At 50.3% G+C, this 71,659-nt stretch overlaps 1 protein-coding gene across 2 annotated transcripts; it reads left to right on the plus strand.

Annotated features, from left to right (window-relative positions):
• Window positions 1-13,878: 13,878 nt before the first annotated feature.
• On the plus strand, window positions 13,879-59,309 carry VPS26C (VPS26 endosomal protein sorting factor C). 2 transcript variants are annotated; one of them, XM_075332909.1, is made up of 9 exons: window positions 13,879-13,897; window positions 14,308-14,392; window positions 22,587-22,730; window positions 24,469-24,618; window positions 39,159-39,239; window positions 54,364-54,438; window positions 57,096-57,246; window positions 58,820-58,972; window positions 59,072-59,309. In XM_075332909.1, the coding sequence occupies exons 2-9, from the start codon at window positions 14,336-14,338 to the stop codon at window positions 59,152-59,154; spliced, it is 894 nt and encodes a 297-aa protein (XP_075189024.1). In that variant the 5' UTR covers window positions 13,879-13,897; window positions 14,308-14,335; the 3' UTR covers window positions 59,155-59,309. The 2 variants fall into 2 exon arrangements, with proteins under 2 accessions (XP_075189024.1, XP_075189021.1); XM_075332906.1 differs by lacking the exon at window positions 13,879-13,897 and adding an exon at window positions 13,961-14,037.
• The last annotated feature ends 12,350 nt before the right edge of the window (window positions 59,310-71,659 follow it).

Below are 71,659 nucleotides of genomic sequence, written 5' to 3' on the forward strand. Positions count from 1 at the left end.
AGCCTTTCCTGTTCTGGTCCTTCCACGGGTTGTGGGAATATTAACACAGGCACTATTACTGCTCCATTCTGCATAGGCCAATCTTCGGAAAGTCACCTAGGATGGTACGGATCATTCTCTTCTTTCCTTCCACCGCTTGAGGCTGAGGCTGAGGTTTATCTTCCACCTTTCTGGTCACTTCTTCAGATGGTCTCGGGACACCGTAGCCGTGGTCCTACCTTGATCCTTGCTAATTAGGCAGGTCTTCTGATTATCAAATTGGATGGCTGTACCACATATGGCTCCTTTTCCCACTGATCATCCAATTTGTGCTGCTTTTTCTTTCTTTTGAGTACAATCTTGCCGGAGACGAAGGGGGTTGCTTTGGCTTGACTGTTAAAGTTTCTTTCTTGCCGTTCGCGGGTTTGATTCAAATGCTCTTCAACACACTTCTGAATCTGTCTATACTGGATCTGGTGGCGTGAGTCCCAATCCTCACCGGGTGCGTAGGTTTCAGGCAATTAAACCTCCATCTCCAAAGGAAGCCTTCCAGGCCTAGCCCTCATCAAATAAGCTGGGGTACACTTGGTGGATCCCACTGGGATGTTGTTATACATGTCCACAAGGTCTGGCAATTTCTCAGGTCACTGGTTCCGCTCCTCAAGAGGAAGGGTCTTCAACAGATTAATCACTAGGTGATTCATCTTTTCACACATCCCATTCGTCTGCGCATGACAGGGTGTGGTGCGTATCTTTTTGCACCCGTACAGACTGCAGAACTCCTGGAAAATTTCAGCCTCAAATGCAGGGCCTTGGTCTGTAAGAACTCAGTTGGTGTACCCATGCGGCCTACAGAAGTGTTCCTGGAACGCCTTCGCCGCGGTGCTGGCAGTCAAATCTTTAACGGGTACCACCACCAAGAACCGTGAGTAATGGTCGACCATTGTGAGGGCATATGTGTACCCGCTCCTGATGGGGGTCAATTTGATATGGTCCAGAGCCACAGTCTCGAGGGGCTGCTTGGTGACAATCGGCTGAAGTGGTGCTCTCTGACTGGTGCCATCCTGCCTCCTCAAGGCGCAAGGGCCGCAATTCCTACACCAGGCTTCTATGGAATCCCTCATTCCAATCCAGTAGAAGCGACTCCTCAGTAACATCTCCAGCTTCTTCCAACCAAAGTGTTTGGCTCCATCATGGTACGCCTCCAGCACTACCGGGACATACGCCCGAGGTACCACGATCTGGCAGATCCTCTCATGAGTCTTGGGGTTGGTCAGGCTCCTGCATAACCTGCCTTGGTGAATATAAAGCTGACTCCAGTCTTGCCACAATTTTCTGGCTTCCTCTGGGGCACCTGGTTCCAGTCGGGCATCAAGTCTGGCCAGCAATGCTTTGACTAGCCTGATGGCAGGGTCTCTATCCTGGGCTTCCTGACAACCATGGTGAGGCAACGGGTCACAGGTCATCTCTTGCTGATAGGCAAATGGTCGAGGCCGCTCTGCGGAAGTGGGTTGATGGAATGCAGGCAATTCAATCTTCTCCAGGTCATCTTCATCCCTCCCATCATCGAACAGATGGGGCATCCTGGACAATGCATCTCCATTGGTGTTCTTGCGACCAGCCCAGTACCTTATAAAGAAGTTGTAATTTGCCAACCTTGCGACCCATCGTTGTTCCAAGGCCCTCAGTTTTGCCGTATCCAGATGAGTCAACGGATTATTGTCCGTATATACAGTAAACTTGGCAGCAGAAAGGTAGTGCTTAAACCTTTCAGTTACGGCCCATACAAGTGCCAGTAACTCCAACTTAAAGGAGCTATAATTCTCCGGGTTTCTCTCCGTGGGCCTCAGCTTCCGAGTCGCGTAGGCTATCACCTTCTCCTTGCCCTTCTGCACCTGGGACAGGACAGCTCCGAGCCCCATGTTACTGGCATCCGTATACAGTATAAACAGGAGACCGCAGTTAGGATACGCCAGGATTTCGTCCCCAGTTAAGACAGACTTCATCCGCTTGAAGGAATCTTCTTGCTCCTTACCCCACCGGAATGGAGGCCCTGAGGGGGCCGCCATCTGTGTGTACCCCTTGATGAACTTTCGGTAGTATCTCATCAAGCCCAGGAACTGTCGTAGTTCCCTGATGGTGTTAGGCCTTGGACAGTTCTGTATAGCTGTTATTTTCTCGGGGTCCGGTGCCACACCTCGGCACTAACCACATGCCCCAAGTACTGTACCTTTGGCTTTAATAGGTGGCACTTGGATGGCTTGAGCTTCATCCCGTATTTGGACAGGGCGTCAAACACCTCTGCCAGGTGTTCTAGATGTGCCTTATACGTCTTGGAGAAGACAATGACGTTGTCCAGGTACAGTAGAACCGTCTCGAAGTTGCAGTGACCCAAGCAGCACTCCATCAGCCTCTGGAATGTCCCCGGTGCATTGCACAGCCCGAATGGCATGCTGTTAAACTCGCACAGTTTCATCGGTATAGCGAATGCTGTTTTCTCCCAATCTTCCTCAGCAACAGCCACCTGCCAGTATCCGCTGGTGAGATCAAGAGTAGAAAAGTAAGTAGCAGACTTCAGGGCAGCCAACGATTCCTCAATACGGGGTAAAGGGTAGGCATCTTTGTGTGTGAGTTTATTTATCTGTCGGTAGTCTACACACATTCTCAAGGTACCATCTTTTTTTCTCACAAGTACCAGTGGGGCGGCCCAGGGACTGCAACTGTCGCGGATTACTCCCGCTTCCTTCATGCTTCGGAGCATATCTTTAGCACACTGGAAATGAGCAGGTGGTATGGGCCTATATTCTCCTTGATAGGTGGGTGAGTGCCTGTGGGTATGTGATGTTGTACCCCCCTTTACCTGCCCGAAATCCAATGGGTGTTTGCTAAAGACTTGCTCATATTCCTGGACAACCCTGTAGACCCCTTGTTTATGATGTGCAGGTGTAGAGTCGGTGCCTACGTGTAATTCCTGACAGCACTTCTCTACCGGTCCCTGGGGGTTGTCATTGGGGGACTGACTAGGCTTGTTTGAGGAACCTGCTGTATGGATGTCGTCTGCTGTATGGATGTCGTCTACGAACAGCTTGGCTAGGGTGGCGTATTTGGGTAGGGTGACCTCTTCTTCCCCACAATTCAACATTTGCACGGGCACTCTCCCCTTCCGGACATCGACTACCCCCCTGGCCGTAAATACTGTGTGCCAATGCTCTGAGGGCAGAGGCTCTACCACTGCCTGATAATCCTGCCCTCGGGATCCTACAGCTGCCCTGCACCATATCATCATTTCACTTCATGGGGGCACGATCGGAGGGGCCACATCCATTACCCGTACACCACCTATCTCACCTCCAGAGATTTACCAGTTGCCGCTGCAGGAGGCTCGGATCTCATGCTGCAGCACTCTCTGCCGCCCTGCTCCTGCAGTCTCAGACAGCTGTTGAAGCAAAAACAATACTTCTCCAATGCAATTTTCAATGACATTTGTGCCCAAAATGATCTTAGGGTTCCGATCACTAGGGTCATTTTGTACCACTATGAGGCCTTGCCTCGTGAATTCTACCCGGCCCACCTTAATGGTCACCTCCTTGAACCCAATTTGAGTCACTGGTAACCTGTTGACGGCGTAGATGGTAATGCTGTCATCTGGTGGGGTGACCCGTAGAAGCCTGATTGGCAGGCGAAACGGCCGTCGTCCTCCCGGAGGGACTCGCATCCAGGTCCCCTCCCGCTGATTTTACCTCAACTTATGGAGAAATTTCCTAAATAAATTCTTCCGGCACGGCTGTATGCAGTCAGGTTTCCTTCTTTTTTATACATACTATACATCTGGTGGGGTGAGCTCATCATCAAGCCAAAACTTTTTATACAGTACGTAGGGAATAGTTGTTACCTGGGAGCCAGTATCAAGGAGTGCAGAAGTCGGGATCCCATCCAGGGTGATGGAAACGATGGGTCGTCCCCCTACATACCGCTCACGCCAGTCTGCTGGGCCTTGGAAGTTTATTCCTGGGGATAGGCTTTTGGCCCCAGGGGATGCTCATTTAAAGGACAGCTCCGTGCGTAGTGGCCGGTCTTGTTACACTTGTAGCAAACGGGCGGTCCATACCGGTCACTGTTTTGTCCCTTATACGCCTGTGTCCTCTTCCTCATCCAGGGAACGTCTTCTGGGCAGTTGGCCATCTGGAGTTCTCTCGACGGGGTGGTCTTCGACTTGAGTTGCATCGCTTCCAGAATCCTGGCGACGTCGTGACTCAGTTGCTGTACTTGGGCAGACAAATCACTCATTCCGGTCCCGAGTGTCATTAGAGGAGCCGGCTCGGGCAGTGCCAAAGCAGGGTTCTTCACCTGTAGTGGGGATGTACCTGCTTGCCACGACGGGAGTGGGGAGTCAGGGGCCTCTGGGAGCTGCAATGCTTTCATGGCCCTATCCTTTAGGGTAGCAAAGTTCAGAGCGGGATGTTCCAGGGCCCACAGCCGGAGCTGCTTGCGGTCCTCCACTGACCCCAAACCTTGCAGAAACTGCTCCACCAGCATCTTGTTCCCCTATGGCTCTCCAATATCGTTGGTCAGTCTCAGGGTTTGCAGTGCCGCTTGTAACTTTAAGGTGTAATCCCTAATGCTGTCTTGGGGCTGTTGCTTGCAGCTGTAGAACCTCATCCTCAGTTCGGCCTCGATGCGGGTCTCAAACGCAGCTCCCAATCTCTTAAAGAGGGCGGTTACCGAGGCCCGATCCCCTTCAGTCCACGTCTCCACTTCCAGTTCGGCAGCACCGGCGGTCAGCTGGCCCAGTACTACAGATGCCCGCTGCCTTCCGGTCAAGGCATACATGTCGAGAATGTTTCATATCTTCCTTCTGAAGCCCTGCAGCGCATCTGGTCGGCCATCATACTGTGGGAGGCAGGCGGCTCCAGGCACATAAGGCAGAGTTATTGGCATTATAGGCGCAACCGCTGCAGGCCCTGATGTTGCCGCTCCGGCGGTCGGAGCTGCATCCACCGCGCCATCGTTACCCTGGTCAGGCGGAGGCAGCGCCGCCACACTTTGGTTGTCTGGTGCTGACATTTTCGCGACTCCCCTCGGTTTTCACTCAGCACTTCTCTCGATCCTGTGGCCCTCTGGGAACTTCCGGTTCCGGCCTCACACGCAGGACGAAGGGCGGGGCTTCTGCTTTGCGCGCTTTTGCGGGGAAGATGGTGTTTTGGCTCAAAAAGATGGTGGATGATGGCGGAATTGGCGGGAACGGGATCTTGACTCGCGGTCTTCGGTTTACAAGGCGCACATCACCCAGGTAAGTGGGTCCTGCTCGTATCCTGTTCGTGTCGCCAGGTTTTTCGAGGTGTGCCGCCCCCGCGTCAGCAGCCAAGCTGCTCGGATCCGGATCCGCGGTGGCTCGAGGGGCGTCCGGACCCGGGGGTCTCGCAGCCACTCTAATGATGGGAGGTATTTACAGGGGAGCTAGGTATATTGAGAGTTCGTGACGCCACCCGTGGTGTTTGGTAAGATGGAGTACCACCGCTGCAGCTGGGAGTACTCAGTGGCGATGGAGTGGGCAGCCAGGTGAAGCTACTCCCTGACCTAGGGTCCACGTACCCGGTCGTGCCCTGGACCCGGTGATGGTACAAGGCCGCCGGCTGTCCTCCACGACAATGCCGTGCCAGTTGTCACGATCCCCTGCGACCAGGGGTCCAGCTCCTACCAGGCCCAGACCAACGTCTGCTACCCAGTAACTCCAAGAAGCCCAGCTCCTGACCTCCTCTCTCCTTCACTTCCAACACTACTCTGGCCTTCTCCTGACACTCCTTACCTCCCCTTAACCAAGTCCCCAAAGTGGGCGACCCTATTCCACTCAGGCCATCCACTGGTGTGTCTGGTGGGTATGGTGCAAAGTGTTCCTAGGATTTTGATTAGCTGGTTTTGGCAACATGTGTATATTGCACAGAAGGGCAGATTGCACAATTCCCTGTGACAACCTGATAGGCCAGGGTGTCACACATACCAATATCAACCCCTTCACCCTCGAGCCTGTTTTCATCTTCCTGACCAGACCAAATGTTTCAATGCTGACCAGTGTCACTTTATGATGATTAATAATTCTGGATCGCTTCAACATATCCCAGTGATTCTGAGTTTATTTTTATGTGATATATTGTACTTCATGATAGTAGTAAATTTAGGACGATATTTTTTGCGTTGATTTGTGGAAATATCGGAAATTTTTGTGAAAATTTCACACTTCTCAAACTTTTTATTTTTATCTCCTTAAACTAGAGTTACAGTCATATGAAAAAGTTTGGGCACCCCTATTAATAATGTTATAATAATAATAATTATTAATGTTAACCTCTTTTCATTATAACAATTTGGGTTTTTGCAACAGCTATTTCTGTTTCATATATCTAATAACTGATGGACTGAGTAATATTTCTTGTACTAACAGAAAATGTGCAATCTGCATTTAAACAAAATTTGACAGGTGCATAAGTATGGGCACCCTTATCAATTTCTTGATTTGAACACTCCTAAATACTTTTTACTGACTTACTAAAGCACTAAATTGGTTTTGTAACCTCATTGAGCTTTGAACTTCATAGGCAGGTGTATCCAATCATGGGAAAAGGTATTTAAGGTGGCCACTTGCAAGTTGTTCTCCTATTTGAATCTCCTATGAAGAGCGGCATCATGGGATCCTCAAAACAACTCTCAAATGATCTGAAAACAAAGATTATTCAACATAGTTGTTCAGGGGAAGGATACAAAAAGTTGTCTCAGAGAGTTAAACTGTCAGTTTCCACTGTGAGGAACATAGTAAGGAAATGGAAGAACACAGGTACAGTTCTTGTGAAGCCCAGAAGTGGCAGGCCAAGAAAAATATCAGAAAGGCAGAGAAGAATGGTGAGAACAGTCAGGGACAATCCACAGACTACCTCCAAAGACCTGCAGCATCATCTTGCTGCAGATGGTGTCACTGTGCATCGGTCAACAATACAGCACACGTTGCACAAGGAGAAGCTGTATGGGAGAGTGATGCGAAAGAAGCCGTTTCTGCAAGCACGCCACAAACAGAGTCGCCTGAGGTATGCAAAAGCACATTTGGACAAGCCAGTTACATTTTGGAAGAAGGTCCTGTGGACTGATGAAACAAAGATTGAGTTGCTTGGTCATACAATAAGGCGTTATGCATGGAGGCAAAAAAACACGGCATTCCAAGAAAAGTACTTGCTACCCACAGTGAAATTTGGTGGAGGTTCCATCATGCTTTGGGGCTGTGTGGCCAATGCCGGCCCCGGGAATCTTGTTAAAGTTGAGGGTCGCATGGATTCAACTCAGTATCAGCAGATTCTTGACAATAATGTGCAAGAATCAGTGACGAAGTTGAAGTTACGCAGGGGATGGATATTTCAGCAAGACAATGATCCAAAACACCGCTCCAAATCTACTCAGGCATTCATGCAGAGGAACAATTACAATGTTCTGGAATGGCCATCCCAGTCCCCAGACCTGAATATCATTGAAAATCTGTGGGATGATTTGAAGCGGCTGTCAATGCTCGGCGACCATCAAACTTAACTGAACTGGAATTGTTTTGTAAACAGGAATGGTCAAATATACCTTCATCCAGGATCCAGGAACTCATTAAAAGCTACAGGAAGCGACTAGAGGCTGTGATTTTTGCAAAAGGAGGATCTACAAAATATTAATGTCACTTTTATGTTGAGGTGCCCATACTTTTGCACCGGTCAAATTTTGTTTAAATGCGGATTGCACATTTTCAGGTAGTACAATAAACCTCATTTCAATCCAGAAATATTACTCAGCCCATCAGTTATTAGATATATGAAACTGAAATAGCTGCTGCAAAAACCCAAATTGTTATAAAGAAAAAAGGTTAACATTAATAGGCATGCCCAAACTTTTTCATATGACTGTATGTCACAAAATAGTTACTAAATAACATTTCCCACATTTCTACTTTACATCAGCAACATTGTTAAAACTTTTTTTTTGTTAGGAAGTTATAAGGGTTCAACGTTTAGCAGCAATTTCTAATTTTTCCAACAAAATTTACAAAACCATATTTTTTAGGGACCACATCACATTTGCAGTGACTTTGAGAGGACTAGGTGACAGAAAATACAAATTGACACCATTCTAAAAACTGCACAACTCACACTGCTCAGAACTACATCCAAGAAGTTTATTAACCATATAGGTTCTTCACAGGAACTAAAGCAATGTGAAAGAAAAAAATGAAAATGTTACTTTTTCCTACAAAAATGTTGATTTAACCCTTAATCTTTCATATTCACAAGGGTAACAGGAGAAAATGCACCTTACAAATTGTTGTGCTATTTCTCTTGAGTATGCCAATAGTCCATATGTGGTAGAAATCTACTGTTTGGGAGCACGGCAGGGCTCGGAAGGGAAGGAGCGCCATTTCACTTTTTGAACGCTATGTTTCATTTGCAGAGCCGTTAATGTGTCTAAACAGTGGAGCTCCTCCACAAGTGACCCCATTTTGGAAATTTGACCCCTCATGGAATATATTCAGATGTTTGGTGAGCATCTTCAACCCCTAGGTGCTTCACAGAACTTTATAACGTTGAGCCGTGAAAATAAAAAAATACATTTTCACCACAAAATTGTTGCTTCAACACCAAATCTTTCATTTTCACAAGGGTAACAGGAGATAATGCACCATAAAATTTGTTACTCGTGCAGTTTCTCCTGAGTTCAATATCCCATTTGTGGTTGAAAACTTCTTTTGAGCCACAGTACAAAGTGGAGAAGGGAAGGAGCACCATATTGGAGTGCAGATTTAGTTTGAATGGTTTGCGGGTGCCATGTCACAATGGCAAAGCCCCTGAGGTGCCAGAACAGCAGAAACTCCCCACAAGTGGCCCCATTTTACAAACTGCACCCCTAAATGAAGTCATTCAGCAGTGCAGTGAGCTTATTGACACTACAGGTGTGTCACAAATTTTTATACTATTGGGTGATGAACAAAAAATAACTACATTTTTACCACTAAAATGTTGTTTTGACCCCAGATTTCCAATTTTCACAAGTAAAATAGGTAAAAAAAAAAACATAATGTGTTACACAATTTTTCCTGATTCCATAAATATCCCATATGTGACTGTACAGTACTGTTTGGCTGCACCCCAGGGCTCAGGAGGGAAGGAGTGCCATTTGATTTTTGGAGCACAGATTTTCCTAGAATAGTTTGTGGAATCCATTTGTAGAGCCCCTAAGTCCCAGAACAGAAGAAATCCCCCTCAAGTGACCACATTTTGGAAATTACACCCCTCTGTGAATTCATCTATGGGTATAGTGATGATTTAGTCTCTGGAAAACACCCATAGTTTCAAACACAGAGAATGTTGCAGAATTAAAAAGTGCAAATAAGTCCTTGTTGTGCCCAGTACATTGTAGTGCCTGTACATTGTATCCAGCTCGTGCTTCGGGAAACCTGCACCCCGTACATTTAAACGGGCTCTCGTCACTACAACAATGCCAAACATGTGGATGATAACTGTGGTTTAGGTACATTGTACAGCTCAGAAGGGAGGGGCATATTTGGATTTGGGATCGCAGATTTTGCTGTTTTTCTATTTTTGAGGGAGGTTAGCAATAGCGGTTTCCCAGAGCCTTTGTGCTACTTGTAATGTGGAAGCCTCTGTGGCGGACCTGAGTGGGGACTTGTGTTTTTGTGGGTGGAGTTGAAGGCTATTTGGTGGCGATTTTGGTACAGAACATTTTATAACAGTTCACATTTATCTTGTGCTCTATGCTGAGCACTTACATCAGGGTTTCCATCTACATCTCCGAAATATGTTATTCAAGTGAAACGCGTGATGGATCCATTCACTAATGAGGCAGCAGAGTTACTCTGGACTCTGTTTGGCCTCTGTTCAGGGGTGTCTGTCTTTTCAATGGTGTTGAAAACTGTTGGTGAGCACACTTTTGTGCAAGCCTAAAAAGAGGCGTAAAAAGATAGATACCGCCTCACCACAGGTCAGAAGGAAGTTCAAAGTGACTCCCTCTGCCTCATTACAGTGAATTTTCCATTGGGAATTTTGTCTGAACCCACGGTTTTTTTTTTCTCAGAGATTTAGGGTATATGCCTACGTTCCACACACATCTCCCCCTGCAGAGACACAAATTTTCCCGCAGGAGACTGCAGCGTCTCCTGCCCATGATCAGGATTTGGGGCGCTGTGGACTTTTGTTCTGTTTTCCCAGCTGAGGACACTCGAGTCTTCGCAAACATAAATTGACATACTGCAGCTAGGGAAGCCATACCGCATGTCAATTTACGCTGTAGAAAAAAGAAGCACACAGGGCATGTGATTTCTATAAATCCCATCCACTGTGTTTCTACTGTACCAAACAGCGCTTTGGACTCTACAAAAACACTGTGTCCAAATTGCTGTTATTCCTGATCGTAGGCACACACCCCTTACATGTAATCCTGAATGCAAGCACTCAGCATAGAGCGCAGAATAAATAGGAGCCGCGCTGTACTGAGATCTTTTAGAAGCAGAATTAACAAATCAATAGTAGTTGAAGAATTGGCTTTATTTATTTTTTACACCGTTCACCTTGCAGTATAAGTGATTAGGTGCTTTATTCCATTGGTCACTACGATTACAGAGATACCAGGTTTATACAATATTTTTTAGGTTTGCAGACTATCACCCTAAAAACGCTTTTTACAAAATAAAGTTTTTTTGTATCATCAGATTTTGAAGGATAGACTTTTTTTTTCATTTTTGTGCCGACAGAGTCATGTCAGGGCTTGTTTTTTGCGGAATGAGTTAAGAGTTTTTATTGGTAACATTTTGGGCCACATATAATTTTTTTTTATTGCTATCTATTCCACTTTTGTGAGGTAGAATCAAGAAGAAACAGCAACTCAGGAATATTCTTTTTTTTTAACGTCAATTTTATTCTTCGGACCAGTATTACAGCGATACTACATTTATGTATTTTTTTGTATGTTTTGCCCCTTTTACACTATAAAAACTATTTTATAGGAAAACAACAGCTTTTGCATTGCTGTATTCTGAGAGCTATAGTTTTTTTGGCGTCTTGTTTTTTTTGCGGGACAAAATGACCTTTTCAAAGGTACCATTATTATTTATATATGACTTTTCGATCGCGTGTTATTCCACTTTGTCAGCTCTATGATGAAAAGACAGTTTTTGATACTTTTTTTTACTGTATTCACTGAAGGAGTTAACTAGTGTAACAGTTTTATTGATCATATTGTTACGGCCGCGCGATATCAAATATATATATATATATATATATATATTTTTTACATAAATTTACATTTACATTGGAATTTTTGTGTTTTTTATATTCAGATTTTTTTTATAATTTTACTAATTTTTAAAACTTTTTTTTTTACTTAGTCCCTTTATGGGACACTAACTTTTAGTGGTCTGATCACTGATCTAATCCACTGCAATGCTTGATCACTGCAGTGGATTAGACCTGTCAGTGCTGCAGTTGCAGCACTGACAGTTCGCCTTCTACACCATGCATCTGGCATGGTCTGTGAGGAGATCAGTAGCTCAGTAACTCGGGGTCGTTATGGTGATGACCCTGGGCTATCATGGCAGCAATTGGGTCCTTATGATTGCATTACAGGTACTCGATTGCCAGGGAGAGGTAAGCGATACCTCTCGCTGCCTCCTGAATGATGCTATTGGTTCGATCGCAGCATTTAGGGGGTTAATCTGCCCGTACCGGCACGGGCACCGCTTCTGGCAGTGAGAGCCAAGTCCCAGCTGTAACACCAATTGGAGACCCGGCAGGGATTGAGAGGGTACAGCACAGGAACCCCCACGATCACCATGACGTAACTGTACGTCATAGGTCGGGAACGCACTGACTTCTATGATGTTTAGTTACGTTAAGGGTCGGAAAGGGAATAAAAACAGGCAGGGAAATGTTTTACCTCACAAAAACGAATAATCTGTGATCCCGTGCTGTAATGTCTGTGTAATCTTTTGTGGCAGAGGCTATGCTGTTGTATCAGAGCTCGGCTTTGATCGCGTCGGTTAGACCGCGTTCACACGTTGAGGATTTGGTGAATTTTTTACCTCAGGATTTTTGGTGACTGCGCCATATACAAGGTAAGGAGTCCTGAAAGACGAGGGGGAAATATTGAAATAGATATCTGTAGCCCCACACACCTGGGGTCGGTCCTAAGTTTTCCAGTCACCAAAACGGTCACAACAAAAATCACCCCGCCCAACGCCACACATAGACAGTTTTCACCACACATGGGCAGTTTTCACCACACATGGGCAGTTTTCACCACACAGAGGCAGGTTTCACCACACATGGGCAGTTTTCACCACACAGAGGCAGGTTTCACCACACATGGGCAGTTTTCACCACATATAGGCAGGTTTCACCACACATGGGCAGGTTTCACCACACATGGGCAGTTTTCACCACACAGAGGCAGGTTTCAGCACACATGGGCAGGTTTCACCACACATGGGCAGTTTTCACCACACAGAGGCAGGTTTCACCACACATGGGCAGGTTTCACCACACAGAGGCAGGTTTCACCACACATGGGCAGGTTTCACCACACATGGGCAGGTTTCGCCACACATGGGCAGGTTTCGCCACACATGGGCAGGTTTCGCCACACATGGGCAGGTTTCGCCACACATGGGCAGGTTTCACCACACATGGGCAGTTTTCACCACACATGGGCAGTTTTCACCACACATGGGCAGTTTTCACCACACATGGGCAGTTTTCACCATACAGAGGCAGTTTTCACCACACAGAGGCAGGTTTCACCACACAGAGGCAGGTTTCACCACACAGAGGCAGGTTTCACCACACATGGGCAGTTTTCACCACATATAGGCAGGTTTCACCACACATGGGCAGGTTTCACCACACATGGGCAGTTTTCACCACACAGAGGCAGGTTTCACCACACATGGGCAGGTTTCACCACACATGGGCAGTTTTCACCACACAGAGGCAGGTTTCACCACACATGGGCAGGTTTCACCACACAGAGGCAGGTTTCACCACACATGGGCAGTTTTCACCACACAGAGGCAGGTTTCACCACACATGGGCAGGTTTCACCACACATGGGCAGTTTTCACCACACATGGGCAGGTTTCACCACACATGGGCAGTTTCATCACACATGGGCAGTTTTCGCCACACATGGGCAGGTTTCGCCACACATGGGCAGGTTTCGCCACACATGGGCAGGTTTCGCCACACATGGGCAGGTTTCGCCACACATGGGCAGTTTCACCACACAGAGGCAGTTTTCACCACACATGGGCAGGTTTCACCACACATGGGCAGGTTTCACCACACATGGGCAGGTTTCGCCACACATGGGCAGTTTCACCACACAGAGGCAGTTTTCACCACACATGGGAAGTTTTGTTCCCCCTGAGAATTATGAACCGCAGCACTGTGTGAATACACCTCAAGATGCTTTTTCTTCTTGTTAATAGAAATAGCCTCTCATTTCTTGCGGTTCTCGGACCGGTTTTTGGACACAAACACTCGGTTACTGGGGTAGAAATAAATGGAAGCGGTGCCACTGCCTTCCCTCACTTCTTTCCGGCAACCCACTAGTTAATCTGTCCAACGCGCGCTGTACAACAAGGCGGGAAGCGATTCGGAGGGTCACGCCCACCTCTACCGACACCATCCAATCACAGTGGCCGCTCAGATCTCACCGGCCAATAGGATTCCGCCGCTGGATAGTTGACAGGTAAACTCGAAACCTGAGGCTATTCCTGCCCCGCCGCCTCTTGTGCCTCTCGCTCACACGCACGGCCGCTGCTGCTGTTTACCTCAGTGTTTAAAGTCTGGGGAATAATAAACCTGCGTCACTGCCCTCCGCTCACTACGTCAGTCATATTATTTACTATTCATGTGCCGCGGAGACGCGCGGGGAACCAGTGGGGGAGACCACTCGTGATGTTTAGAAGCTGTCACACGTAACCACCGCTCGCCCGTGGCGGAGCCAATGGCAGCCGCTCCGCGTGTGGTAATCATGAGTCAGCGCGCGCGGGGTGGGTGTTGTGTTTTTTTTTTTTTTTTTTTTTTTCTCCCGCGCATTTCTAATTTAACTGCGCCACCAGTGTGACGTCACCGCCTATCTGTTGGCATGACAACTTCTAGAGGGGAAGGGGGGGGAGGGTCTAGATTGCGGCGTTGTCAATAAAGCTGGTTGATGGAGGAAAAAAAAAACGTTAATGCTCATGTGATAGCACGTGATCATGTGCTCAGCTAGTCATGTGACCTTCTTCTTCCTTAGGCGGTACCATAGAGGAGGAGGAGAAGGCATGGGGACCGTGCTGGACATCAAAATCAAGAGGGCCAATAAAGTCTACAGAGAGGGGGTAAGAGCACAGGAGACCCCCAGGCCTGACATACTGCAGTGCGACCCCCCCAGGGGCTGTAAATCACCATGCTTTGCAAAACTACAACTCCCAGCATGCCCTATACAATGTGGGTTTAATTTGTTCAAGATCACTGCTTGTTGTCAGTGAATGTGGACCTTTCATTTGATTTCTCCCCTAGTCCTGCATCCTGTAATAGCTGAGGGCTTGCTATAGATGTATCCAGATCAGATTTTTCTAAACCTGTGCAGCACAATTATCTGTCTGGTTAGTTGTAATCAACATGAGCCTGGAGAGATGACTTCTATTCGCTGACAGCAAGCAGATATTTCAGTGTCATGAGGAATGGAAGGAAGTTTGTGTGTATATACATATGTATGTGTATATATTATAAAAGCACCATTTATTTCATGGCGCTTTACATGTGAAAAGGAGTATACATAATAGGGACAAGTACAATAATCATAAACAATACAAGACACAGACGGGTACAGGAGGAGAGAGAGGTCCCTGCCCGCGAGGGCTCACAGTCTACAGGGGATGGGTGAGGATACAGGAGGTGAGGGTGGAGATTGTGCAGCGCTGTATCAGACTGAGGGTTACGGCAGGTTGTAGGCTTGTTGGAAGAGGTGGTTCTTCAGGTTCCTCTTGAAGCTTTCCACGGTAGGAGAGAGTCTGATATGTTGTGGCAGAGAATTCCAGAGTATGGGGGAGGCATGGGAGAAATCTTGTATGCGATTGTGGGAAGAGGAGATGAGAGGGGAGTAGAGGAGGAGATCTTGTCAGGAGTGGAGGTTGCGTGCAGGAAAGTACCAAGAGACTAATTCACAAATGTATGGAGGAGACAGGTTGTGGATGGCTTTGTATGTCATGGTTAGGGTTTTGAACTGGAGTCGTTGGGCAATGGGAAGCCAGTGAAGGGATTGACAGAGTGGAGAGGCTGGGGAATAGCGAGGGGACAGGTGAATTAGTCGGGCAACTTACCTTAGGATAGATTGGAGGGGTGCGAAAGAGTTAGAAGGAAGGCCACAGGGGCGTGTCCTGGACATGGCGGCGTGAGGACGCTGGTTCACAGAGCTCCCGCGTCCGCAGACAATCAACGCCGAATACCGCGGACCCCACTCACCCAGGATGGCCCCAAAGAAGAAACCGGGCGCCGGACCCGCTCTTACCTCCCCGGCGGCAAGCCTGAGGCCACAGGGAAGCCTCACAAAGTTCCTGTCGGCGGCGGGACCCGAGACCTCAATGTCGGCCCGGAGCAAGATGGCGCCGGCAGGCCCGCGGCGTTCTCCGACGGGGGATCCCCCAGGGGCTGCTCGGCTCTCCCACTCAGCTCGCGACGCAACATCCAAGAACAGCACGGGTGAGCAGGGGGAGACAGAGTCGGTGGTGTGTCCGGAGAGAGCGGGCCCAGACATGGAGAGCTGGAGGGGAGGGGGAGCAGCTCAGTCTGCCTCACAGCGTGCAGCTGTAGGTGGAGCAGGGACTCAGAGCATGGAGGGAGCAGTGGACCTGGGGATGCCTGCCATACTTTGCACGCAGAGCACCCCTCCACCCTCGGGGCACACAGAATCCCGGTCCCTATCACACAGCCCGCCCTCTGGCCCTCCACAGGAGGACATGCAAGCCCTGAGGAGGCTCATCCTGGCCCTCCCCAGCAAAAAAGACCTGGAGGATGTGGTAGCCAGAATTGAATCTTCCCAACAGATGGCGCTATCCACTCTGAGGGAGGAAATGGTTGTGCTGGAGGATAGAATTGAGGCTACGGAACAGGCTCAGGAGTCTTTGGAGAGTAGAATGGAGAGGATTGAAAGAGACTGTGAGTCTTCTAATGCCCGTGTTAGAGATCTTGCCCTATTATTAGATGATCAAGAGAACAGAAGCAGAAGAAACAACATCAGGCTGAAGGGAATTCCTGAGGACTGGTCCCAAGATCTCCTGCGCACTAATGTTCTAGCCATCTTCAACCGGGTTACCGACCGACCCCCGGAGGCTACCTATCTCTTTGATAGAATTCACAGAGTCGCAAGGCCGGGCCCCAGATCCGCCGCCTCCTCTAGAGACGTGTTGTGTCGCTTGCACTACTACGGAGACAGAGAGAGGATCCTACAGGGGGCTTAGTCACATGGCCCGGTGGAGCTGGATGGGGTTATGGTGAAGCTTTTTCCAGATTTCTCCGGCCGTACGTTATACATGCGACGTCTACTTCACCCTCTCTTGCTCAGCATCAAAGAATCACAGGCCTCCTACAGATGGGGTCACCCCTTTCACTTGATTGTACGCAAGGGGGACTCCATGTTCCTGTTAAGGAGGAACTCGGAGCTCCCGGATCTCTATGCCTTCCTGGGGATACCAGACCGCCCGATTCCGGATTGGCTGGAGTGGGAACCCCAGGCACCAGTGGGGCGGCGGAGGAGGAGGAGGAGTGCGGCCCACCACACCCAGGGAGAGGAGACTTGAGGAGCAAGGCACACAGCGGGACTTAAAGGGTTGGAGACGAGCACCGGAGGAGGTGTTGGTGGGGTGAGTCGGAGCTGAGGAGACAGGAGATGGGGGAGTCGCCCATACCTCCTCGTCCCCAACGCAAGTGTCCCAATCTTGAAACCAGGTGGTTCGGTTACAGTTTGTTATTGACTCATACACATGAACTCAGCGTATTGCCTTAACTAAATGAAAAATTTCATTTTCATGAAAATGTCTTGGGGGGGGGTGGGGGTGGGAGGGGGATGTTCTCTATTATTTTGGTCATTCTGGGTGGGGGGGTTTGGGGGAGGATAGTTGGATGACCCTCCCTGGTTGGTGGGGCATGGGGTCACTTGGTACCAATACGCGGGGCGCGGGCCAGCGCTCTGGTCGCGTGTCAGTTCTTGTCCCTATATTTTCTTGAGCAGTCGGTGGGCTGGTTCCCGGTACTGCGTACAGCAGCCTTGCTGCTATTCCACTTTCTTGCGCTCTTTTCTGATCCCTTTTTTTTTTTTTCTCTCACCTTCTCCTTTTAAAGGTTCCCTACTTCTTCCTCTTTCCTTAGCATTCCTTTTCCCCTCTTCCCTTACCCTCCGACCCCCCCCCCCTTCCCCCCAATCTCGCCTCTTCTCTCCCACCCCCTGATTGTTTCTCTGGGGTTTCGTGACTGAGAATGGCGGGGCAGAGGCAGGCTACATTACGGGTGGGCTCCCTAAATGTTAAGGGCCTGCATAGTCCGGAGAAGCGGTCTATCCTGTTGAACTTACTGTGGAAAAATAGAGTACAGGTCGCTTTCCTCCAGGAAACACACTACTGTGAAGCCAAACCCTATAAACTTTCGGACAGAAGGTACTCCGTAGTGCATCACTCACCCTCTCCTGATTCCAGATCTCGGGGCACGAGCATCATACTATCTAGCATGCTCCCTTGGGAATTGTTAGATTCTCGGTCAGACGATCAGGGAAGGCTTCTGATGCTCAAGGGTCGTATCGCAACTCAGACATTCACATTTGCGGCAGTCTACCTACCTAATGCGGGTCAATGCCCCACCTTGCTGCGATACCTTGAGCAGATAGAGGAATTCGCTGAGGGCACTTTGGTTCTCGGGGGGGGACTTTAATGTTGCGTTGGAGCCGGCGAGAGACAGTTCAAAAGGGGTGTCCAGCCTGCCACACTCGACGTTGCGGCGGATGAGACGGGGACTACATGACCACCAACTGGTGGACACCTGGCGGTTGATGCATCCATCAGACAAAGACTTCTCCTTTTATTCTGCTGTCCATAACTGTTACTCCAGGTTGGACCTCTTCTTCCTCAAGCATGGGGACTTACATTCTCTGGTGGATGCTTCGATCGAGTGCATATCATTCTCTGATCACGCCCTGATTACAATCACTCTGTCTCTCGGCGGCCCCATCAAGAGGAAGGGTCAGTGGATCCTGAACACCTCACTACTTAATGATCCCGTGACAATGCAGGAAGTGAGGGAGGCTGCGACTGAATACTTTGACCAGAATGAGGGGGAGGAGATGTCTCCCAACTTTGTGTGGGAAGCTCATAAATGCGTAGTGAGGGGACTGTTCATCAAACATGGGGCCCGGTTGAAAAGGGAACGGGAGGCAGCGGCTACATCTCTCCTGGCAGACATAAGAGAGTTGGAAGCAGCACATAAGGTGTCTTTGGACGGGGAAGTGGGGGCCAACCTGGCTAGGAAGAAGGAGGAACTGCGGTCTTTATTATATTATATCATAAGGCTAAGGGAGCACTGGCTAAGTGTAGGAGACACTTTTACGAATTTGGCAATAAAAGTGGCAGGACCCTGGCTAGAGCCTTGCGGGCACAACGAGTGAGGGGCTATGTCCCCAGAGTACAAACCTCAGGGGATAAGTGGGCCACCTTACCGAAGGATATCGCCTCCGCTTTTAAAGATTTCTACTCCTCCCTCTACTCAATAGATGAGGGACGGTCCGAGAGGGCCAGGACGGAATTGCGTCAACGGATTCAGAAGTATATCTCGGATTCGGGCTTGAAACATCTCAAACCCGAGGACGCGGCCGCCTTGGAAAGGCCTATCTCGGAGGAGGAGTACTGGGCAGCGATTAAAAACTCCCCCTCGGGTAAGGCCCCCGGCCCAGATGGGTTCCCCTTGCTATATTACAAAAAGATGAACTCCTTACTGATCTCCCCATTTCTCTCAGCCTTTAATAATATCTCACTTTCCGGAAAGGCTCCCTTGCCGAGGGACTCTCTGGCTGCTAACATAGTAGTTATCCCCAAAGAGGGCAAAGACCCTACTGCTTGTTCCAGCTACCGAGCCATCTCCCTTCTTAACACAGATTTGAAGCTCTTCACCAAAATTCTCTCAGACAGACTCTCTCCTCTGCTGGGGGGGATCGTTCACCCTGACCAAGCTGGGTTCATGATGGGAAGGGAAGCGAGAGACAACACCACTAAGGCGTTGAACTTAATACACAAGGCTAAATCTGAAGGGTTACCTTTGATGCTCCTGTCGACCGACGCAGAAAAAGCGTTCGACAGAGTCAATTGGGTATTTATGGAAGAGGTTCTGCGGGCGGTGGGACTGGGGAAGATGATGCTCCAATGGATATGCTCATTGTACAGTAATCCCTCGGCCGTGGTTAGGGTGAACGGTCTTTTCTCAGATAGTTTCTCCATTTTTAATGGTACCAGGCAGGGCTGCCCTCTCTCGCCCTTGATCTTCATTCTGACTTTGGAACCTTTGCTTAGTCGAATTAGAAGTAACATTAACATCTCTGGCCCCAAAGCCGCTGATTCCACCTACAAAATCGCGGCGTACGCTGATGACTTACTTTTCTTTCTAACTAACCCCCGGGTCTCCCTCCCCAATCTTCTGAGAGAACTAGAAACATACTCCCTCCTTTCTAATTTCAAAATCAACATGTCAAAATCGGAGGCTCTGAACGTATCGCTTCCCCAGGAGCAGGTTATCTCGTTGCAATCTGCGTTCGGGTTTAGGTGGGCTTGTCAATCTTTGAAGTACCTAGGGGTCCAGCTGGCCGCGGACAACAGTCAATTATACAAGCTGAACTATCTCCCCCTCGTGCAGTCCATTAGAACAGACTGCGCAAATTGGGGTAGGGGCCTCTTCACTTGGTTTGGGAGATGTGCAATATTGAAGATGAACATATTGCCACGTCTCCTATACCTTTTTCAGTCCCTGCCGATCAAGATTCCGAGCTCCTTCTTCAAGGAACTGGCTTCATTACACACCAGATTCATCTGGGCGAATAAGCCGGCGAGACTTTCCCGCTCTCTTTTGTGCAGAGCCAAGAGCAGGGGTGGCCTGGGGACGCCAGACATGAAAAAGTATTATTGGGCTACACACATGGTCAGGGTCTTGGATTGGTGTCGACATGCTAGGCTAAAGCCGTGGGTCGCCCTAGAACAGAGCTTCTCGGACATCCTCTTCCAGCTGCTCCTTGGCTCTCGAGTTTGCCCCCGCCCTCTCTGAGATCTCATCCAACTATTGGCGCTACTTTGGAATGTTCCTCGAGAGGTGAGGTCCGTCGCCTCCTCTTGCCGGTTCCTTCCCCCATGTCACCCATAATAGGCGATCCGGACTTCCGTCCTGGCCTCTCGGACCCTGTCTTTCGGAACTGGGTTCTGTAGGGGAGATTCAGAGCCTGTCACTTGTGGGGAGAGGGAGGTTGGCCTTCTCTGTCAGCTATTAGTGGCCTCCTGCCTTCTGATCTGTTGGGGAGATGGAGGGCTATGCAGTTAAGGCACTTCATGTGTTCCCTTCCCTGCTTCACTCGGTACGCCGGGCCGCTTACGAGATTTGAGAAGTTGTGTCTGGGGGAGGGGGCCGTCCGGCACTCACTCTCCCTGACGTACGACTTGATATTGGATGCTGGGAACATGCCCCCCCGGCCTACTTACTGCAGTGGGAAAGGGACCTAGGGATCGCGCTATCTGACTCGCAAAGAAAGAACATTTTAATGCTGGCGCATAAAACTTCAATCAGTTCCAGACAGCTGGAGGCCAATTTCAAATTACTGACGAGATGGTACAGAGTACCGACTAGACTTCATAGGATGTTCCCCTCCGCTGACCCCAGCTGTTGGAGATGTGGCTCAGGTGAGGGAGACTATGTGCATATCTTCTGGTCCTGCCCTCTACAGCGGTTCTGGTCGGAGGTGGGGGATGTCATTAGACTGGTGATCGGCACGAATGTTACATTGGGCCCGGAGTTGTTTCTTTTACAGCTATCGGAACTTCCGGCCCCTAAGTACAAGCGTTCCTTGCTGAGATTTCTGGTCATGGCTGCCAGGTCTTGTATTCCGCTTGGCTGGAAGTCCACTACCCCCCCACACTGACACAGTGGGTCTCTAAAGTGACCGATCTCATGTACATGGAGGACCTGACATCCTCTATCAATGACCGCCAGGACGAGTTCCATAGGACTTGGTTCCCTTGGTTAGAGTTCACCTACTCGGCGGATTACACTAGACTGCTTTTCGCCCCGCGGCGGTTGTGAGTCCTCGGAGAAACACCCCCCCCCCCATTCCAGTCCCCCTTCCCCTCCTTCCTTCCCCCTCCGCAACCCCTTCTTCCCCACCCCCTCCCTTTTTTTTTTTTTTTTTCCTTCTCTCTTTTTCTCGCTTCAAGCTTTTTACTGGCTCTGCTATCTTCTTTCAGCTGTGTATTCTCTCTTCTTTTGGTTTGGTTGGCTTATAAAATGCTTAAATTGGGTCAGACTCGAGCAGGTACGGGGCCAAGGGTGGTGTCTGGGCGAAGACAGATACTATGCATGTCTTTGTTAATGTTAATACTTGCCATTATGATTATTTGCTGTCCTGTGTGGAACAGGAGATACCCTGTACTGGTATGAGTTTGGCTTTCAAAATAAAGAATTATTAAAAAAAAAGAAGGAAGGCCACAGAGCAGGAGGTTGCAGTAGGCACGGTGGGAGATGATGAGGACACGCACGAGGGTTTCTGCAGACTCTTGCTTGAAAAGCATGTACGGATTTGGGAAATATTTTTGAGTTGGAGTCGGCAGGAGGTGAAGAGGGCTTGGATGTGTGGCCTGAAAGTGAGAGCAGAATCAAGGGTTACCCCCAGGAAACAAGCTTACGGGACTAGGGCGAGTGAGAAGCCAATAAACTTTGATGGATAGGTTTGTTGAGGGTGGGGGGGGTGTTGAGTGAGATTGGGGAAAGATGATGAATTCTATAATAATTTTTACGTTCACATAAAGAAAAACTAAAATCGTTTATTAGTATTTGTTCGAAACCATGAATAGGTAATGAGAAAAAAAAAAGAAAAACACAAGTAAATACATATAAAAAGTGTTAAGAAAGGAAACCTAATTAATTTGTGTGTGTAAATATAGATACAAAATATGGGCTAGCCCTAATCTGCCTATGTGTATTCAGGTTGTCACTGTAGATGACCTGCAGACTGTCTACATTTAGGCTCCCCCCCCCCTTCCCTGAAGACATATGTAGTAATGTAGGATTGGGCAGCTGGATTTCAACATGCCCGATCCTCTGCTTTCAGGGGTGGAAAGCTGCTGACAGGTGTCTGGAGAAATAGCAGCCTGCAATTTTACTTTTACTTCGAAAACCAGAAGCCCCCCTCAAATCTCGTCATACTAGTATCGCTTTATATGTAGCTAATTGCCGTCCTGTCATTGCCTTTGCTCTTGATACATTATCTAACATGTCCCCCTCCTCGTCGCTCTACAGGAAGTGTTGTCTGGAGTAGTCGTTGTCGTAAGCAAAGATGCAGTTCAGCACCAGGGGATCTGTCTGACCATGGAGGGCTCAGTCAGTCTGCAGCTCAGCGCCAAGAGCGTCGGTGTTTTTGAAGCTTTTTATAATTCCGTGAAGGTAAGAAGTCTCCAACCGAAGGAGAAAGTAATCAGACGTGTGAGCAGATCAGAGGGCGAAGTCTGCGCTCAGGCACCACTGACTTCTCACTCGAGTTGCTTTACACTGACGCCACATACTGCATCGGCCATAATGGACTTTCACCTAGATTGCTGACCCTCCGCAGGGTCTGGGATCTCAGACCTCTCATGTGTCTGTGACCTTAAAGGGAAGCTCTCTCCAGGTTTTTGCCACCTAATCTGAGAGCAACATAACTTAAGGCCACTTTACACACAGAGATAAATCTTTGGCAGATCTGTGGTTGCAGTGAAATTGTGGACAATCAGTGCCAGGTTTGTGGCTGTGTATAAATGGAACAATATGTCCATGATTTCACTGCAACCACAGCTCTGCCAAAGATTTATCTCTGTGTGTAAAGTGGCCTTTAGGGGCAGAGATCTTGATTCCGGCGGTGTTTCACTTACTGATCTGCTTAGTGTAGTTTTGATTCAATCACTGTTTAATCAGCAGTATATTATCATTACAGGACTACATGATGTGCTGCAGGTAGTCCAGCATTTTTAAGCTCTGTATAACTGCTCTATCTGCAGCAGAGAAAACATTGATTTGATAAAAATGACTGCAAACAGCTTAGTAAATGACACATCGCTGAATCTGTGTCTCTGCATCTACAGCATGCTGCTCTCCAATGGGGGAGCAAAAACCTGATTGTCCCTTTTTAAAGGTAATGATCAAAGATAATTTACTTTTGAAGGGGTTGTCTGGGCATCTAACATGACCTAAGATAGGTCACATATCAAATTCTCATAGAACTAGGTTAGTGTGCTCTTCTCTGGCAGGTACAGGGGCGTCCTGAGCATCGAGACTTTAATATTCATATGGCATTATGCGACTTGTGCTTCACCGTGGTATAAACCCTTTTATCAAGTGTGTGATTGTACGGAGGGGTTTACTGCACTGCACAGTCTGGTAATCCCTGGTGTAACACCTAAGGGTACCGTCTCACTAAACGACGTACCAGCGATTCCGACCACGATATGACCTGGTCAGGATCGCTGGTGTGTCCCTACATGGTCGCTGGTGAGCTGTCAATCAGGCAGATCTCACCAGCCACCAGCCCGCAGCGACTCGTGGAAACGATGCTGCGCTTGGTAACCAAGGTAAATATTGGGTAACTAAGCAAAATGCTTTGCTTGGTTACCCAGTATTTACCCTGGTTACCAGCGCACACCGCTTAGCACTGGCTCCCTGCACTCGTAGCCAGGGTACACATTGGGTTACTAAGAAAAGCGCTTTGCTTAGTTACCCGATGTGTACCCTGGCTACGTGTGCAGGGAGCCAGCACTGGCAGCCTGAGAGCGGCGTGCGCTGGTAACCAAGGTAAATATCGGGTAACCAAGCGAAGAGCTTCGCTTGGTTACCAGCATCCGCAGCTTCCAGACGCCGGCTCCCTGCTCCCTGCACATTCAGATCGTTGCTCTCTCGCTGTCAAACACAGCGATGTGTGCTTCACAGCGGGAGAGCAACGTCCAAAAAATGAACCAGCACTGTGTGTAACGAGCAGCGATCTCACAGCAGGGGCCAGATCGCTGCTCAGTGTCACACGCAGCGAGATCGCTAATGAGGTCACTGCTGCATCACAAAAACTGTGACTCAGCAGCGAACTCGCTATGTGAGAAGTACCCCTAACACTAGAGTCATTGAGAAGGAAATGTAAACCATTATTGATTTATTGCAGCCAATTCAGATCATCAGCAACACAGTGGAAATGGTGAAGCCCGAGAAGCTCCCCAGCGGGAAGACGGAGATCCCATTCGAGTTCCCACTTATCATAAAGAGCAATAAGGTTCTGTACGAGACGTATCACGGAGTGTTTGTGAACATTCAGGTGGGTGCATGGCCGCACTACAGGGGATTGGGAGAGGGCTGAAGGGTGCACTGCAGACATGCAAAGATAGGACCAATTTTATACCTCCTATTTTATCATTCCTCCTCCACAGTTTTTGGAAAAAGAAAATGAAGAAAATTTCACAAATAATTTTGTTTACTCCTACTTGTACCTGAATATTTAGTTACTTACTACCGTACATCACGTGCGGGTGTATAGAGCAGGCTCTGGAAGGGAGACCACTATATAAGGCCAGGTGGTGACTGTGTAATACAGCCGCCATCTGCCTCTAACAGCAGTGATCGGAACCAACTACGATCTCTGCTGTTTAACCATTTTTATGCCGTTGTAGGTAACTGACGGGGATATTTTAAATATTGGTGAGGTGGTCGTGTACCTATCTCGGTACAACGACAGGATATGATTTTTACTATATACAACTTACTGTAGACCAGTGTTTCCCAAACTCCAGTCCTCATGGCCCCCAACAGGTCACGGCCATCTGGCCAACCGAGCGACCGTTAGGCGAGTATTATAAAGTGTTTTTTATGTTGTAACAGTGGCCTGGGCTCTTGTATACAGCATGCTAGAATACTGTATATAAGAACCCGATGGTGGTGGCCGCATCTTATACGCCAAACAAGTGGTGACAGGTTCCCTTTTAAGAGTAACTTGGTTTGAGAGCGTTTTGCAAGACAAGCAAAGCTTTATACAAATGTGTAACCTGGTTTAAGAGCAATGCTTTGCAAGAAGAGCAAATACTCACCGCACACTTCCGGTTCCATCCCTTCACCACGCTCTGACCCCCTCTGGAGGTAACTCTGTACATATGTACTGTATACTGTACACTGTATACCACTGTACAGTATATACTATATAGCATGTTTATCAATTTGCATTTGTACATACAGTACTGTACTTTCTTTCTTCTAAGGCTGCTTTCACGCATCCATTTTTTGCCGTGCGGCACAATCCGGTAAAATCCGTAAAGAACTGTTCCGGCGTTTATTGCCTCCCGATCTGTTCTTCCCCCATAGACTTGTATTAGCGCCGGATTGTGCCGCATGGCCTTGCGTTGCATCCGGCTTTTGCCGGATGGCTGATCCAGGGGCTGGATGGAACGCTGCTTGCAGCGGTTTTTGTCTCCAGCAAAGAACCGTATGGCACTGGATCGTGCGGCGTGAGTTTCAATGAAAGCCTATGGGCGCCGGATCTGTCATCCGGTATATGACTGAATCTAACCGTTTTTTTTGAACTGCGCATACTCAGTAGCAAAATGGATCTGTCAAAAAACGGAAGGAACGCATGGGAAAAAACGGATTTTTGTGTACTCACCGTAAAATCGTTTTCTCTTAGCCATCATTGGGGGACACAGGACCATGGGTGTTATGCTGCTTATCCATAGGAGGACACGAAGTAGATGCAAAGATGTTAGCTCCTCTCCTGCAGTATACACCCCCTGGCTCAGCCAGGCTACTTCAGTTTTAGTACACAAGCAGTAGGAGAACAAGTAACAACAAACGTGAGTGAATACTCCGAACAAAAAAAGTATTGAGAAACAAAAAATGAAGGCCCAACAGGGCAACAGAGAGGGTGCTGTGTCCCCCCAATGATGGCTAAGAGAAAACAATTTTACGGTGAGTACACAAAAATCCGTTTTTCTTTGTCGCTCCTTATTGGGAGACCCAGACAATTGGGTGTATAGCTTATGCCTCCGGAGGCCACACAAAGTATTACACTAAAAGTGTAAAGCCCCTCCCCTTCAGCCTATACACCCCCCGTACTGCTACGGGCTCATCAGTTTTCTTCGGCGCTCCATTGGGAGACCCAGACGATTGGGTGTATAGCACTGCCTCCGGAGGCCACACAAAGCATTACACTAAAAAGTGTAAGGCCCCTCCCCTTCTGGCTATACACCCCCAGTGGGATCACTGGCTGCTCAGTTTTCAAGCTTTGTGCGAAGGAGGTCAGACATCCACGCATAGCTCCACTGTTTAGTCAGCAGCAGCTGCTGACTATGTCGGATGGAAGAAAAGAGGGCCCATAACAGGGCCCCCAGCATGCTCCCTTCTCACCCCACTCTTGGCGGTGTTGTTAAGGTTGAGGTATCCATTGCGGGTACGGAGGCTGGAGCCCACATGCTGCTTTCCTTCCCCATCCCTCAATTAGGGCTCTGGGTGAAGTGGGATCTTTTCGGTCTCCAGGCACAGGAGACCGTGCTCCATCCACAGCTCCTGAGGACCATGCTGGATAGGAGCCGAGTATCGTTCAGGGACATGGCCCTGCTACTTTGAGGTACTCTGTGTCCCCGTGGGGACCGCGCACAGCAACACTCCAGCATTGCTGGGTGTGCTAGTGCACCGGGGACAGCAGCGCTGACTGCGTTTGTGCCATTACACACTTCAGCGTCGCTGAGTGTGTTCGTGTAGGGGGACTGCCGCGCTGACCGCCGCTGCCATGGTTATCACTGCGGCGCGGCTGGGACTGTTAGTGCGCCGGGGACTTCCGCGCCGACCGCGCTTATACGGCGGCCGCGCTTATAACTCGAGTCCCCGGCTTTTGCGGCCTAGTCTCGTTTTCTTCCCGCCCCCAGCCCTGCCAGTCAGGGGAAGGGCGGGACGCTGTACAGGACGGCAGCACTGAGGGCTGGAGCATGCTTTGCATACTCCACCCCCCTCACTCTGCACAGTGGGGCACCAGTTCCCGCACTTTTCTGGGTCATGCCCACGGCTCCCTCCTCTCCTCAGGACGCCGGCAGCCATTCCTCTCAGCTCTGCTAACGCTGGAGAGGAGAGACAAGCTCAGGGAGACCCAGGCAGGGATTCTGGTGACCACACAACCGCTTTGAGCGGGCGGTAAGCAGCACCTGTGGTGCTGGCCCCACTAGTGCAGAAGTGTACTTATAGATTATATGATTATAGACTATACTTTACACTGTATGGTGCACTGTTGATTTTTGTCTATATACCCTCCTGTATTGCTCAGAGGAGACAACAGCATGTCGTCCACAAATAGCAAGGGTGCCAAAGCACAGACTTACTATGCTGCCTGTGTAGCATGTACGGCTATACTGCCGGCAGGTTCCACTGACCCTCATTGTGTGCAATGCTCGGCCCCTGTGGCACTTTCTCAGCCGGAGCCTCTGCTAAGGGCGGCCCAGGGAGAACCACCTGTTAACACTGTCCAGGTGACAGGGACGGAGTTTGCAGTTTTTACTGAAAGACTTTCTGAGACTATGGCTAAGATATTAGAAGCCTTGCAGTCCAGGCCGGCATCTCAAGCCAGGGGCACTGTGGAATCATTGCCCCCTGGTCCCCCTCAGTTGGAACAGCAATGTCCTCCCGGGGTGTCTCATGGATCCCAGGGTGAGGTCTCTGACACGGACCGCAGCCCCAGACCGATTAAGCGAGCTCGCTATGATATCCCCTCGACATCATCACAATGTTCAGGGTCTCAGCGAGAGGACTCTCTGTATGATGAAGCGGAGCTAGCTGATCAGGATTCTGATCCTGAAGCCGCTCTCAACCTTGATACTCCTGATGGGGACGCCATAGTGAATGATCTTATTGCGTCCATCAATGAAATGTTGAATATTTCTCCCTCAGCTCCTCCAGTGGAGGAGTCAGCTTCTCAGCAGGAGAAATTCCGTTTCAGGTTTCCTAAGCGTACAACGAGTAAGTTTCTGGACCACTCTGACTTCAGAGAGGCAGTCCAGAAACACCGAGCTTGTCCAGATAAGCGTTTTTCCAAGCGCCTTAAGGATACACGTTACCCTTTCCCCCCTGACGTGGTCAAGGGCTGGACTCAGTGTCCCAAGGTGGATCCTCCAATCTCCAGACTGGCGGCTAGATCCATAGTTGCAGTGGAAGATGGAGCTTCACTCAAGGATGCCACTGACAGACAGATGGAGCTCTGGTTGAAATCCATCTATGAAGCTATCGGCGCGTCTTTTGCTCCAGCATTCGCAGCCGTATGGGCACTCAAAGCTATCTCAGCTGGTCAGGCGCAAATTGACGCACTCACACGTACGTCTGCGCCGCAGGTGGCGTCTATAACCTCTCAAACGTCGGCATTTGCGTCCTACGCTATTAATGCTGTCCTGGACTCTGCGAGCCGTACGGCGGTTGCAGCCGACAATTCGGTGGCAATACGCAGGGCCTTGTGGCTGCGGGAATGGAAGGCAGATTCGGCTTCCAAAAAGTGCTTAACTGGATTGCCATTTTCTGGCGACCGTTTGGTGAGAGATTGGATGAAATCATCAAACAATCCAAGGGAAAGGAAACATCCTTACCCCAGGCCAAACCAAAAACACCCCAACAGAGGAGGGGACAGTCGAGGTTTCGGTCCTTTCGGGGTGCGGGCAGGTCCCAATTCTCCTCGTCCAAAAGGCCTCAGAAGGATCAGAGGAACTCCGACGCATGGCGGTCTAAATCACGCCCTAAAAAGACCGCCGGAGGTGCCGCTACTAAGGCGGCTTCCTCATGACTTACGGCCTCCTCACACCGCATCCTCGGTCGGTGGCAGGCTCTCCCGCTTTTGCGACACCTGGCTGCCACAAGTAAAAGACCGTTGGGTGAGAGACATTTTGTCTCACGGTTACAGGATAGAGTTCAGCTCTCGTCCTCCGACTCGATTCTTCAGAACATCTCCGCCTCCCGAGCGAGCCGAGGCTCTTCTGCAGGCGGTGGGCATTCTGAAGGCAGGAGGAGTGGTGGTCCCGGTTCCTCTTCAGCAACAGGGCCACGGTTTCTACTCCAACCTGTTTGTGGTTCCAAAGAAGGACGGGTCCTTCCGTCCTGTTTTGGACCTAAAACTGCTCAACAAACACGTAAGGACCAGGCGGTTCCGGGTGGAATCCCTCCGCTCCGTCATCGCCTCAATGTCCCAAGGAGATTTCCTAGCATCGATCGATATCAAGGATGCTTATCTCCACGTACCAATTGCTCCAGAGCATCAGCGCTTCTTGCGCTTCGCCATAGGAGACGAACACCTTCAGTTCGCGGCACTGCCGTTCGGCCTGGCGACAGCCCCAAGGGTTTTCACCAAGGTCATGGCTACAGTAGTTGCGGTCCTCCACTCTCAGGGTCACTCAGTGATACCTTACTTTAGACGATCTGCTGGTCAAGGCACCCTCTCAAGAGGCATGCCAACACAGCCTCAACGTTACTCTGGAGATTCTCCAGAGTTTCGGGTGGATCATCAATTTTCCAAAGTCAAATCTGACACCGGTCCAATCGCTGACATATCTTGGCATGGAGTTTCATACTCTTCCAGCGATAGTGAAGCTTCCGCTGGACAAACAGCGTTCACTACAGACAGGGGTGCAATCTCTCCTTCAAGGTCGGTCACACCCCTTGAGGCGCCTCATGCACTTCCTGGGGAAGATGGTGGCAGCAATGGAAGCAGTCCCTTTCGCGCAGTTTCACCTGCGTCCACTTCAATGGGACATCCTACGCAAGTGGGACAGGATGCCGACGTCCCTAGACAGGAACGTTTCCCTCTCTCAGGCAACCAAAGCTTCCCTTCGGTGGTGGCTTCTTCCCACTTCATTATCAAAGGTGAAAGCCTTCCTACCCCCATCCTGGGCGGTGGTCACGACGGACGCGAGTCTGTCAGGGTGGGGAGCAGTTTTTCTCCACCACAGGGCTCAGGGTACGTGGACTCAGCAAGAGTCCTCACTTCAGATCAATGTTCTGGAGATCAGGGCAGTGTATCTTGCCCTAAAAGCGTTCCAGCAGTGGCTGGAAGGCAAGCAGATCCGAATTCAGTCGGACAACTCCACAGCGGTGGCTTACATCAACCACCAAGGTGGGACACGCAGTCGGCAAGCCTTCCAGGAAGTCCGGTGGATTCTGCTGTGGGTGGAAGCCACAGCATCCACCATATCCGCAGTTCACATCCCGGGCGTAGAAAACTGGGAAGCAGACTTTCTCAGTCGCCAGGGCATGGACACAGGGGAATGGTCCCTTCACCCGGACGTGTTTCAGGAGATCTGTTGCCGCTGGGGGATGCCGGACGTCGACCTAATGGCGTCACGGCACAACAACAAGGTCCCAGCATTCATGGCTCGATCTCAAGATCACAGAGCTCTGGCGGCAGACGCCTTAGTTCAGGATTGGTCGCAGTTTCGGCTTCCTTATGTGTTTCCTCCTCTGGCACTGTTGCCCAGAGTGTTACGCAAGATCAGGGCCGACTGCCGCCGCGTCATCCTCGTCGCTCCAGACTGGCCGAGGAGGTCGTGGTACCCGGATCTGTGGCATCTCACGGTCGGCCAACCGTGGGCACTGCCAGACCGACCAGATTTGCTGTCTCAAGGGCCGTTTTTCCATCTGAATTCTGCGGCCCTCAACCTGACTGTGTGGCCATTGAGTCCTGGATCCTAGCGTCTTCAGGATTATCTCAAGAGGTCATTTCCACTATGAGACAGGCTAGGAAACCAACGTCCGCCAAGATCTACATTTCTCGTACGGCGCCCCTGCGCCGCACGGATGCACTCTTTGTCCTTGTCGCTGGCCAGCGTAAAGGGACACAAGCTTCCAAGTCAACCCTGGCTCGGTGGATCAAGGAACCAATTCTCGAACCTTACCGTTCCTCGGGGCTTCCGGTTCCCTCAGGACTGAAGGCCCATTCTACCAGGGCCGTGGGAGCGTCCTGGGCCTTGCGACACCAGGCTACGGCTCAGCAGGTGTGTCAGGCAGCTACCTGGTCGAGCCTGCACACTTTCACGAAGCACTATCAGGTGCATACCTATGCTTCGGCAGATGCCAGCCTAGGTAGGCGAGTCCTTCAGGCGGCAGTTGCCCACCTGTAGGACGGAGCCGTTACGGCTCTATTATGAGGTATTATTTACCCACCCAGGGACTGCTTTTGGACGTCCCAATTGTCTGGGTCTCCCAATAAGGAGCGACAAAGAAGAAGGGAATTTTGTTTACTTACCGTAAATTCCTTTTCTTCTAGCTCCAATTGGGAGACCCAGCACCCGCCCCTGTTTTTTGTATACACATGTTGTTCATGTTAAATGGTTTCAGTTCTCCGATATTCCTTCGGATTGAATTTACTTTAAACCAGTTTATAATTTTTTCCTCCTTCGGGCTTTTGCACCAAAACTGATGAGCCCGTAGCAGTACGGGGGGTGTATAGGCTGAAGGGGAGGGGCTTTACACTTTTAGTGTAATACTTTGTGTGGCCTCCGGAGGCATAAGCTATACACCCAATTGTCTGGGTCTCCCAATTGGAGCTAGAAGAAAAGGAATTTACGGTAAGTAAACAAAATTCCCTTCTTCTCTGACGCCTCATTGGGGGACACAGGACCATGGGACGTCCTAAAGCAGTCCCTGGGTGGGTAAACAATAAACAACGCAACCCAAGGACTAGGAACCAGTCCCGGATAGCCAGGAGCGCCTACTGAGATAGGTGCTGCTCTACTGTCGTTTTCAGAATTTTCCTACCTAAGTTCGCCTCAGCCGAAGCCTGGTTATGGACTTGGTAATGCTCTGAAACAGTATGTAGGCAAGACCAGGTCGCAGCCTTACACCTCTGTTCCACTGATGCCTAATGGCTCAAGAGGCGCCAACTGCTCGCGTGGAAGGAGTCCGCAGCCCACTAGGAATGGGCTTGAGTTGCAAGCGGTAGACCTCCTGGATCGCAGAGCGAATCCAGCAAGCTAGCGTTGCCTATGAAGCTGCCTGTCTTTTCTTAGGCCTTTCAGGAATGACGAACAAGGAGTCCATGTTTCTAAAGAGGCTGTCCTGGATACGTAATATCTGAAAACCCTCACAAGGTCTAGCGAACGTAGAGACTTATCCACCCTATGGACTGGGTGTGGACAAAAGGAAGGCAGAACTATGTCCTCGTTCAAATGAAACGGGGAAGTAACCTTCAGAAGAAAATCTGGAAGGGGGCGTAGAACCACCTTATCCTGGTGAAAGATCAGAAAGGGTTTGCGGCAAGAGAGTGCTGCCAGTTCCAAAACTTGTCTGATGTACGTAATCGCCACTAAGAATGTTATCTTCCAGGAGAGAAGAACAAGAGAAGATTCCTTAAGAGGTTCAAAGGGGGACCTCTGGAGACCGTCCAAAACGAGATTGAGGTCCCATGGCTCCAGCGACTGTTTGTACGGGGGAACTAGATGGGAAACGCTCTGGAGGAAGGTCTTGACTTGCGGATTGCAAGCTAGACAGCATTGATAGAATATTGAGAGAGATGAAACCTGCCCCTTAAGGGAGCTGAGGGCCAACCCCTTTTGCAACCTGACTGCAAAAAAAAAAATCAAAAAGGGAAAGTTTTCCATGTACGGTGGTAAATACAGGATGAAGGCCGGCTTTCGGGCACTGATCATGGTGGAGATGACCGCGGGAGAGAATCTCGCTCTTGTTAAAGTCTAGGTCTCAATGGCCAGGCCGTCAGCTTCAGGGCTCTGAAGTTCTAATGGGAAATGGGCTCTTGGGTCACCAGGTCTGGGATGCTTAAGAGGCGCCATGAGCAATTGTACTAATTCGACGTCCCAGGCGTGCCTGGGCCAGTCCGGTGCTATTAGTATCACCGGAACTTCTTCTGCCTTGATCTTCCTGATTACTCGCGGCAGCAGGGGCAGAGCTGGAAATATGTAAAGTAGACGGAAGCGACTTCAGGAGGAGACTAGAGCATCCGCGCCAATGGACTGTGGATCACATAACCTGGCTAAGAACGCTGGTACCTTTGCGTTCAACCTTGAGGCCATTAGATCCTCTTCTGGTGTGCCCCAGCGAGTGCAGATGTGTGGGAACACTTCTGGGTGGAGAAACCACTCTCCGGCGGCCAGGCCTTGGGGACATAGAAGGTCCGCAGCCCAGTTCTCTACTCCCGGTATGTGTACCGCTGAAATCACAGACCCCGTCGATTCGGCCCAGGTGAGGATCCTGGGGAGCTCGAGATAAGCTGTCTTGCTGCTGGTAACTCCCTGCCGATTGACAAAGGCCACAGCTGTTGCATTGTCCAATTGGACCCGAATCAAACGACCTGCTAGCAGATGGGGGAAACGACCTGAGCGCGAGAAAGGTCACGCTGATTTTCAGGATGATTTCTGGGAAGGGAAGACTCCTGGGGCGTCCAACATCCCAAAGCAGTGTGGAGCCAGTACGCTGCTCCCCAGCCTAAGAGGCTGGCGTCCTTGGTCAGGAGTAGCCAGTCCACTTGGGAGTGAAAATCTCCCTCTCGATATTGAAGAGGGCTGAAGCCACCAGAAAAGCGCATACCTCACTGAAGGTGTCAGGTGAAAAATTCGTCCAAGGAAAAAAGGGGCTCTTGTTCCAGGGTAGCTAGAAGCGCCAGCTGCAGTGGGCAGTGGTGTGGCTAAGCAAGCGGCACTGCCTCTATAGCCGCCGCTATCCTACCTAGCACTCTCACACTGAATCGTATGGAGTGAGAGAAGTACGTAGAAGGCAGTGTACCGCCTGTTGTAGAGCGGTCGCCTTGTCTTGAGGGCGAAATATCAAGCCCCGAAGGGTGTCCAGGGACATGCCCAGGGAGGTGACGGATTTTGATGGGACCGGGGATGATTTGACTGGAGTAAGAAGCCACCCTAAGCGCGATAGAGTGCCCACAGAGATCTGCACGCTGGTTGAGCCCTTGATGAGGAGGTCATCCAAGCAAGGCAGAACAGACACTCTCCTGGCGTGAAGGGCACTCATGGCGGCCGCCATGACCTTGGTGAAGACCCTTGGTGCTGTGGCAGGGCCGAGGGTAGGGCTACAAATGAAAAAAGAAGTCCTGAACCGCAAAGCGGAGGAACTTTTGGTGAGCTGGGGTGATGGGTATGTGCAAGTACGTGTCCCTGATAGCTATGGAGGCAAGGAATTCTCCTTCGACCATAAAGGTAATAATGGACCATAGGAACTCCATTCTGAATCTCCTTACGTGCACATGTTTGGTCAGGTGTTAGCGGTCCAGGATGGGTCGAACTGACTCGCGCTTTTTTGGGGACCACAAGAGGTTGGAATAGAAGGCCTTGAACCTCTCACCGTCTGGAACAGGTACCATCACCCCCGCCGTTTGGAGGGAGCGGATTGCTGAGGAGAAGGCCTCGCGGTGTTTTAGAGCCTTTTGGGGGGTTTGAGAGAAAAGACAGACCTAGGAATCTGGTCCGGAATTCAATGTGGTAACCGGAAGACACAGGGTGTCGCACCCATTTGTGGTCTGAGGCGGCAGCCCAGATGGAGAAGGATGAGACTCCTCGGTCTTTGTCTCGACTGCCAGGACGAGGTGGACTCAGGAAGGGCTGAGAAGGTCGGGCCCTACGTGTCTAGTAAAAAACGTCCTGGGCTAGAGTTGAGGGAGGGAGGGAGGTACTCTTTTCCTCCCGTGGCGTCAGGAAAAAGAGCCTGTCCAGACAATCGCCAAACCATTGGTCTGGAAAGGAGTACTGTGAGAGGCTTGTTAGGGACAGAGTCCGTTCTCCATTATCGGAACCAGAGGGCCTTATGGATGGCTATGGTATTTGAGGCGGCAAAAACTGCGCAGGTAGCAGCGTCGAGGGAGGCCTGCATGAGGTACTCCGCATCCGCAGCAATGTGAACTGTTACATCTATGAGGGTCTGAGGAAAACTGGTATTCCTGGTGCCTGTGCGACCCACACAGAAGGAGAGAGGGACCCGCGGCTTCAAGACGGAGCGATCGAGCTGCTCCACTTGTCTGTCTGTCAGGTCCTTGAAGGAGGATCCATCAAGTAAAATACAGGAGGGTCCTTCAGGCAGGCGGTAAGCCGGGCGAGGGTCCACCGAGGCCGGATCGGCCCAGCCCTTAGAGACAGCTAAGCCAAAGGGGTACCGGGACTCCATGAGTTTACGGATACCGAAGCGGCGTCAAAAGTTTTTTTTTTTTTTTTTTTTTCCTTTTAGGTTTTTTCACCCTTTTTAAAGGAGACCGCAGGGTCAGTAGTAGTGGATGGGAGATCTTCTATATGCAGAGTTTGGTTGATTTCTGCAATAAGGGAGTCCGTCGCAGCTTGATCGCTCGGGGAGGTTGGAATCATCCTGGTACAAACCTCATTCCCCTTCCTCCGGCTCCTCAGAGACCGCGGAACATGTGGGAGAACCCCATCTGTGTACCCCTGAGGGAGAACCATGGGGGTCATGCCCTTTTTCTGATCTGCAACCGGTGAAGCAGAGGGCTGATTCTTATCAGAAGGACCCTCTATAGAGGTGTCATCAGGCCGCGTTCTGTCCAGGGGCCCTGAGGGGTGTGAGGACGATGTTGCATAGCCAGCACCGGGTTCTTGGAACTGTGCCCATTCCGGGGGACTGGGAGCCATAGGGTCTGGGCTGGCAGCGGTTGCTGCAGTGGTGGCAGGGGGAGGCGGAGGGGGGTGGGAGCTACAGTGGCACTGGACTCACAGAAGGAAGAGGTGCTACCAAACCCTAGTAGTTCAGTGTGGCAGGTAGTGCAGGCTAAACATTAGAAGTCTTATAGCTGTTACTGTAGTTGTGCAGGGCATAAAACATGTGACTGCAGCCGAAGCTTATCGCGTGTCGGAGGGGGCGGGGCTTAACTCCGACAAGAACGTCGACATGAGGAAATATAATAAAATGGTGGGAAGGGACTACCCCCCCCCCCCTCCAGCCCTGCACAACAACGGTGGACAGAAAAAAAACTCCATAAGTGTACCGCAGCTGCGGGTGCACTGAGTCCTGGGATCTCTCCCCCTCTCCCCGCCACAGGTGGAATGCTATGTAGGAATGCTATGTAGGAGTCTGCAAACAGCCCATGTGAATTCAGACAGTGACCTCTGCTCATTCATGTCAGGAAGGATTCCTCAGTTAAAAATCATGTCAGGGAAGAGTCCTCAGGTAAAATTCCTGTCAGGGAGGCTTTCTCAGGTAAAATTCCTGTCAGGGAGGCTTTCTCAGGTAAAATTCCTGTCAGGGAGGATTTCTCAGGTAAAATTCCTGTCAGGGAAGAGTCCTCAGGTAAAATTCCTGTCAGGGAGGCTTTCTCAGGTAAAATTCCTGTCAGGGAGGATTTCTCAGGTAAAATTCCTGTCAGGGAGGCTTTGTCAGGTAAAATTCCTGTCAGGGAGGCTTTCTCAGGTAAAATTCCTGTCAGGGAGGCTTTGTCAGGTAAAATTCCTGTCAGGGAGGCTTTCTCAGGTAAAATTCCTGTCAGGGAGGCTTTCTCAGGTAAAATTCCTGTCAGGGAGGCTTTCTCAGGTAAAATTCCTGTCAGGGAGGCTTTCTCAGGTAAAATTCCTGTCAGGGAGGCTTTCTCAGGTAAAATTCCTGTCAGGGAGGATCTCACCTCAGCTCCGGTGTGGAGATTCTGATGCCTGCTGTGTCTGGTCACACTTGGTGCAGAGCGTGTATCAACTCAGAGCATGCCAGAGGGACTGAGGAAGTTTATCGGCTCTGGGCTCTGGAAAATCGGTACCATGAGACCAGTCGTCCAGTGAGTAACAGCCCAGGATCCAGCGTCACAGGAGGGGGTACGGGGAGGCAACACTCCGCGTTCCCGCCTGTTGATGGTTTTGGGAAATCTGTCCCAGAAGGAAACAGTCGCCCTCTAAAAACAAAAAATTCTTGCTGCAGTAGTCTGCAGAGATGTGCCTCCTATAGACACTAAGCTAAAACTAAAGTAGCCTGGCTGGGCCAGGTGGTGTATACTGCAGGGGAGGAGCTAACATCTTTGCATCTACTTAGTGTCCTTCCTATGGATAATCAGCATAACAGCCATGGTCCTGTCTTCCCCCAATGAGGCGTCAGAGAAAACTGATGCAACGGATTCGGCGTAAAAATGGATCCGTTGCATCAGTTTGTGTTGTGTGTTTTTTTTTTGTTTGCCGGATTGTGCCGCATGGCAAAAACCGTATGTGTGAAAGCAGCCTTACCAGTACAGCACATTGCTGATACTGTACCTCTTGCACACAAACAATTCTATTGTAAGCGAACGTGCAGTTTAATCTGCTTTATATGTCCTTTACTGTACAGTATCTTGTATTCGTGTACTGTAATGCTTTTATATGAATACAGGACATTATTTTGTATTACTGTAATAAGTCTGTATAAATGCAGTAAATATTTTTGGGTTGTGGAATGAATTGTCTGTGTTTCAGTTATTTTCTATGGGAAAATTCGCTTTGATAAGAGTAATTTGGTTTAAGAGCAGACGCCCGGAACCAATTATACTCGTAATCCAAGGTTCCACTGTACTAATGTTGCGGGCGGCGGGGCGCTGAGCTCACCACGCTCTGGTCCGGCGCTGCTGCTGCTGTTCGGTGGCTCGAGCGGTGGGCCGGATCCGGGGACTCGCAGCGCTCCTCGCCCGTGAGTGAAAGGGGTGGTTTGTTGGTGTTTGGGATGTCTGTTTGTGACACCACCCATGGTGTGTGGTGAGGTTGGGGCACCACCGCTGCTCTGTACGGATCCCTGGAGCGATGACAGGGAGCAGCTGGGATGTTTCTCTCCCCTCCGTGGGTAGGGGGATTTTGGTAGTCCCGGGGCCTGGAGTTGTCTGTTTGGTGGACTGCGGGGCCTGGCCAGGTGCAGGGTCGCGGGGCAGCACAGTGCCAGACGGCACGGTGGTACTTACTCAGCCAGTAACGCACACGGAGTCTCTGGTAAAACAAACAGCTGGATGGATGAGTCCCACAGACGACTGCGACGGTCACTCCCGGTAGGTTGGCGGTAACTGTCTCTCCCTGCACCGGTATTATGTTCTCGGCCCCGATGGCTTCCCACCGGTAACCTGCTCCCCAGCGGTAGGTTGGCTAAGGGAGCCCCTGCTTGCCCGCAGGCTCTGGCCCTGGGAGCTCTAGCTCTGCTGGTAGCTTTATCTCCCTCACGGTTTGGACGGTTGCCTTCAGTCGGGTCTTTACTGCTGGGAAACCCCGGAGGTTCCCGTCGCTGACGGATTTGACCGGTTTAACGGCGACTCCTAGCCTGGTCGGGGTCCGTAGGCCCTGCCGGATGGTGCTGGCTTCTCTTCGCTCCCCGATCCGGTACCGGCGGGCCACCGCCCGTCCCCGGTCCTTACGGTTGTGCGTCAATCGGCCTCTCCTGCAGACGGTCACTACCTTCTGCCAACCTTGCTTTCAGGTGCCCGGGCCACGTACCCGGACACGGCCAGTCAGTTCCTCCACTACCACTTCCCTAACTCACACTCCGAACTCAACAACAACTGCCTTCCTTTTCCCGCCTCCAGGACTGTGAACTCCTCGGTGGGAGGAGCCAACCGCCTGGCTCCGCCCCACCTGGTGTGGGCATCAGTCCCTGGAGGGAGGCAACAAGAATTTGTGTCTGACTTAAATGTTCCTAACCGGGGTGTGGGGTGTGTTGTTGCAGTACCTGTGACGTCCTGGCTTGTCCAGGGCACCACACTAACAACATCTCTCCTTGCTGTATGTGAATGGAAACCTTCTCATTTACATCCGAAGGCTGATCAGTAATGCAGAGCGTTCACCTCGGCTGTGTCCAGTCCGGATTATCAGGATAAAACACAGAAGATTTGATGTGATCAGAATGTGTGCAGTAGTTGTGAGCTGAGCGCACTGACCCATCTGTTTCTGCCCACAGTATACCCTGCGCTGTGACATGAAGAGATCTCTGCTGGCCAAAGACCTGACAAAAAGCTGCGAGTTCATCATTCATTTACAAGTAAGTCTTGTGAGCGCAGCCTCATTGGAAGGGAAGGCTACATTTATATAAAGTACAGTAATAACAGAGGAAAAAAAAATCTTCACAGACCAGAGTTAAGATATTCATAGAACGGCACATCTCTAGCAAAATACTGGGAATGGGTGCTCCATGCTAGTGAAGAACAATATGCATATGGAGAAAGACTTGGCATGAAAGTGAGTACACCATATCAGAATACATACCAAATCTTTATTAAATGCAAAAAAACCCAAAACACCAATAAAAGCCTATGCCAATAGATGGTCCATTGTGGTCTAGCCATGAAACAGCCAGTACAGCAAAGTATGACAGGGAAAAAATTACTAGTATAACATATATATATAGTAGAATGCATATGAAGAAATAACTGGACAGAGAAGCTTAGAATAGAGGATGTACGTGGTCCCAGAAAAAAGCCCATATAAGCCCTGAGGTATAACGTGGTCACAAAAAGTGGCACTTAATCTATGAATATAGACACATCATTAAGGCCTAAAACACACTTCCGCAAAAAAAACGTACGTGTCTTACGGTCCGTTTTTCGGGTCCGTGTTCCGTTTTTTTAGGGGTGTTTCTCCGGTACGTATGGCATCCGTGTGATGGCGTATGCGAGCAGTGTGTGCATGTGGAATGTCCGTATTGGCATAAAATACGCACGTGTGCTGTCCGTTTTTAAAGGCCCGCATTCTTACCCAATTAACGATTTTAATCATTCATCATGAGATCCTGGTGTTGTTTCCAATCTATCAGGTCATTTGAAACAAGTGTTGCAGATTTTGTGATGAAAAACGGACACGGGCGATACGTGCTGAACACGGACATACTGTGTGCGGTCCGTGCAGGCACGGACCCATAGACTAAAGCGGGGCCGTGCCTGCGTGCTGCCGGCCAGAAACGGACATGTCGTCTGTGTAGAAAAGCGCACACACGTACTTACCACACGGTCACACGTTTCGTGTGATTTTACGTGTGTGTGCCATCTACCATTGAATAACATGGGTCTCCGTGTCTCCGGTATGTGCAAATTAAACGGATGTGTGTTGCGGGTCTAAGAAAGAGATTAACATCCTATGCTGCATATCAAAAGCCCAGAAAAATACCCAAGGCATGGAAAGCTGCTCATGAAATCACACGGTCCATACGTAGCGCCGCACGCAGGTGGCTTCGTCAAGGTACAAAGCCGCGCTCATGCCATGCTGGCTGTTAAAAAAGCATATCATCACGCCCTCAGGGACATAACATGCTAAGTAAGCTGACTAACCAGGGATCTAACAGCCCTGCGACTAGTCACAGCCCTCATTAACATAATATAAACCAACCTTAGAATATTTTGAAGGTGTCATGACTGTAGGGGTTTGTTTTAGGACTGAGGGGGCCTGTTTGTCAGGGATTCTAGATATGCACCCAGAACTGTGAGTGGTTCTGGGTGCACTGGGGACCTGACTGGGGGCCTTTAACACAAAGTTTCTTTTTCGCTCCTAATTGGGAGACCCAGACAGTGGGTGTATAGCTACTGCCTCCGGAGGCCGCACAAAGAACTACACTCAAAAGTGTAAGGCCCCTCCCCTTCTGGCTATACACCCTCCCGTAGGAGTACGGATTCCTCAGTTTTAGCTTTGTGCGCAGGAGGTCAGACACGCACGCATAGCTCCATTGTTTTTAGTCAGCAGCAGCTGCTGACTATGTCGGATGGAAGAAAAGAGGGTCTATACAGACTCCCAGCATGCTCCCTTCTCACCCCACTGTATGTCGGAGGTGTTTGTAAGGTTGAGGTACCCATTGCGGGTACGGCGGCAGGAGCCCACATGCTGATTCCTTCCACATCCCTTTTACAGGGCTCTGGGTGAAGTGGGATTTACCGGTCTCCAGGCACTGAGACCGTGCTCCATCTACAGCCCCTGGAGAAGATGCTGGATGGAGCGGAGTACATCAGGGACATGGCCCTGCTTCCTCAAGGTACTCTGTGTCCCCGTGCATTTGGCGCCCACACCGCAGCATGCTGGGTGTTGTAGTGCGCCGGGGGACATCAGCGCTGCGGCGCTTGTGCCATGGCCTCATTCAGCTTCGCTGAAGCAGGCACACTTATGGGAATCGGTCGCGCCGGCCGCTGGGACTGCGGCGCGGCTGGCACTTGTAGTGCGCCGGGGACTTCAGCGCGGCCTGCGCTTTTACGGCGGCCGCGCTGATAACTAGAGTCCCCGGTTTTTTTGCGGCCTGCTTCCGTTCGTTCCCGCCCCCAGACCTGCCAGTCAGGAGAGGGGCGGGACGCTGGCCACTTCTAGGAATCGGTCGCGCCGGCCGCTGGCGCGGCTGGCACTTATGGTGCGCCGGGGACTTCAGCGCGGCCCGCGCTTTTACGGCGGCCGCGCTGATAACTCGAGTCCCCGGCTTTTGCGGCCTGCTTCCGTTCGTTCCCGCCCCCAGACCTGCCAGTCAGAAGAGGGGCGGGACGCTGGCCAAGGCATCAGCGCGGAGGGCTGGAGTCGTTTTTACATACTCCAGCCCTCACAGTCGGCACAGAGGGGACACTGTTTCCCGCACTTTTGTTTGGAACCTCCCACGGACCGCCCCTCTCCACAGACGCCGGCAGCCATTCCTGCTGACACGCTGTGCTGCAGAGGGGAGCCGGGGAGACCCAGACAAGGAATTCTGCGCCTCTTACCCGCTATTCAGCGGGCGGTAAGCAGCCCTCAGGGCTCACCCCCTCTTGTGCCAGTAGTATTCTTAGTATTTTGTTTCTACAAATACTTGGTATTACATAGCGCTGGTCGCCCTTTGGCTATAGACTCTCTCACATTGCAGAGAGCCAGCAGCATGTCGTCCGTAAAACGCAAGGGTGCCAAAGCACAGACATTATATGCTTCCTGCACCGCATGTGGGACTTTTCTACCGGCAGGCTCCACGGACCCCCATTGTGTGCAGTGCTCGGCCCCTGCGGCGCTTGCACAGTCGGGACCTCTGCTGGACGTGACCCAGGGTGTACCACCTGTGAATGCTGTCCAGGTGACAGGAACTGAGTTTGCAGCTTTTGCTGACAGAATGTCTCTCACTATGTCACAGATTCTTGACACATTGCGAGCTAGGCCTGTACTTCAGGCCACGGACACTGTGCAATCATTGCCCCCTGGTCCCCCTCAGCTCAATTACCTCCAAGCTCCGGGACGGGCATCTACACCTCAGGGTGAAGACTCTGACTCGGACGATGGCCCCGGGCAGCCTAAGCGGGCTCGCTATGACGGGCCTTCACATTCATCTCAATGGTCAGGTTCCCAGCGAGATGAATCTATGGGTGATGAGGCGGACGTAACTGATCAGGATTCTGATCCTGGGACCGCTCTCAATCTAGATGCACCAGATGGTGACGCCATAGTTAATGATCTTATATTTAACATCAATAAGATGTTAAATATTTCCCCACCAGCTCCTCTTGTAGAGGAGTCAGCTTCGCAGCACGAGAGAATCCATTTCAGATACCCTAAGCGTACATTAACCACTTTTCTGGACCACGCTGACTTTAGAGACGCAATCCAGAAACCTCACGCTTATCCTGAAAGGCGTTTTCCTAAACGGCTTAAAGATACACGCTACCCTTTTCCGACTGAAGTGGTCAAGGGTTGGACCCAGTGTCCAAAAGTGGATCCTCCAATTTCCAGGCTTGCAGCTAGATCCTTGGTTGCAGTTGAAGATGGAGCGGCACTTAAAGATGCCACTGACAGGCAGATGGAGCTCTGGCTGAAATCCATCTATGAAGCGATTGGAGCGTCATTAGCGCCTTCTTTTGCGGCCGTATGGGCACTCCAAGCTATCACGGCCGGGCTTGCGCGAGTCGACTCAGTCACACGTGCATTTGCCCCGCAGGTAGCACCATTGACCTCGCAAATGACGGCATTCGCGTCGTACGCGATTAATGCTGTTCTTGACGCTACAAGCCGCACGGCAGTGGCGTCAGCCAACTCCGTTGTTTTGCGTAGGGCCCTGTGGTTGAGACATTGGAAAGCAGATTCTCATTCCAAGAAGTGCTTAACCAATTTGCCTTTTTCTCGTGACCGATTGTTTGGAGAGCGTTTGGATGAAATCATCAAACACTCCAAGGGTAAGGACTCTTCCTTACCGCAACACAGACAAAACAAACCCCAACAGAGGAGGGGTCAGTCTGGTTATCGGTCCTTTCGAGGACCGGGCAGGTCCCAATTCGCCTCGTCAAAAAAGACTCAAAAAGACCAGAGACGCTCAGATTCTTGGAGGTCTCAGTCACGCCCAAAAAGGCCAGCCGGAGGAACCGTTGCCAAGACGGCGTCCTCCTGACTTGCGGTCTCCGATTCCCACACCCGCGGTCGGTGGGAGGCTGTCCCACTTTGGCGACATTTGGCTGGCAAGCGTCAAAGACCGTTGGGTGGGAGATATTCTGGCTCACGGGTACAGGATAGAGTTCAGTTCTCGTCCGCCAACTCGTTTCTTCAGAACTTCTCCACCACCAGACCGAGCCGATGCTCTGTTGCAGGCGGTGGCCGCTCTAAAGGCGGAAGGAGTGGTGACCTCTGTCCCTCTTCAGGAACAAGGTCACGGTTTTTACTCCAATCTGTTTGTGGTCCCAAAAAAGGACGGATCGTATCGACCCGTCCTGGATCTAAAGTTGCTCAACAGACACGTAAAAGTCAGGAGGTTCCGGATGGAATCCCTACGCTCCGTCATAGCCTCAATGTCTCAAGGAGATTTTCTAGCATCAATAGATATCAAAGATGCGTATCTCCACGTGCCGATTGCACCAGAGCATCAGCGTTTCCTACGCTTCGTCATACACGACGAGCACCTACAGTTCGTAGCGTTACCTTTCGGTCTGGCAACAGCCCCCCGGGTCTTCACCAAAGTCATGGCAGCAGTAGTAGCTGTTCTGCACTCGCAGGGTCACTCGGTCATCCCGTATCTAGACGACCTGCTTATAAAGGCACCCTCTCAAGAGGCATGCCAACAGAGTCTGAAGGTGGCGCTAGACACTCTCCAGACTTTCGGGTGGATTATCAACTTTCCAAAGTCTCATCTAACCCCGACCCAATCTCTGACTTATCTTGGCATGGAGTTTCATACTCTATCAGCGATAGTGAGGCTTCCACTGGACAAGCAGTGCTCGCTACGGACTGGAGTGCAATCTCTCCTTCAGAGCCAGTCGCACTCACTGAGGCGCCTCATGCATTTTCTAGGAAAGATGGTAGCAGCAATGGAGGCGGTCCCGTTCGCACAGTTTCATCTGCGCCCTCTACAATGGGACATTCTACGCCAATGGGATGGGAAATCGACGTCCCTCGACAGGACTGTCTCCCTCTCTCAGACTGCCAAGGACTCTCTGCGTTGGTGGCTTCTCCCCAACTCATTGTCACAGGGAAAGTCGTTCCTTCCCCCGTCCTGGGCAGTGGTCACGACAGATGCGAGCCTATCAGGGTGGGGAGCGGTGTTTCTCCAACACAGGGCTCAGGGGACGTGGACTCAGGAAGAGTCCACCCTGCAGATCAATGTTCTGGAAATCAGAGCAATCTATCTTGCCCTGCGAGCCTTCCAACAATGGCTGGAAGGCAAGCAGATTCGGATTCAGTCGGACAATTCCACGGCGGTGGCGTACATCAACCACCAAGGGGGAACACGCAGTCGCCAAGCTTTTCAAGAAGTCCAGCGGATTTTGACGTGGGTGGAAAGCAGAGCGTCCACCATATCCGCAGTTCACATCCCAGGCGTGGAAAACTGGGAAGCAGACTTTCTCAGTCGCCAGGGCATGGACGCAGGAGAATGGTCCCTTCACCCGGACGTGTTTCAGCAGATCTGTTGCCGCTGGGGGACGCCGGACGTCGATCTGATGGCGTCACGGCACAACAACAAGGTCCCAGTTTTCATGGCACGGTCTCACGATCACCGAGCGCTGGCGGCAGACGCCTTGGTTCAGGATTGGTCGCAATTCCGACTCCCCTATGTGTTCCCACCTCTAGCATTGTTACCCAGAGTTCTCCGGAAAATCAAGTCCGACTGCCATCGAGCCATACTCGTCGCTCCAGACTGGCCAAGAAGGTCGTGGTACCCGGATCTGTGGCATCTCACCGTAGGCCAACCGTGGGCACTACCAGACCGTCCAGATTTGCTGTCTCAAGGGCCGTTTTTCCATCTGAATTCTGCGGCCCTGAACCTGACTGTGTGGCCATTGAGTCCTGGATCCTAGCGGCCTCAGGTTTATCTCATGAAGTTGTTGCCACAATGAGACAGGCTAGAAAACCATCCTCAGCTAAGATCTATCACAGGACGTGGAAGATATTCTTAGCGTGGTGCTTGGCTCAAGGGTTTTCTCCCTGGCCATTTGCATTGCCAATTTTTCTTTCCTTCCTGCAGTCTGGGTTGGAAAAAGGTTTGTCGCTTAGCTCTCTTAAGGGTCAAGTCTCCGCGCTATCCGTATTCTTTCAGAAGCGCTTGGCACGGCTTTCTAAAGTACGCACGTTTCTCCAAGGAGTTTGTCATATCGTTCCTCCTTACAGACGACCATTGGAACCCTGGGATCTGAACAAGGTTCTCCTTGCTCTCCAGAAGCCGCCTTTCGAGCCTTTGAAAGAGGTTCCCCTTTCTCGGCTTTCACAAAAGGTAGTTTTTCTTGTGGCGGTCACGTCTCTTCGAAGAGTGTCCGAGCTAGCGGCGTTATCTTGCAAATCTCCCTTCCTGGTGTTTCACCAAGACAAGGTAGTACTGCGTCCAATTCCAGAGTTTTCTCCCAAGGTGGTTTCTTCCTTTCATCTCAATCAGGATATCACTTTGCCATCTTTGTGTCCGCAGCCAGTTCACCAATTTGAAAAGGGTTTACATCTGTTGGACCTGGTGAGAGCACTCAGGATTTACATTTCTCGCACGGCGCCTCTACGCCGTTCTGATGCGCTCTTTGTCCTAGTCGCTGGTCAGCATAAGGGATCGCAAGCTTCCAAATCCACCCTGGCGCGGTGGATCAAGGAACCAATTCTTCACACATACCGTTCTGCTGGGCTTCCGATTCCATCTGGACTGAAGGCCCATTCTACCAGAGCCGTGGGTGCGTCCTGGGCATTGCGGCATCAGGCTACGGCTCAGCAAGTGTGCCAGGCGGCTACCTGGTCGACTCTGCACACGTTTACCAAACACTACCAAGTGCATACCTACGCTTCGGCAGATGCCAGCCTAGGTAGACAGGTCCTTCAGGCGGCGGTGGCCCACCTGTAGGAAGAGGCTGTCTGACAGCCCGTTCATGTGGTATCTTTTTACCCACCCAGGGACTGCTTTTGGACGTCCCACTGTCTGGGTCTCCCAATTAGGAGCGAAAAAGAAGAAGGGAATTTTGTTTACTTACCGTAAATTCCTTTTCTTCTAGCTCCAATTGGGAGACCCAGCACCCGCCCTATTTGTTCTTAGGGTTTCGTTTTTCGGGTGCACATGTTGTTCATGTTGTTTCTTAAGTTCTCCGATCTTGTTATCGGATTGAATTTGTTTTTGAAACTATTATTGGCTTTCCTCCTTCTTGCTTTGGTACTAAAACTGAGGAATCCGTACTCCTACGGGAGGGTGTATAGCCAGAAGGGGAGGGGCCTTACACTTTTGAGTGTAGTTCTTTGTGCGGCCTCCGGAGGCAGTAGCTATACACCCACTGTCTGGGTCTCCCAATTGGAGCTAGAAGAAAAGGAATTTACGGTAAGTAAACAAAATTCCCTTCTTTGCACGTCTTATGCCACCTAGTGGCTGACATACAGGGTGTCAGGGTGGTCATTTTATTCCATTATTCTTGGGTAAGCATTTTTTCTTTGTCGCTCTATTGGGAGACCCAGACAATTGGGGTGTATAGCTACTGCCTCCAGAGGCCACACAAAGTATTACACTTAAAAGTGTAAGGCCCCTCCCCTTCTGCCTATACACCCCCCGTGGGATCACGGGCTCCTCAGTTTTCATGCTTTGTGCGAAGGAGGTCAGACATCCACGCATAGCTCCACTGTTTTTAGTCAGCAGCAGCTGCTGACTATGTCGGATGGAAGAAAAGTGGGCCCATATAGGGCCCCCAGCATGCTCCCTTCTCACCCCACTCTTGTCGGCGGTGTTTGTTAAGGTTGAGGTATCCATTGCGGGTACGGAGGCTGGAGCCCACATGCTGCTTTCCTTCCCCATCCCCCTCAGGGCTCTGGGTGAAGTGGGATCTTACCGGTCTCCAGGCACTGAGACCGTGCTCCATCCACAGACCCGGAGAACCTGCTGGATATGGAGCTGAGTATCGTCAGGGACAGGGCCCTGCTACATTAAGGTACTCTGTGTCCCCGTACAAATCGCGCACACACACACCAGCATGCTGGGTGTGTTAGTGCGCCGGGGACAACAGCGCGGAGCGCTTGTGCTATTACTCACTGCAGCTTAGCTGAGTGAGTTTATGTATTAGGAACTGCCGCGCCGGCCGCTGCTGGCTGTTTTTACACTGTGGCGCGGCTGGGACTTGTGGTGCGCCAGGGACTTCCGCGCTGGCCGTGCTTATACGACGGCCGCGCGTATAAATCGAGTCCCCGGCTTTTGCGGCCTAGTTTCGTTTCGTTCCCGCCCCCAGGCCTGCCAGTCAGGGGAAGGGCGGGACGCTGTTCAGAACGTCAGCGCCGAGGGCTGGAGTCTGCTTAGCATACTCCAGCCCCCTCACTGGGCACAGTGAGACGCCAGTTTCCCGCACTTTGTCTGGGGCATGCCCACGGCCCGCCCCTCTCCACAGGACGCCGGCAGCCATTCCTGTGTGCAGTCTGAGCTGGAGAAGGGAGACAAGCTCTTGGAGACCCAGACACAGGATTCGGGCGACCACACACCCGCTTTTGAGCGGGCGGTAAGCAGCACCTGAGGTGCTGACCCCACTAGTGCCGAAGTGTTCATTTGTACTTTATGCTTGTATGTTATACATTGCACTGTACGGTCGCTATTCTTGGCTATATACCCTCCTAGATGGCTAGACAACAGCATGTCGTCCGCAAAAAACAAGGGTGCCAAGGCACAGGCTTTCTATGCTGCTTGTACCGCATGTGAGGCTGTTCTACCGGCAGGTTCCACTGACCCCCATTGGGTGCAATGCTCCCCTGTAGCACTTGCTCAGCCGGGGTCTCTGCTAGAGGTGGCCCAAGGAGAACCACCTGTGAACACTGTCCAGGTGACAGGGACGGAGTTTGCAGTTTTTGCTGATAGATTGTCTCTGACTATGACTAAAATCCTAGAGACTTTGCAGTCCAGACCGGTAACTCAGAGCATGGGCACTGTTGATTCAATGCTCCCTGGCCCCCCTCATTTGGAACAAATCCGTGCTCCGGGGGGGTCCCATGCATCCCAGGGTGAAGGCTCTGACACGGACGACAGTCCCAGACAGCCTAAGCGAGCTCGCTGGGAGCGGCCCTCGACTTCATCACACTGGTCAGGGTCCCAGCAGGAGGACTCTCTGTATGATGAGGCAGAGGTAGCTGATCAGGATTCTGATCCTGAGACCGCTCTCAATCTGGATACCCCTGATGGTGACGCCATAGTGAATGATCTTATAGCGTCCATCAATGGAATGTTGGATATTTCTCCCTCAGCTCCTCCAGTGGAGGAGTCAGCTTCACAGCAGGAGAAATTCCATTTCAGGTATCCCAAGCGTAAATTGAGTACTTTTCTGGACCACTCTGACTTCAGAGAAGCAGTTCACAAACACCACGCTTATCCAGATAAGCGTTTCTCCAAACGTCTTAAGGATACACGTTATCCCTTTCCCCCTGACGTGGTCAAGTGCTGGACCCAGTGTCCAAAGGTGGATCCTCCAATCTCCAGGCTTGCGACTAGATCCATAGTTGCAGTGGACGATGGGGCTTCACTTAAAGATGCCACTGACAGACAGATGGCGCTCTGGTTGAAATCCATCTATGAAGCTATCGGCGCGTCGTTTGCTCCAGCATTCGCAGCTGTATGGGCACTCCAAGCTATTTCAGCTGGTCTTGCGCAGATTGACACTGTCACACGTACATCTGTTCCGCAAGTAGCGTCCTTAACCTCTCAAATGTCTGCATTTGCGTCTTACGCTATTAATGCTGTCCTGGACTCTACGAGCCGTACGGCAGTGGCGTCCGCCAACTCCGTGGTTTTACGCAGAGCCTTGTGGTTAAGGGAAGGGAAGGCAGATTCTGCTTCCAAATAAGTGCTTAACCAGTTTGCCATTTTCTGGTGACAGACTGTTTGGTGAGAGATTGGATGAAATCATTAAACAGTCCAAGGGTAAGGATTCTTCCTTACCCCAGCCCAAACCTAACAAACCCCAACAGAGGAGGGGACAGTCGAGGTTTCGGTCCTTTCGAGGCTCGGGCAGGTCCCAATTCTCCTCGTCCAAAAGGACTCAAAAGGATCGGAGGAGCTCAGATTCTTGGCGGGCTCAGTCACGCCCAAAGAAGGCAGCCGGAGGAACCGCTACCAAGGCGGCTTCCTCATGACTTTCGGCCTCCTATCTCCGCATCCTCGGTCGGTGGCAGGCTCTCCCGCTTTGGCGACATTTGGCTGCCACAGGTCAAAGACCGTTGGGTGAGAGACATTCTGTCTCACGGGTACAGGATAGAGTTCAGTTCTCGTCCTCCGACTCGATTCTTCAGAACTTCTCCACCTCTCGACCGAGCCGGTGCCCTTCTGCAGGCGGGTGCTCTCTAAAGGCAGAAGGAGTGGTGATCCCTGTTCCTCTTCAGGAGCAAGGTCACGGTTTTTACTCCAATTTGTTGTGGTGCCAAAAAAGGACGGGTCTTTCCGTCCTGTTCTGGACCTAAAACTGCTCAACAAGCATGTGAAAACCAGGCGGTTCCGGATGGAATCCCTCCGCTCCGTCATCGCCTCAATGTCTCAAGGAGATTTCCTAGCATCAATAGACATCATGGATGCTTATCTCCACGTGCCGATTGCTCCAGAGCACCAGCGTTTTTCTACGCTTCGTTATAGGAGACGAACACCTTCAGTTCGTAGCCCTGCCTTTCGGTCTGGCGACAGCCCCACGGGTCTTCACCAAGGTCATGGCAGCAGTAGTAGCAGTCCTGCACTCTCAGGGTCACTCTGTGATCCCTTACTTGGACGATCTACTTGTAAAGGCACCCTCTCAAGAGGCATGCCAACACAGCCTGAACGTTGCACTGGAGACTCTCCAGAGTTTCGGGTGGATCATCAACTTTTCAAAGTCAAATCTGACCCCGACCCAATCGCTGACATATCTTGGCATGGAGTTTCATACTCTCTCAGCGATAGTGATGCTTCCGCTGAACAAACAGCGTTCACTACAGACAGGGGTGCAATCTCTCCTTCAGGGCCAGTCGCACCCCTTGAGACGCCTCATGCACTTCCTAGGGAAGATGGTAGCAGCAATGGAGGCAGTCCCTTTCGCGCAGTTTCATCTGCGTCCACTACAATGGGACATTCTCCGCCAATGGGACGGGAAGTCGACGTCCCTACACAGGAACGTCTCCCTTTCTCAGGCGGCCAAGGATTCTCTTCAGTAGTGGCTTCTTCCCACCTCATTGTCAAAAGGAAAGCCTTTCCTACCCCCATCCTGGGCGGTGGTCACAACGGACGCGAGTCTGTCAGGGTGGGGAGCAGTTTTTCTCCACCACAGGGCTCAAGGTACGTGGACTCAGCAGGAGTCCACCCTTCAGATCAATGTTCTGGAAATCAGGGCAGTGTATCTTGCCCTACAAGCCTTCCAGCAGTGGCTGGAAGGCAAGCAGTACCGAATTTCCACCATATCCGCAGTTCACATCCCGGGCGTAGAAAACTGGGAAGCAGATTTTCTCAGTCGCCAGGGCATGGACGCAGGGGAATGGTCTCTTCACCCGGACGTGTTTCAGGAGATCTGTTGCCGCTGGGAGATGCCGGACGTCGACCTAATGGCGTCCCGGCACAACAACAAGGTCCCAACATTCATGGCACGGTCTCAAGATCACAGAGCTCTGGCGGCAGACGCCTTAGTTCAGGATTGGTCGCAGTTTCAACTCCCTTATGTGTTTCCTCCTCTGGCACTGTTGCCCAGAGTGTTACGCAAGATAAGGTCCGACTGCCGCCGCGCCATCCTCGTCGCTCCAGACGGGCCAACGAGGTCGTGGTACCCGGATCTGTGGCATCTCGCGGTAGGCCAACCGTGGGCTCTACCAGACCGACCAGACTTGCTGTCTCAAGGGCCGTTTTTCCATCTGAATTCTGCGGCCCTCAACCTGACGGTGTGGCCATTGAGTCCTGGATCCTAGCATCTGCAGGGTTATCTCAAGAGGTCATTACCACTATGAGACAGGCCAGAAAACCCACATCTGCCAAGATCTACCACAGAACGTGGAAGATATTCTTATCTTGGTGCTCTGCTCAGGGAGTTTCTCCCTGGCCATTTGCCTTGCCTACTTTCTTTCCTTCCTGCAATCCGGTTTGGAAAAAGGTTTGTCGCTCGGCTCCCTTAAGGGACAAATCTCAGCGCTCTCTGTATTTTCTCAGAAGCGCCTAGCAACACTTCCTCAGGTACGCACGTTCCTGCAGGGGGTTTGCCGATTAGTCCCTCCTTACAAACGACTGTTAGAACCCTGTGATTTGAACAGAGTGCTGATGGTTCTTCAGAAACCACCATTCGAGCCTATGAGAGTTTTTTCCCTCTCACGCCTTTCGCAGAAAGTGGTTTTCCTTGTGGCAGTCACTTCACTTCGGAGAGTGTCTGTCCGGGCAGCATTGTCGTGCAAGGCCCCCTTCCCGGTGTCTCACCAGGTCAAGGGGTTCTGCGTCCGGTTCCGGAATTTATCTCTAAGGTGGTTTCCCCCCTTTCATCTCAATCAGGGTATCCCCGTACCCTCTGTTTGTCCTCATCCAGTTCACCAATGTGAAAAGGATTTGCACTTGATTAGATCTGGTGAGAACACTCAGACTCTACATCTATCGTACGGCGCCCCTGCGCCGCTCGGATGCATTCTTGTCCTTGTCGCTAGCCAGCGTAAAGGGTCGCAGGCTTCCAAATCAAGCCCGGCTCGGTGGATCAAGGAACCAATTCTCGAGCTTATCGTTCTGCGGGGCTTACGGTTCCCTCAGGGCTGAAGGCCCATTCTACCAGAGCTGTGGGTGCGTCCTGGGCTTTGAGGCACCAGGCTACGGCTCAGCATGTGTGTCAGGCGGCTACCTGGTCCAGCCTCCACACTTTCACGAAACACTATCAGGTGCATGCCTATGCTTCGGCGGATGCCAGCATAGGCAGACGAGTCCTTCAGGCGGCAGTTGCCCACTTGTAGGAAGGGGCCGTTTTACGGCTCTACTACGAGGTATTATTTACCCACCCAGGGATTGCTTTTGGACATCCCAATTGTCTGGGTCTCCCAATAGAGCGACAAAGAAGAAGGGAATTTTGTTTACTTACCGTAAATTCCTTTTCTTCTAGCTCTAATTGGGAGACCCAGCACCCGCCCCTGTTTTTTTGTATATACATGTTGTTCATGTTGAATGGTTTCAGTTCTCCGATATTCCTTCGGATTGAATTTGCTTTAAACCAGTTTATTGGCTTTCCTCCTTCTTGCTTTTGCACTAAAACTGAGGAGCCCGTGATCCCACGGGGGGTGTATAGGCAGAAGGGGAGGGGCCTTACACTTTTAAGTGTAATACTTTGTGTGGCCTCTGGAGGCAGTAGCTATACACCCCAATTGTCTGGGTCTCCCAATTAGAGCTAGAAGAAAAGGAATTTACGGTAAGTAAACAAAATTCCCTTCTTTTTCTTTCTTTCTGATATCTGTCAAATTTTAACTTTTGGGTAGAAATCTTCCTTAATGAAGAAAAAAAAAAAAAAACCCCTCATAAAATCTGGTGTGCGCATTACAAAATGTGACAACCATTTTTCACATAAATGACATTTTCACTTTTCTTGGTCACTTGGCTTCACCATTGAGACAATACATCCAATTCTGCGAACTGTCTGGGCCACTGACTTTGTGCAGATGTAAATCTCCACATACCGCAATATTCCTACATTTACACATCCCTGACCGTACAGTCCGGCTCTGCTCACACGGCCTCTGCTGCAGACTCCATAGTCTCAGTGTTGCATGCAGCGTCATGCTGCCCATCAATCTCCTGTGATAACGATTCTGCGCTGTGCCGGCGTCTTCACCACAATGTGAACCAATGCCTAGGGTGTCAGTAATGGAAGTGGTGGTGCTGATAGCTCCGGGGCGGCACGGTGGCTCAGTGGTTAGCACTGCAGTCTTGCAGCGCTGGGGTCCTGGGTTCAAGTCCCACCAAGGACAACATATGCAAGGAGTTTGTATGTTCTCCCCGTGTTTGCATGGGTTTCCTCCAGGTTCTCCGGTTTCCTCCCACACTCCAAAGACATACTGATAGGGACTCTAGATTGTGAGCCCCAATGGGGACAGCGTTCCTGATGTATGTAATGCGCTGTGGAATTAATAGCGCTATATAAATGAATGAAATTATTATTTATTATTATATATTCAGTCCGTCGGTATATTACTATAACATCAGTGTGGTGGCTCCAGTGGGAAGATGCTACCGTATACTGGCCATGTATTCATACAAACTGCTGTAGCTATGGCCTAGTTGATGGCCAAACATGCCCATGTGGAGTTTTCATTCACTGAGGACAATTGTGAGAAATTGAAAGGAAAAGTACATTTGGAAATTGTAGAAATTAATTTATTTCACAAGTGCAAAAGCCGATTTCCAAAATTGCAAGTTACCCCCTAGGACGGTGATCAGGGATAAGATGCTAATCACTGAGGATTAAATAGTTGGGACTTGTGGAAATAGTGGAGCGATGTGCACGGCTCTCTGATTCCATATGAATTATTGTCTATGGGGCTTCCAGAGTGTCTGCACCATTCATCGTGGGGCTGCAAAACCCCATTCTCAGGTTACCTAGCTCTAATTTTGGGATTCCTGGTGGTCCTGAAGGTCAGACCCCTAGCGATCAGCAAGTTATCCACCTATCATGTGCATGGGGAATAACTGGCTATATTGGGTGGGGAAATCCTATATTCTACTATATGACCTGGTGATGACATCGGAGCGCCCTCCCTTTTGTACATTGTTAATCCTCCATTCATTTTCTGTATTTCAGCCACAGAAGGGAAAACAGACCCCGAGCCCGGTCGACTTCACTATAACACCAGAGACTTTGCAGAACGTTAAAGAGGTAGGTGTGAGCTAGGAAATCATGGCTGACGGCGGTTCACTATTTCTCTGGATGGATCCTGGACCATCTAAATCTGGGTCCAGTTCGGCATCTCCAAGTGATGTTTACACAGGCTCCACCATTCATAATAGCTGATATCACAGCTCCTACTCCCTTCACAATGGCCTTTGCACACACTCATTAGACACTTCAATATAATATATAGGGCACTGATCTATTCATTGTGGCTAATATACATGTAAAATTTACTGAAAAGGTAAAAGAAATGAATTTATAAATAATGCCCCGCCTATGTCCAAATTGCAACATTTATTATTATTATTATAGAATGTGATATTTTAAAAAGAGATTGAGGACTTCAGTGGCCCTACGAGTACATGGGATTTTATTTTTTAAGCCCTCTAATAAGTTGGCATTATTGGCAGCCCTAACATTGGAGAAGAAGAAACCGGTCCAGGATGCAGGTGATCAGCTGCCGACCCAGCGATGCCACCTAACATCAGAAAGTCCCAAAAAAGAAGGGTCGCCTTGCTCAGTGACATACTAAACTAGTGCTGGGCAAAGTGTGGCCCACGGGCCTCATCCGGCCCTTGTTGCTGTTAGTCAGTCTTGCAGACTGAGATAGCCAAAGAGTTGAAAACAGTGGCCCGCACTATGCCAGTCAGCTGCTGCCCGCTCCCCAATGTTAGTGCCGTTTGCCTTCACGGGAAGCAAACAATGGTGAACACCTTGGTGGGTGTTGTGCGGAGCATCAGTGCCACTGAGGCCGGAGCAGAACACCTGGGGAATGGGAGCAATGGTAGAATGGTGTGTATGGGATGTTTGCATGTATGTAGGAGGCTGCATGGGGGCTTATAATGTATATGAGTGGCTTTGTCCACCCATACCTGTCCACCACCATTAACTTGAGAACGGCGGCAGCTATAGGCATAGAAGTGGTGTTTAGGTATAGTAAAGTAGCCATGCGCTACACAATGAAACCACCTATAGCACCACCTGGTGGAAAACAACGGAGTTAGCATTTTTTATCTCAAACGGAACGAGATTAGAGAAATAAAGTGAATTACAAAGTTGCAGGGCATCATCAATTCAATACAAATCGACACCTTGCATACAGAAATGCTGTGATTAGAGTATGTTGGCTGTGTGGAGCGGCCTCCGCTCACCTGACCTGACCCCATTGGACTTCCTTCTGTGAGGTCACATCAAACAGCAGGTGTATGCGACCCCTCCACCAACATTGCAGGACCTACGACCACGTATCACAGATGCTTGTGCAAACGTGTCACCTACCATATTGCACAACGTGCAGCAAGATACAGTATGCTGTGCAGAGTCCAGATGTGCATTGCAGCTGACGGGGGTCACTTTGAGCATCAAAGTTAAATGAGCGCCATATGCGTGACCAGCATTCAATGTTTTGGGGGGTCATGGGTTTCATATCATAGCATTTCTGTACGCAAGGTGTCGATTCGTATTGAATTGATGATGCTCTACAATTTTTTTTAATTCTTTTTTTCTTTTCTCGATCTCGTTCTGTTTTCAAGATAAAAATGCTAACTCCGTTGTTTTCCACCAGGTGGCGCTATAGGTGGTTTCATTGCATAGCGCATGGCTACTTTACTATACCTAGACACCACTTCTATGCCTATAGCTGCCGCCGTTCTCAAGTTAATGGCGGTGGACAGGATATGGGTGGACACTGTATAGGGGACCTCTGTGTGCGCTCATCCTTTATGTACGGGGCTATGTGAGGGCTCATGCTGTATATAGGGGGTTCAAGCATGCTTAATTCTGCTCAACATTAATACAATTGAGATTATAAAATAGAAATTAATGTTAATATTGAGCAGGATTCACTTCAGCCTATTGCTTCAGCCCTTCACAGCAGTCACTCTCTCATGTGGCCCCTCAGGAATCTTGTTTGCCCACCCCTGCACTAGATGCCTCCATGCGTCACTCTGATCTGCCTTGATTGTGGTGCAGTAACAGTATCTCAGCAGGGGCGTTCGTACAATAGTGTCTCACGGTATGTATCAGCTGCCGGCGGCCGTAGGTCCAGGGATTGTATCTGTGGTTCCAGGTTCTGCCTCATTTCAACCATGTTTTAAGTCAAACTCTTAAGGAACGACGCTCGCTTTGAAATCTTTTGTACTGGAGTACGGTCCAGTGCTGCCCTCTGCTGATGTGTGGATGGAATATGCATCTCATATATTTTATATATACACCCCTTTTAAAAAGATAAGTGCACATTTCAGCAGTACAGTATGTAAGGAACATATAAAGCAAAACCAGCTGTGCAATTGCTGCCAGTCCACCTTGCACCTCGGCCATTGATGAAGAGTAGCTGCTCCCGATCTGTACCGCGTCACAACAAGCCTGTCCAGGATCATTAATCAGAACCGGACCTGGGAAGAGATAAGTCCAGAGCCTGCAGACTGGTAGAGGACGGACAATCCCAGGGATGGGGAGAGGCTGCAGAGCTGAGCACTCAGAACGTGGCTCATGTATAAGGCTCATATAGAACATATATTAAACCTGTACATAATAAGGAGACGACCAGCAGTGGCCGGGGAGGAAAATGTAATCTATATGGATTATATTGTACTGACGTCTGTCCCATTCCTTTGTAAATGTGTGATCTGTGTGTCTTGCAGAGAACATCGCTGCCTCGGTTTCTCATCAGAGGACATCTGGACTCCACCAACTGCGTCATCACTCAGCCCCTAACCGGGGAGCTCCAGGTTGAGACGTCAGAGGTCGCCATCAAGAGTATCGAGCTGCAACTGGTCCGGGTGGAGACATGCGGTGAGTGTACAGCCACCGGGAACAGAGACTGCGCCATCAGGGGAGGTAGATCAAACGCAACGCAAAGAAACCGGTCCAACTGAGGCTACTGGCCCAACTAACACGGACTGCAAAATACTGTCACAGCACAGACTGCTGGGATGTGTAGTTTTGCTACTAGCCCAGTAGTTTGCACTTGTTGCAAGTCCGTACATTGTAGCCAGTGAATCAAACAACGTTCCCCACGTAGGATGTTTGTTTACGGACTGTTAGGTGCGAGATCAGGAGGTGAGGCATCTGTGTAAAGGCCCAGTCACATACAACGACTTACCAGCGATCCCGAAAACGATGCGACCTGATAGAGATCGCAGGTAAGTCGCTGGGAGGTCGCAGGTGAGATGTCACACAGTCAGATCTTACCAGCGATGCAGGAACAATACAGGTCGCAGTAGCGACCTGTATAACGATCTCAGCAGTCACTGTCACCCTGTCACACAGTGTCAAACACAGTGATGTGTCCTGCCCAGCAGAACATCACCTTTGAAGAAAATGGCCTGGACCATTCTGTAACAACTAGAGATCTCACAGCAGGGGCCTGATCGCTGGTAGGTGTCACACATAACGAGATCGCTAACGGGATCGCTACTGCGTCACAGAAACCGTGACTCAGCTGCGATCTCGCTAGCGATCTCGTTATGTGTGACTGTACCTTTTATACAGCCAGCACCTACCTCTTATCAGGGGCTCTGATCGCTGCTATAAACACTTTGGATGCTGCTGTTAATCTCTGGCAGCAGCATTTATATTATCGCTGTGTGTGGTGTGTGTGTGGTGTGTGTGTGGTGTGTGTGTGGTGTGTGTGTGGTGTGTGTGTGGTGTGTGTGTGGTGTGTGTGTGGTGTGTGTGTGGTGTGTGTGTGTGGTGTGTGTGTGGTGTGTGTGTGTGGTGTGTGTGTGTGGTGTGTGTGTGGTGTGTGTGTGTGTGCGCAAGCCAGTCATTGTTTCAGTAATCTCTCTTCCCGAAAATAAAGGGTATAAAAAGTGATCAAAACATTGTGCATGAACAGAAATATCACCTACAGAAACAGTGGCTCACAGCATTGAAAAAAAAACTCTTACACAGCGCCCTCCACTGAACAAGGAAAAAAAATATTTTTTTTGAATCCCTGAAATATAAATATCATAGGTTCTCAGGAGAAAAAGAGCAAAATAAAAAATGCCAGTCATGAATGGCTTAAATCGCCTGCATAGAGTTGAAGGAGACTGTAACTGCCTACAGCTTACTGAATACTGGCGCGCATGGATCTGTGAGCTCCCCCTGGTGGTGGCTGTATGTAGTCACCATTTTATCAGTTGGGGTATATCCCCACTTAGTGAAAGCGTTTTTTTCCACGCCAGACCCTGGATGATATTAAGTCCTCAGCGTTAACTACTCAGTGTTGTGGATGTGAAATCTGCGGCAGGTCACTTTACTCGCCTGCGCACGTCCTTAATGAACATGGTGCAGGATGAGAAATAAGAAATTAATCCGTACAGAATGTTTATTGAAATTATGCGGTGATGATGTGGAGAAATTTTTTTGCTTCCGATTCAAGGTTGTGCGGAAGGTTACGCCAGAGATGCCACCGAAATACAGAACATTCAGATAGCGGAGGGAGATGTGTGCCGGGGTCTCCCCATTCCCATCTATATGGTATTTCCCAGATTATTCACCTGTCCGACTCTGGAAACTACCAACTTCAAAATAGGTAGGTTTTCTCTTTGCATATGATATAACTGTGGAATCAGGCGGATCGCATGGTCTCTGTAATAACCTGATGGTGATGGCTGCCTCCTGTCCTCCGCAGAGTTTGAAGTCAACATTGTCGTGGTTCTTCAGGACGATCATCTCATCACAGAGAACTTCCCTCTCAAGTTGTATAGAATTTAATACTTACTAACACGTGGAGCCAAATTCATTTTTGCCCATTATTGTATTTTTTTTTTTTTTTTGTATCGTCAAAGATTTGGGATGTTTTCAACTAACTCCTCAATTACAACTTTAAAAAAAATAAAAAATAAAAAAAATGGAAAATTGTTATACAAGTGTTCTCTGGAGTAATTTTATATACTGCTAAAATTCAATATTTCTTCGGCGCTCCATTGGGAGACCCAGACGATTGGGTGTATAGCTACTGCCTCCGGAGGCCACACAAAGCATTACACTAAAAAGTGTAAGGCCCCTCCCCTTCTGGCTATACACCCCCAGTGGGATCACTGGCTCACCAGTTTTCTGCTTTGTGCGAAGGAGGTCAGACATCCACGCATAGCTCCACTGTTTTTAGTCAGCAGCAGCTGCTGACTATGTCGGATGGAAGAAAAGTGGGCCCATATGGGGCCCCCAGCATGCTCCCTTCTCACCCCACTTTTGTCGGGTGTTTGTTAAGGTTGAGGTACCCATTGCGGGTACGGAGGCTGGAGCCCACATGCTGTTTTCCTTCCCCATCCCCCCTCAGGGCTCTGGGCGAAGTGGGATCTTACAGGTCTCCAGGCACTGAGACCGGGCTCCATCCACAGACCCAGAGAACCTGCTGGATATGGAGCTGAGTATCGTCAGGGACAGGCCCTGCTACATTAAGGTACTCTGTGTCCCCGGGAGCGCGCACACACACACCAGCATTGCTGGGAGTGTTAGTGCGCCGGGGGTAACAGCGCGGTGCGCTCGTGCTATTATTCACTGCAGCTTAGCTGAGTGAATTTATGTATTGGGAACTGCCGCGCCGGCCGCTGCTGGGTGTTTTTTACATTGTGGCGCGGCTGGGACTTGTGGTGCGCCGGGGACTTCCGCGCTGGCCGTGCACATGGACGGCCGCGCTTATTACTCGAGTCCCCGGCTTTGCGGCCTAGTTTTCGTTTCGTTCCCGCCTCCAGCCCTGCCAGTCAGGGGAGAGGCGGGACGCTGTACACACAGTCAGCGCAGAGGGCTGGAGTCTGCTTTGCATTCTCCAGCCCCCTTCACTGGACACAGTGGGACGCCAGTTTCCCGCTCTTGTCTGGGGCACGCCCACGGCCCGCCCCTCGTCACACGAGCTGGAGAAGGACGCCGGCAGCCATTCCTGCACGCAGTCCGAGATGGGGAACGGAGACATGCTCTGGGCAACCAACACAGGGCTCTGGCGACCACATACCCGCGTTGTAGGCGGGCGGTAAGCAGCACCTGAAGTGCTGACCCCACTAAATACCGAAGTGTCCATTTGTATTTGATGCTTGTATGCTATACACTGCACTGTAGGTCGCTATCTTTGGCTATATGCCCTCCTAGATGGCGAGATAACAGCAGCAAAAAAGCAAGGGTGCTAAGGCACAGGTTTTTTCTAGGCTGCTTGTATTGCATGTGCTGAAGTGTTCATTTGTACTGATGCTTGTATGCTATACATTGCACTGTACGGTCGCTACTCTTGGCTATATTCTCCTAGAGGGCTGGACAGCAGCAGCAAAAAAGCATGGGTGCCAAGGCACAGGCTTTATAGGCTGCTTGTATTGCAGGTGCTGAAGTGTTCATTTGTACTGATGCTTGTATGCTATACATTGCACTGTACGGTCGCTACTCTGGGCTATATTCTCCTAGATGGCTGGACAACAGCAGCAAAAAAAAAAAAAAAGCAAGAGTGCCAAGGCACAGGCTTTCTATGCTGCTTGTATTGCATGTGCTGAAGTGTTTATGCTTGTATGCTAATACATTGCAGGGATGGATTGAATACAGCAGCAAAAAAGCAACAAGGCTTCCTATGCTGTTTTTCCCGCATGTGATACTGTTCCACCGGCAGGTTCCACTGACCCCCATTGTGTGCAAGCTCCCCTGTAGCACTTGGTCAGCCGGGGTCTCTACTAGAGGTGGCCAAAGGAACCATCCGTGAACCCTGTCCAGGGACAGGGACGGAGTTGCAGTTTCGGCTGATGGATTGTCATGGGATAGAGACTTTGCAGTCCAGACAGGCCATGGGCAATCTTGATTAATGCTCCCTGGCCACCCTCATCTGGAACGTAATCAGTGCTCCGGGGGGGTCCCAGGCATTCCAGGGTGAAGGCTCTGACACGGACGGCAGTCCCAGACAGCCTAAGCTAGCTCGCTGGGTGCGGCGCTCGGCTTCATCACTGGTCAAGGTCCCAGCAGGAGGACTCTCTGTATGATGAGGCAGACGTAGCTGATCAGGGCTTTGGTCCTGACACCGCTCTCAATCCGGATACACCGGATGGTGACGCCATAGTAAATGATCTTATAGCGTCCATCAATGGAATGTTGGATATTTCTCCCTCAGCTCCCCCATTGGAAGAGTCAGCTTCACAGCAGGAGAAATCCTTTTTCAGTTCTGGCGCTGACTTCAGAGAAGCAGTTCAGAAACACCACGCTTACCAGATAAGCGTTTTCTCCAAACGTTTTAAGGATACACGTTATCCCTTTCACCTGACGTGGTAAAGCGCTAGACCCAGGGTCCAAAGGTGGATCCCCCAATCTCCAGGCTTGCGGCTAGATCCATAGTTGCAGTGAAGATGGGACTTCACTTAAAGATGCCATTGACAGACAGATGGACCTCTGGTTGAAATCTGTCTGTGAAGCTATCAGCGTGTCGGTTGCTCCGGCATTCGCAGCCTTATGGGCACTCTAACCTATTTCAGCTGCGCTTGCGCAGCTGGTCTTGAGCACATGTACATCTGTGCCGCAGGTGGTGTCCTTAACCTCGCAATGTCTGCATTGCGACTTACCCTAGTAATGCTGTCCTGGAGGGACAGTCGAGGTTGGTCCTTCCCAGGCTCGGGCAGGTCCCAATTGTCCTCGTCCAAAAGGGCTCAAAAGGCTCAGAGGGGCTCAGATTCCGGCCGGGCTCAATCACGCCCAAGGAAGGCAGCAGGAGGAACCGCTACCAAGGCGGTCTCCTCATGACTGTCAGCTCTCTCTCTCCGCATCCGCGGTTGGTGGCAGAATCTCCCGCTTGGGGACATTTAACTGCCACAGGTCACAGACCGGTGGGTGAGAGACATTTTGTCTCACGTGTACAGGATAGAGCTCTGTTCTCGTCCTCCGACGCGATTCTTCAGCACTTCCCCCTCCCTCCCCCCACCGAGCCGTTGCTCTTCTGCAGGCAGAAGAAGTGGTAATCCCTGTTCCTCATCAGGAACAAGACACGGTTTTTTTCCTCCAATCTGATTGGGGTGCCAAAAAAGGGGTGGCTCTTTCCGTTCCGTTCTGGACCTAACACTGCTCACCAAGCACGTGAAGGCCAGGCGGTTCTGGATGTAACCCTCCGCTCCGTCATTGCCTCAATGTCGCAAGGAGATTTCCTAGCATCAATAGACATCAGGATGCTTATCTCCACGTGCCGATTGCTCCAGAGCACCAGCGTTTGCTACGTTTTCGTTATTGAAGACTAGCATCTTCAGTGCGTAGCCCTGCCCTTCGGTCTGGCGACAGCCCTACGGGTTTTCACCAAGTTCAGGGCAGCAGTGGGAGCAGTCCTGCACTCTCAGGGTCACTCTGTGATCCTTACTGGGACGATCCACTTGTCAAGGCACCCTCTCAAGAGGCATGCCAACGCAGCCTGAACGTGGCGCTGGAGACTCTCCAGAGTTTCGGGTGGATCATCAACTTTTCAAGGTTACATCGGGCACCGACCCAATCGCCGACATATCTGGGCATGGAGTTTCGCACTCTCTCAGCGGTAGTGAAGCTTCCGCTGGACAAGCAGCGTTCACTACAGACGGGGGTGCAGTCTCTCCTTCAAGGCCAGTCACACCCCTTAAGACGTCTCATGCAGAGGCAGTCACTTTCGCGCAGTTTCATCTGCGTCCACTTCAATGGGACATGCTTTGCCAATGGGTTGGGGAGTCGACGTCCCTAGACAGGAACGTTTCCCTTCTCAGACGGTCAAGGAGTCCATCCTTCAGATCAATGTTCTGGAAATCTGGGCAGTGTATCTTGCCCTGCAAGCCTTCCAGCAGTGGCTGGAAGGAAAACAGATCCGAATTCAGTCGGACAATTCCACAGCGGTGGCAGACATCGCCCACCAAGGCGGAACACGCATCGCCAAGCCTACCAGGCAATCCGGCGGATTCTGATGTGGGTGGGGGACAGAGCATCCACCATATCCGCAGTTCACATCCCGGGCGTAGGAAATTGGGAAGCAGACTTCCTCAGTCGCCTGGGTATGGACGCAGGGGAATGGCCTCTGCACCCAGAATGGTGTCAGGAAATCTGTAGCCGCTGGGGGATGCCGGACGTCGGCCTAATGGCGTCTCGGCACAACAACAAGGTCCCGATTTTCATGGCGCGGTCTCACGAGCAAAGTGCTCTGGCGGCAGGCGCCCTAGTTCAGGATTGGTCGCAGTTCCAGCTACCCTATGTGTTCTACCTCTGGCACTGTTGCCCAGAGTACTACGCAAGCTTAGCTCCGCTTGCCGCCGCGCCATCCTCGTCGTCCCAGACTGGCCGAGGAGGTCGTGGTTCCCGGATCTGTGGCATCTCACAGTCGGCCAACCGTGGGCACCCTCAGACCGGCCAGACTTACTGTCCCAAGGCCGTTTTTTCCACTGAATTCTACGGCCCTGATCCTGACTGTGTGGCCATCGAGTCCGAGATCCTAGCGTCTTCAGGATTATCTCAAGTCGTCATTGCCACCATGAGACGGGCTGGGAAGCTGACGTCTGCCAAAATCTACCACAAGACGTGGAAGATATTCTTCTCTTAGCGCTCTGCTCAGGGAGTGTCTCCCTGGACATTTGCATTGCCTACTTTTCCTTCCTTCCTGCAATCTGGTTTGGGAAAAGGTTTGTCGCTCGGCTCCCTTAACGGACGAGTCCCAGCGCTGTCTGTATTCTTTCAGAATCGCATAGTACGACTTCCTCAGGTACGCACGTTCCTGCAGGGGGTTGGTCGCATTGTCCCTCCGTACAAGAGGCCGTTAGACCCATGGGATCTGCACAGGGTACTTATTGCTCTCCAGGAGCCGCCCTTGGGGCCTCTGAGGGTTGTTTTTTTCACTTTCTCGACTGTCACAGAAAGTGGCTTTTTTGGTAACGGTCACGTCTCTTCAGAGAGTGTCCGAGCTAGCAGCGCGGTCATCCAAAGCTCCTTTCCTGGTGTTTCACCAAGACAAGGTAGTGCTGCGCCTGATTCCGGGGTTTCTCCCTAAGGTGGTATCCCCCTTTCATCTCAGTCAGGATATCTCCTTACCTTCCTTTTGTCCTCATCCAGTTCATCGATATGAATTGGATTTGCATTTGTTGGATCTGATGAGAGCGCTCAGAATCTACTTTTCCCGCACGGCGCCCCTGCGCCGCTCGGATGCACTCTTTATACTTGTCGCTGGTCAGCGCAAAGGGTCGCAGGCTTCCAAAGCCACCCTGGCTCGATGGATCAAGGAACCAATTCTTGAAGCCTACCGTTCTGCTGAGCTTCCGGTTCCACCAGGGCTGAAGGCCCATTCTACCAGAGCCGTGGGTGCGTCCTGGGCATTACGACACCAGGCTACGGCTCAACAGGTGTGCCAGGCAGCTACCTGGTCGAGTCTGCACACTTTCACCAAACATTATCAGGTGCATACCTATGCTTCGGCGGACGCCAGCCTAGGTAGAAGAGTCCTGCAGGCGGCAGTTGCCTCCCCGTAGGGGAGGGCTGTCTTTGCAGCTCTAACATGAGGTATTTCTTTACCCACCCAGGGACAGCTTTTGGACGTCCCAATCGTCTGGGTCTCCCAATGGAGCGCCGAAGAAGAAGGGAATTTTGTTACTTACCGTAAATTCCTTTTCTTCTAGCTCCTATTGGGAGACCCAGCACCCGCCCTGTTGTCCTTCGGGATTTTTGGGTTGGTTTTTCGGGTCCACATGTTGTTCATGTTGAATGGTTTTCAGTTCTCCGATGTTACTTCGGAGTGAATTTGTTTAAACCAGTTATTTGCTTTCCTCCTTCTTGCTTTTGCACTAAAACTGGTGAGCCAGTGATCCCACTGGGGGTGTATAGCCAGAAGGGGAGGGGCCTTACACTTTTTAGTGTAATGCTTTGTGTGGCCTCCGGAGGCAGTAGCTATACACCCAATCGTCTGGGTCTCCCAATAGGAGCTAGAAGAAAAGGAATTTACGGTAAGTAACAAAATTCCCTTCTTTACCAGAAAAAAAAAAAATACCGCAAGACACAAAGCAATGACTTTTTGATTTATAGGAACATCGTCTCAAATTGCACTATTTGCAGCCAGTTAACAAAGATGTGATGAGCTCCCCCTAGTGGTGGCAGGAGGTATCCAGGAATTTCTCTTGCAACTGGGGGTCGGAAATTGTAGCAGAAAAAACTTAGGTCAGTTCTCTGAATCACACTTGCGTATCAATTTGGATGTGATATGCTAATGACCCTCGGCTCAGGCAGAGTGTCATGCTACTGTGATCCGTTCCGGAGATCGGATCACAGCCGCGGAGGAGAAGGAGAGTGATCTCTCCATATCCTCCAGTGTCAGCCTGTGCATATATTGCACTACACTTGAATAACATTCTACTGCAGTCTGTTTTTCTTGCACCCATAGACTTGTATGGGTGCGAGTGACACGATTCTAGCAGACAATTGCAGCATGCTGCCTTCCCCCCCCACCTCAGTCTTTTTTAATGCTCAGGAAAATCTCGCAGATTTGAGCTACAGCATTGTCTTAAATGAGGCAGAATGCAATGCGAGATCCTGACATTGCTCTTGCGTGGGTCATATAGCAGTGTGACCCTACCCAAAGGGTTTGTGCACACGTCTTTGAGGCAGGCGTCTTTTCTATTTGGTTCTGTCTGAGGAAACCACTAGCAGCCGGCCACTAAGAAAAAAAAAAAAATACATACATTGTGCACAGCAATACAAAAATAACACTGCTGTGCACACAATCTGTTACACCACTTCAGGGTTGGGGAAACCTTGAAAACATTTTGATTGGATGGTAGAAGCTTTAACCCCTTAACGACCCATGACGTACTAGATACGTCATGGATCGTGTGCCGGTAAGCCCCGCCCCCTGCCGCCGGCAGGCGGCGGCGAGACGCGTACATATCAGCTGTTATCAACAGCTGATATGTGTGCCTGCTAGCCGCGGGTGGAATCGCTTCCACCCGCGGCCATTAACCCCTTACATTTCGCTGCCAAAGTCTTGGCAGCGATATGTATATGGGCGCCGCCATGACAGTGACTTACCCCGCCCCCGCCGGAAGTCACGTGACATGATCACGTGACTTTCGGCGGTTGCCATGGTAGCACAGGGTCATGTGATGACGCCTGTGGCTAACATGAGTCACTTCCCCTCAATGCCGGAATACAGCCGGCATTGAAAGTGAAGCAGCAAATCTGCAGTTCTCAGCTCTGTAGCTGAGATCTGCAGATAGTGCAAAGCGATCGGATTGCTGATCGCAATAGCCCCCTAGGGGGACTAGTAAAATAAAAAAAAAAAAGTAAAAAAAAAAGTTTTAAAAAATTAAAAAAAAATAAAAAAACCTAAAAGTTCAAATCACCCCCCTTTCACCCCATTGAAAATTAAAGGGTTAAAAAAATAAAAAATACACACATATTTGGTATCGCCACGTTCAGAAATGCCCGATCTATCAAAATATAAAATCAATGAATCTGATCAGTAAACGGCGTAGCGGCAAAAAAATTCCAAACGCCAAAATTACGTGTTTTGGTCGCCGCAAATTTTGCGCAAAATGCAATAACAGGCGATCAAAACGTAGCATCTGCGCAAAAATGGTACCGTTAAGAACGTCAGGTCGAGACGCAAAAAATAAACCATCACTGAGCCTCAGATCCTGAAAAATGAGAACGCTACGGGTTTTGGAAAATGGCGCAAAACGTGCGCCACGTTTTTCGGACAAGCTTGTGAATTTTTTTTTAACCCCTTAGATACAAGTAAACCTATACATGTTTGGTGTCTATAAACTCGCACCGACCTGAGGCATCATACCCACACATCAGTTTTACCATATAGTGAACACGGTGAATAAAATATCCCAAAAACTATTGTACAATCCCACTTTTTTTGCAATTTTTGCGCACTTGGAATTTTTTTGCCGTTTTCCAGTACACTATATGGTAAAACTTATGGTTTCATTTAAAAGTACAACTCGTCCCACAAAAAACAAGCCCTCATATGGCAAGATTGATCGAAAAATAAAAAAGTTACGCCTCTCGGAAGAAGGGGAGCAAAAAACAAAAACGCAAAAACGGAAAGTGCCCGGGGGCTGAAGGGGTTAAAATTGCAGCAGTATTTTTTAAGGAAACTTAAAAACTAAATAAATCCGCAACCCCCAAAAAAAAATTAAGTTTCTTTGGGGCAACTATATATTGGAACCCCCTCCCCCCAAAGTGACACCATTTTAAAAACAGCCCCCTCCACATATTAAACTGCTGTTAGTTCGTTTATTAACCCTATGGCCGCTTTTCAGGAATTACTGCAAAGTGTCAGGATAGGAAAGAGAAAAAATATGCATATAGCCTACAGCGTTCAAGGCCAAGAATTGTTGCCATAGCAAACAGGACCACACATTCATGATCTCAGGGTGCTGATAGGGTTAGTAGGAGCTCACCACACAGTTAACCATCTAGATGCTGTAATCTCGACAGCAGCATCTAAAGGGTTAAGCAGCTGTCTCATCCCGGCGCAGCTGGGCTGCTCTGATCCGGGCGGTCTGTGGCTCGAGGGGTTCCGGGCCCATGGGCAGTGTCAACCAGTTTTAAATGAAAAGGAAAATAAAAATAATAAAGTCCGACTACGCCACTCGCGCCAGGGATAGTAGGGCCGCCGCAGCAGGTTCCCACTGGGGATGATGGATGGGGGCAGCGTGGATGGTGGAGCCCTCCGCGAGTTGGGCTTTTCCCTAGGGTAGGTGAAGGGTTAACCTGAAGGCATAGCGCAATAAAGCAGTCCAGACAGAGGGCAGTTTTATTGTCTTACTGAGTTCGCACCCTGGGGACGTACCAGATCCCAGGTGCACCCGTGTCCCTGATGGCTGTGCCTGCCGACCTGGTACTACTCTCCACCTGTGCACTCTGGTGTATGTGGGTCCTCCCTGGTGTGGAGCATTTGGAGGTCCTCCTGGTGTCTGGGTCCTGCCGCAGGCAGCTTGGGCTATTTTTAAGGGAATATGTCCTGGTTCTCCCTTTGCTGCTGACGTTAGTGGTGGCAGATGAGTCCTGGAAATCCACCCACCTAGCAGAGTTAACAGATGGCTTGAAGTTCTGGTCTGTTCTGGGATCTGCACCTCGTGTGTGCAAAGTACTGTGAGCCCTGGATGTCCACCCCACAGGATCCCTCTGTCCTTGGAACTTGCTCTTGCTCTGCAGCTACTTTCCTCCTTGGAGTGGCTGATCTTTCTACTCAGGTTCTGGCAGTGTCTTTGCTACTTTCACTGTGTCTCAAGATTCCATTGTCTGTCTTGACACCTTTCCTTTTACTATCGCTCACTTCTCTCCTCCACTCAACTTTCTCCTCAACTCCTTTCTCTCTCTCTGTCTTCCACTGACTAGCCACTACTTACCAGGTCACTTTCTCCTCCCCCAGGTCTAGTCCCTCCCTTCCCAATTGGCTGCCTGTTAGCTCACAGTGCCCAACCATGTCACCTGGCTCTAAGGGGGTAGGGGGCCTCCGGCCTGTGTGTGTGTGTGTGTGTGGTGACTGGCACAGTCATGTAGGACCCAAGCTGTTACCTTATTTTGTGACACCTGGTTACCGCAGGGGCGTCACACAGCCATTGGGAGTGTCACTGATTGTGACTGATGCAGCAGGTTGTCAGCTACAGGGAACAATCAACAGCTTCTGCATTTTTACCTATTGGGGATGCTATTCACTTATGTAAGAAAGTGTTTGCCCCCTTTCTGATTTCTTATTCTTTTTCACCTAACTGTTTCAGATCACCGAACAAATGTAGATTTGACAAATAACACAAAATGCAATTTATAAACTAAGGTCTTTATTAAGGGAAAAAGAAATGAAACCTACATGGCCCTGTGTGAAAGTGATTGCCCTCTAAACCTATTAACTGGATGGGCCACACTTAACAGCAACAACTGCAATCAAGAGTTTGTGATAACTGGCAATGTGTTTTATAAACACTCGAGGCATTTTGGCCTCTCATCTTTGCAGAATTGTTGTAATTCAGCCACATTGGAGGGTTTCAGAGCATGAATAGTCTTTAGGTTTAGGGTCAGGCCACAGCATCTAAATCGGATTAGGGTCAGGACTTTGATTAGGCCACTCAAACCTTAATTTTGTTTTTATTAAGCCATTCAGAGGTGGACTTGCTGGTGTGTTTGGGTCATTGTCCTGCTGCATAACCCAAGTGTGCTTAAGCTTGAGCTCAAACAGATGGCTGGACATTCTCCTTCAGGATTTTTTTGATACACAGAATTCATTCTTCCATTTACCACAGCAATTCTTCCAGGTCCTGAAGCAGCAAAACAAACCCGGACCATGACACTACCACCACTATGTTTTTCTGTTTGTATGATGTTTCTTGCTGAAATGCTGTTACGTCTACGCCAGACACCTTGCAAAAAGTTCAACTTTTGTCTAATCAGTCCAGAGTATTCTCCCAAAAGTCTTGGGCATCAAGATGTTTTCTGCAAAACTGAGGTGACCTTTCATGTTTTTTGTCTTGCAATTCTGCCATGCAAGACATTTTTGCCCAGTCTTTCTTATGGTGAAGTCATGAACACTGGACCTTAACTGAGGCAAGGGAGGCCTGCAGTTCTTTGGATCTTGTTGTGGGGTCTTTTGTGACTTTTTTTTTTTTTTTTTTTTTTTGAGTAGTCAGTGCTCTTGGGGTAATTTTGGTCTGCCCCTCCTAAGAAGGTTCACCACTGTTCCATGTTTTTGGCATTTGTGGACAATGGTTTTCTGTGGTTTGCTAGAGTCCAAAGCCTTAGAAATGGCTTTATAACCTTCTCCAGACTGATAAATCTTAATTACTTTTTGTCATTATGTCTAGCTTTTGAAGATCGTTTGGTCTACTTCACTTTGACAGGCAGGTCCTATTTAAGTGACTTCTTGATTGAGATGGAGAACAGGTGCGGCAGTAATCAGGCCTGTGTGTGGCTAGGGAAATTGAACTTAACTTCCCAAAGACGTGATTACCACTTTTTCACACAGGGTTTGGATTTCTTTTTCCCTTAAGAAGAGTTTCATTTATTAAGTACATTTTGTGTTCTCTTTGTCTAATATTTAAATTTGTTTTGGGATTTGAAACATTTGTGTGACAAACATGCAAAAGAATATCAGGAAGGGGGTAAACCTTTTTCCTTTATCGTTCCTATGGGAGACCCAGACCATGGGTGTTGAGCTTCTGCCTCCGGAGGACACACAAAGTACTACACTTAAAAGTGTAGCTCCTCCCTCTGAGCTCATACACCCCCTGGAGAACCAGATCTAGCCAGTTTATCGCTTTGTGTCAGGAGGCATACATCCACACATGCATTCTCATCTGATTTTTTGATTTTTGGAAAGAGTTTGAAGAAAAGCGGGTCCAAGTCTGGACTCCCGGCATGTCCCTTCTCACCCCACTGTGTCGGCGGTGTTGTTAAGGTTGATTTCCAGGGCTGGAGCCTTACATGCCGCGCTCCTTCACCATCCCTCCTGGGCTCTGGCTTGAAGTGGGAGCCAGCACGGTCTCCATGCTTTGCAGGAGACCGGTCTCCATCCGCAGCCCTTCAGGACCCTGCCGGACCGGAGCACTCATCCCCAGGGACTTGGAACCCTGCGTCTCAGCAAGCTAAGTACCTGAGACGTTTATATACGTCCCTGTAATTTATTGTTGTGGGAGAGTGTGCTGAGTGTGTTTTATGACATTTCCTGGCGACAGCCAGAGAACGGCGCCGATGGTGCCTGCGCGCCGGCCGCGCCGCTCAAATTTAGGCCCTGGCTTCGCCGGAGGCCTAGTTTCGGTTTCACTGCCCTCGCATGTCACTCATGCAGAGGGACAGGCTCGGCTCCGCCCGGCGGCCGTTCTGGATACTCCCCACTGCTGGGGTGTCCCTCCTCCCCGGCAGGTCTCTATAGCCCTCCAGTTCCCGCTCCTCAGGCAAGCCCCGCCCCCTCTCTTCGCTCCAGCGGCCATTTTCTCAGCGTTCTCTCTGCAAGCGCTGGTCTGCAGCATCTCTGCTGAGTTGCTGTGCTTGGGGGTCCGGGCTTCGGGATCTGGAGGGCACACAACACCGCTCCAGCGGTCTGGTAAGCCACAACCGGTCTCCGGTTGTGGACCTCTGATTATACTCTCTGGGGTTCATTCTCTGGCAGAGCCCCCACTCCAGCAGCATGTCTCACACGAGGAGCAAGGCTCCAAAGCTGTATTCAGTATGCACTGCATGTAAGCTCCTGCTGCCTGAACCGAGCATATTCCCACATTGTGATGCCTGCTCTAACCTGGCGGTGCCCCGGCTTGGGTAGAATCCT

The sequence above is a fragment of the Anomaloglossus baeobatrachus genome, chromosome 2 (assembly GCF_048569485.1).
Source record: "Anomaloglossus baeobatrachus isolate aAnoBae1 chromosome 2, aAnoBae1.hap1, whole genome shotgun sequence".
Lineage (NCBI taxonomy): Eukaryota > Metazoa > Chordata > Amphibia > Anura > Aromobatidae > Anomaloglossus > Anomaloglossus baeobatrachus.

Coding starts and splice junctions, on each gene's coding strand:
- VPS26C (XM_075332909.1), top strand. CDS start 14,336: ATGGGGACCGTGCTGGACATCAAAATCAAGAGGGCCAATAAAGTCTAC. Junction 24,619..39,158: donor GAGTGTTTGTGAACATTCAG/GTGGGTGCATGG, acceptor TTCTGCCCACAG/TATACCCTGCGCTGTGACAT. Junction 39,240..54,363: donor AGTTCATCATTCATTTACAA/GTAAGTCTTGTG, acceptor TCTGTATTTCAG/CCACAGAAGGGAAAACAGAC.